We start from the raw sequence: 71882 nt of genomic DNA, 5'->3' as shown, positions 1-71882 counted from the left end.
AAGTGTTTCACGGTTGTGGAGAAGTGCTCCACGTTTGTGAAGAGAAGTGCTTCACGGTTGTGGAGAGAATTGATCCACGTTTGTGGTGAGAAGTGCACCACGTTTGTGAAAAGAAGTGCTTCACTGTTGTGGAGAGAAGTGCTCCATACTTGGTGATGATGAGAAGTACATCGTCATTTTTAAATTCTGAATAAATTTTACAATTTTGAATCAAGAGGGAGTGCTGGAATTATGATTCAAAATAGTAATTGAAAAATCAATTATATTTTTATGTTTTAATGTCTCTTTAATTAGAGAAGATTTGTAACTCCGTAAGTATTATGCGGCACTAATCGTGCTTATGTGATTTGTACGAGCTATATATAAAGAGCCTTTTGATTAATAAAATTATAAGCTTCCATGTCTCTCCTATAAGCTTACACCTAATATTATATCTATCTCCCTCTTGTATCGAAAAACCAACAATAAGCACCATGGTTTTGGAGATGAAGGGCCTTCCTCACTATTGCTGGAGTAACAGAATATACATCATCTCCATAACTGAAGATAATGCTTGGAGTACCAGAAGGACCACCATCATCAAAACTTGCAGTCTTCTAGAACTCAAGAACTTGCTTCCCAGAAATCAGGGAGTGTTAGTGCAAACCCTATTTCACTATATGCTGGGAAATTTTGAATGAAATTAATTCATCATGCAGACCCTCCTTAGAAAGGATAGTTGCGTAATTATTAAAGACGAACACAGGTCCATTGTACATAAAGGTTTGGGTTGCCATTGTTGTACTATGAAAGCTTCAAAAAGTAAAACCATCATAATAACTGCAAGTAAGGTTAGAAAGAAAATTAGAAAGAATATAGGATTTATTGAGTACAAAAGACGACGGAGGACTAGAGCAATTTTATTTATTATTTAATTTTTCCTAAAACAGAAATTTTAGCTAACACTGATAAAACTATTAACAGAATATGAATAATGACTATTCCTCACATTCAGGTGTAGTGTTCCTGTGTGTGCAATTCGGTCTTAAGCTAATGTTATATCTTTTGTGGTCATTTTAGATTTTTATCCATATTCTGAAATCTTTTTTCTAGTGCCTAACACGAGGTTCAACCGCCAAGGCATTCTGTAGGATGGCCTGATACTGCTACTTCTCCTGACTTAAAATGAAATCTATTCTCGTAGACATCTCCCTGGCAATCTCGCCTGGCAGTATTCTTACGCGCAGTTTACACAAATAACCATTTGAATCCCTAGCTGAAAGGGTTAGAAATAATAGTAAAGGTGAGCGAAAATGCTTAGCAAGATAACTTTTAGAGCATAATAAGGTAAATCCATAATATGCAGGGAATTTCGAATCCAATAAATAATAAATTTCTATTTAAAACATTTGTAATGCAACTCCAAACTAGAGAGAGAGTTTCTATTATGAGAAAACATTTTGGAATCAAATAACTGATTCAGCTTAAAATCTTTCAAACCATTTTGATTTTGATAATCCACTGTTCAAGAAATCCCTAAATACTCTGTGTCCACCATTGTCGACTAAGTTTCCATGTATTTAGTTGCCAAACCGGCATGACAATGAAGAGTTAAATATATAAGGAGATCTCAACTCATTCTTAGCTCTGACTATCACAGAGCAACAAATGCTTCAACGACAATATGAACTTTGAATTAATCTATAAAACTTTTCTGAAACTTAATGCTAATAAAGAATAGCATTAATATATAAACCATTTCACAACACTTTTAGGGTGTAATTGGAATATTAACGCTATGCTATAGCCGATGATCAGTCGTGAGATAGCACCGGATCATGCACGAAGCATGTCACCAAATATGTGGAATTACAGGCACACATTGGCCTATTTCGCTGGACCGGCGTCTCGGCCTCTTACGCATACGTTCCAATCGCAAAAATAAGAAAGGTAATGAAATAATCGACAACTTTGTTTTATATCAACACCATAATCATAGCCGTTAGATTAACGGTTCAACATTTCCAAAACATTTAAATAAAAATTCTTTCCAGGGGAAACAGTTTTATAAACCACAGTCGGAAAAGTGTTGTAGACAGTATGTGAGTGTACACATGTCCAAAAATAATGATGTAAGTAAAACAACTTTCATGCTCGATACATTGAAGGCAATTCATAAAATATAAGTCAAAGAAAATGAGGTAGCCATGCTTGCAGGAAGGACAAGTTATAGATAGAAAATTTGCTTTAGTTTTTTTTTTAAAGATGGAGTTAAAATACTTGTCCTTTAAATATAAGAAAAAAATAGAAATACTTGCCTTTAACAGAACACAAGTGACACTCAGTCACTCTACTCAAGATTTTTATATTGGCCTCAATTGCTAACTTTTCAATCAAACTATTTCTGACTTGTCTTGCAATTCTATCGGCTCGAATCTGAAAGTAGTTGATGCGCGTGTTTCGATAACTTCAGTTGGAAGAACAATTCCAAGCTTGTCAATTCGCAGAATCGAAATTATATTACTACCCTTTGTCATGTAAACATATAATATATACAATTAATATATACACATAGTGTCAACCAGTTAAACACATAATCACATCAACACAAATAATCACATCAACACGTCTCAGATAATTTGCATGCTTTAATATTCATATTCATATATATATATATATATATAATTCTCTAATATTTGCTTATAATGTTATGTCTGATTATATACAGACAACTAACACATAACTAGTATATCCCCGAATATAATCCAACTCCGAGTTACAAGTCCTATTGTAATTCAATCACATCTCAAATCAATCCAAAATTTAATCAAAATAAAATAATAGAATAATAGAATTTTGGACAGCACGGATTTTAAAATCAATAACACGACAATCTTTGCCCAAAATGATTTAACTTATTCCGCTATTTCAATTAAATATACGATCAATCCTCATAGCCGAAATAATTCTTGAAATAAAAGTAATTCCTCGTACCAGAGAATTAATCCTCAACATATCAATTTAATTCTCAAACTAAACGGTTATTTCTTTTTGTACCATGGGCTATCCAGGGGTCGCACATCTTCAAAAATCTCAATTCAACGCTCTATTTTATAGTATTTTTCAAAATTCCATAACTTAGCATCTTCACATGAAACTTTTTTCATTTTAACCTCTGACATAATATCTTGCTATCCTTAATTTCAGCTTAAACCGATTAGTATTGCTAGGTCCAATACTCGCTCAAAGATGGTACTCAAATTATCAAGGCAAAGCAGAATTTTTATCATTCTCACAGCCACGCCCACGCACCAAAATTCAGTGTAAATCGTAGGATTATTATTTTGACATGAAACCACCTCAGGATCTTCTATACTCAGTACACTATCATCTCTCAAAATTTCAAATCGAATTAAGGTGTTTATCTAGGTGAAACATTGCTCCAAAGTTCAGTGTTCAGTAAATTCGTAGGTTATTGACAACCTATACTAAAACTGCCATAACTCCTAGCTCGTTACTCCTATTGATACAAAATCAGCGCCCAAATAAACTAGGAATCATAGACTACAACTTTCATTCAGTAGCTGACCACTCAATTAATCATAACAAAACTGCTCCGAAACACAGTGTTCCAAAAGCAGGACAGCAACTTAAAATCACTGAATTTAAAAATTTATACCTTCTAGTGTTGATGTTGCAACCTCACACCACCGTTATCTTTCATATTCTAACACACCACAACCAGATACACATACCTCAACAACCCAACACACACATATCCAGTTCTGCAGTTACACAAACACCACCATATCATTGGAAAGCCCCGAACAGCCATCAACGTTTCTCGGCTTCTTCTGGCTCGCCGCGATACCACCCACCTGAATCGGTCCTCAATCTTCGCCATAACCATGTCTTCCATCACCGATGGATAGGGGCGGTCCTGGCCCAGTGCAGCCAGTGCTCCCGCACTGGGCCCACTAGAGCCGAGGGCCCAAAATAAAGTTTACAGTTAACATGGCCTGATCACCATCCCATGCAGAGTTAATTTAAAATTTATTTTATACTTTTATTCATTTTAATTAATTTGGACATGTAAATTCAATTAAAACTTACGTGCTTATTCTGCATAATTATTAATTTTATAGCGAATGCTTATCAATAATGTCCTCATTTAACACACTTTAGAAAAATTAAAATTTTAATTATTATAAAAGAATTTTAAGGTTTGTCATTGTATCATTTGATTTCCTTTTAATTCTTGTTCTATTTTTCATTTCTCTAAAGTAAGACTTTTATGCAGTTCATTATTCTTTTTATCCAAACTTTAGCATTATTTAATCATTCCTTACCAATTTTTTGAGTTTCATAATAATTTTGCTAATTAATATTTATTTGATATGAATTATATATTAATTTGAATTTAAATGTGAATAATACTTTTAAATAAGTTAAAATATGATTAATCTATTTTATAAAAGGGCCCAAAATTATTTTTCGCACCGGGCCCTACAATCCTCAGGACCGGCCCTGCCGATGGAATTCCAATGTTCAAACCTTCGGCAACACCGGCGTTGCTGTCCTCCAACCCAAACACCACCACTGAACTACACAACTTTCGTTGCTCGCTCAAAACTCAAACACAACCATGGCTGTCTACACACAGAATCCCTGCAATCGACCTTCTCAACCCCATCGACAATCTACAGCAGCCCGCTTAATTACATCATCTCCATAGCAAAACAGTTCCCATCCCCAACAACCCACTGCAACACCGCTCGCCGACGCAGCAACACCGCCAGCACATCCCGCCATCCTTATCCCTCCGTCTGTCTCAAAACCCACATTCAAATCAATACACACAACACGCAGAAGATGAACACAACCATATACAAACACAAAGCAATTATACAGAACGAATTATAAAGATTTTACAGAGAGAAAATGATTTGATCTCCCAGCCGCCTCTGTTTATCTGTTCTGTTTTGATTTTAAACCTACTCATGCAGGTGATGCAGCAGTTGTTTTGGTTTAGTAATAAAGAATAAAAAGAAACTATATCCCAATTTAGGTTTAAACTACTATATTTTAATAATAATTAGAATACGGGTCGAAAATATTTCGAAACATTCAACTCAAAATACCCAAAGCTCCTAAATTTTCTAAATGGAATAAATCCGTGAAATTTTTTATTTTTAAACACTTTTGAATATTTAAATTAAATTATCCAACTAATTTTCAAAGTGCAATTAATAAAAATAATTATTTGCAAGATTGATAAATGCTTTTAAATCTTTTAAAAACATAAAAGTACCAAAATTGAAAAATTATGGTAATTTTAATTGGAAAAAATTTTGTAATATAAATAAACACGGATTTAATATCTTAAATCAAAGAATTACTCTGATTTATAAAAAGTCTAATAACCAAATTTCTAAATTACTCCCTCGGACAGAAAATAAACAAATAAATTTGCTCATTTAACATGTACCACAATTAAATTAAAATAATCACATAATTGCAGTAACTCACCAAATTGTTTTCGAAAATCCAACAAATTGGAACATAATATAAAATTTTATTCTCCTCTTTTTTAAAAATCATCAACAAAATAATAAATAATTCTGAAAACCCGAGTTATTACAGTACTACTTGGTATTTGAGGATTAAATTCAGAGTTTTATAATGTACATTACTAATTCAATGTGTAAGTTTATGTTATTATGTGAAATTCATTTAGTAGTATCATGGTCGGGTTTCGGAGAATTACTTGGTAGCTTTCGAAAACCAATTACAGTCTGACAGTCTGTGTGACAGTGAGTTAATGTTTCAAACAATTTTCAAATTAGACAGGCTGCCTGCATCATTCATTCTCAATTTTTTCATGGTTTTGAGGCAGCTGACACTACATGAACCAAGAATGAGCACAATAGCGTGTGCATAAATTAAGGGTCTTATCAATATAATAAGTAAATTACTTGAACATCGGCACAACAAAGATTAACTTAATCAATCCTTATACGCAACTAAATTACTAAATTTAAGATAAAGAAACGATGTGTAACAAAGAAAGTTAGTCATTCAGAACATAGAGAACTCATATTCATATATATGTATACTGAACATACCTTCAAAGGAGATGAATTAAGCAGTGTTCTTGAGATATGTAATGGAAAGTTGAATATGAAATAAAGTAGATGTTCGCCCTTAACAAAATTATATTAGATTTTATGTCAAGCTACGTAGTTCGTCGAGATGGAGAGAGGGACATAGGGCGATGGTGAGAGTGTCTGTTATGTGCAGTATTTGTTTTTGTTTGAAAAACCAGTATCTATTAGGAGAGAAAATTATAATAGGAGACTATTTTCAAGTATTAGTTTAGCCATGATAAAAAAAATGATAAAAACTAAAAACCATGATCAAAATATAGGAGTACAAATTATACACATGTTAGCTTATTATAGTATAGTATAGATAGTAAGTATAGATATGCTCAAGACTAAATTATATCATAAATATAAATTAAAGGAGTGAGGTGATACCCAACATGTCTTTACTTCTATATCAAACATTGTTTAAGTTTCCTTTTTCATACGCTTAAGGTCTTTGGTGTAACTCTCTTCTCTTCATTGATCCACGACTATATTTATTTCCTATGTACTCGTCATACTAGACTGGATTACTTTCGACCAGAAAAAGACCTACGTACGAGAAAACGAAACTATAACAAAGATCGTCACAACATGGCAATAGGCAAGATAGATGCAGATACTACCTTATAAGAGGAACATGTTAATCGGTATGTAAAATATTTTAAATTGTTTTTGTTCAACGGTTGAACGAAAAATGGCCTCAGATCTCACAAATAGGAAGTAATGCCCTGAATAACATAGTTGAAAAATTGGTCCCAAAATACCAGTTAGTAAGATAATTTAGCTTTTTCAATTTGGGAAGAAAATGTTGGATCGTGTAGCGTTTTGTTGTTTTAAACCTATCAAAATATTACACGATGTAGCGTTCTGTTAGGTTAAACTAGCATTCTGTTCTTTTAACCCTAACAGAACGCTAAACGATTTAGCGTTTTTATGAATATTCAAAACGCTACAAGATGTAACGTTAATAAATTATGGGGCCATTTTCTCGGATCCTGATATTTAGGGCATTAATCATGGATATAGTGATAATGAGGGCATGCTTGAAGCACTTATGAATTTCTTTTATATAATGGTCTGAGCATGTTTGGAATGTTCAACTGCATTAGGTCAAGGGGTCACATTTTTATTTAACATTTGATATTTGAAATACGGTTAGTTAATAGATTGATTAACACAAATATATAATCAATAAATTATTATTCAAAACTGAGTAATTGATTAATTAAATTGTACTTAATTACTACAAGTATTCTTTACTACAAGTATTCACTCTAACACATACTACATTTTTGAGATAATTTCTTACACCAATTAATCTAAAACATATATGTATTTCTTTCATAAATATGATTTTAAATATAAAAGATCTTAACAGTTACAAACACTTACTTAAAATAAATATAAAACAATTTTCTACCCCAACTTAATTTTCAATCTACAAACATTTTTGTGACAAAATAAAATTCTGAATTGATGGACCTCAACTAGCCAATGTCGAAAGACCGCAAACTTCGCTCGAATGGCGACGAGTTAATATCCTGGACGCCCTTTTAGCCATGTCATCATAGGGCCGAAGCATTTGTAGACAGATCGAAGTCCCTCGAAATAAACTATCATGAATAAAAGTTATCTTTAAATAAAATATATCTCGAATATACGTATTAATTAGTTGAATGTTCATTTACAATTATAATTCACGCATATTTACTGGTTTATATTATCTAAGACGACCGCCAAAATTATACTCCTAAATACTAACTTTACGAAAAATATAAGAGCATCTCCAATGGCGTTGGCTATAATCGTTGGCTAAATTGGACATGTAGCGCATTATGTAAAATTTGTTAAATCTGTAAGACATTGTGCTTCGATGGTATTGGCTATATTGGACGGCTATAATTTGAAAATAGCATGTTATTAATGTTTAGATTGTTATAAATAAAATATATCAGTTTAATATGATAATAAATGATGTGTAATCACCCTACACATTTCTTATAGGTCTGTAGAGGTTCGACAGATTTAGTCATCCATAAGAAGTTGGCTAAATTTATAGACAACAGGTCAGTATGGTTGGAGTGTGAAATTTTGAAGCGATTGGTTAAATTTTTTATTTTTGGCATGACAACTCATCTTTTAGCCAGAGTCTTCATGGTTGGAGATGTTCTAAAAACATCCGTCTCCCTAGTTTACTATCTGGATCTACAATAATTACAAGGCTATTAGTAGAACTGCAAGAGGAGATTAAGGAGCTACTTTTAAGAAATAAATTCAGTTTTTTTAATATACAGGGGCCTAATTCTTTAGCTTGCATAGGGCCTTTTATTTGTTGGAGCCGGCCCTGCCAGGAGTAACAACATTTTGGTGACAAAAACTGAAACTTACTCTTTACAGTATCAGTTTCTAACCTTCGCATTAAATAATTTCATCCTACAAATCCACTATATATACATGTATGCATGTCCATTTCTAGACCATTGTTCTCTTCAAATCACAGTCTCAGACAAGTCATGGCCACCAGCAAGTTCTGTTATCTATTTCTTCTTATGATTTTTGTTTCCCAGTTGCCTAGCCATGAAAGTAAGTACATTGATTTGTATGTTTTTATTTCATGGATCAATGTTAGCAGCTAAATTAATTATAAGACGGACTAATTGTTCGTAAATTCAAAATGCAGGTTTATCATACTGTACTCGGAAACTATTTTGCGCTCATAGTTGTTGGTGTTGTGGTCACATCGGGGAGCAGGCAGAGTCGCCCAGGGCTCCGATTGTAGTGCAGGGACCTCATGATAATAAATGTTACGCGTCAAGGGGAGAGTGCCGAGATAATTGCAAGGACCATGATACTGAGTTGGAACCATAGTTTGTGTAAATTGAGTTAATCAAGTTTATATGCGTGTTATTGGTTGATAAATGAAGGATTGTAATAAGAATTTAAGGATTTTCATTGAGTTTTTACACGTATATTCAGATTTCGAAATTCAATTACTCTGGTACTCTGTGTGAAAAGTGAAACTTGTGCGGTTTCAGTTGTTGAAAAGTAGCATAAGATCCATTTGGGATCTTTCTCTAACATCTTAAGATTACATGGTATCAAATTTTGTGCCAGTGATCCACTCTTTAACCCAAAAAATGGGATTTCGAGTGAGGGGAGCGTTGAAATAACAATACACTTATTCGCTTTGGTTAACATTATTTGCTGGAAAATAAGCAATTTAAGTTACCTGCAAGGTACAAATCTGGCATGGTTCAAATCAGATGCGTGTCTACCAAGCTACAAGATCAATTATACGTGGATCTGTAAACACATTCTAGATTTTGCCTGCAAGGTATGAATCACGCATGGTTTGAAACTTGATTACCAGCTTGTCTCGTGATGGCCAGCTTTCGTTGATAACTGGAACATCCGAAAAGTCCTGCATCCATTTCCATAACAGCGGAAATTTCACCTCCTCAATCAGTACATAACCAGTTATTTCTTCTAGTACACTGAGCAGATTGGCCATCCAGCCAACTGCGAGATCAAGAAATCCAATTGTCTCCCCCGCGAAAAATTTCCTTCCCTTGAGCTGTTCCTCTAAATATTGCAGGTTTTGTATTGCTTGAAGTCTTGCTTCCGCTTGCTCTGTCTCCACACCAAACAAAATTCCGCGGGCTGATAACCACAACTGCATTTGACAAGGAAAAAAACAAGACAGGATAGAGCTTTAAGTTCTACAATATGTAGCTAGCCAGGCTCAGGGCCGTTCCTAGAGATCTGGGTGTCCTAGCCGAATTTTCAAAATGATGTCCTTATTAAAGATCACAAAGAGTTTTTTTTTTATACATGCATACTCTGAATCATGACATTCATGTCAATATATATAAGAATATTACTAAATACCCAATATGTGTTCAAATGAATGAAATACAACTATATATAAATATATTCATAAATTTATACTATATAATATAGATATATAAATTTTGGTGTCCTTTCAGGAGTGGTGCCCTAGGCCCCTAGACACCCGCCTTGATCGCCTTGCCCAAGAACCGGTCATGGCCAGGCTAAAGACAGACTTTTAAGATAATAGTTGTGCAAACAAATATTGCTAGCAAAAAAGTGACAAGAATCTATTTTTAGATAATAGCAGCATACAGATAAATTTTTAAACATAAAATGCTAAGATTGTTAAGCATATATTTAAAGACTGATGGTTTAACTACTCTACCTTCTCATCGGAAAACTTGGCCCAGAAACGCGCCTCAGCTCTCTCATAGGGATCTTTAGGCAATAGGGGAAGACCATTTGTCCATGTTTCATCAATGTACTCTAGGATAACAAAGGATTCACAGACACTTTTGCCATTGTGCACGAGCACGGGCACCTTCTTATGAACCGGATTATTCTGAAGAAGCAAAGAGCTTTTGTTGGCAAGATCTTCGAAGATGGTTTCGAATTCTATGCCTTTAAGCTTCAATGCCCATACAATCCTCAATGCAAATGGACTTGACCATGTTCTGAAAAGCTTGACTTCATCTGCCATATTCTGTATAATGTATCAGAGGTCTAAGCATTATTTATAGATTATAAAATACTTGTAGAGGTGTAGTTTGTTGTCTTGCATGAACGGAGAGATGTCTAGCAGGCCAGAGAATATACTGGTCTGCTAGACTTGGATTACAAAGCCAGTTTTTGTTGTACTTGGACAAGCTTGTATTAGCTCACCGGCCAGCAACTCATTGGTCCTGCATTGATTTCCTAATATTTTTCGACAGAGTCTAATCCGGATGTGCAGGACAACAGAAAATAAATCCACCGTTTGAGTTATCAAATAGACATGCACACAAGTTTCGAACTACCAAAACTATATTCTTGTCAAGGATAACCGACCTATCTAACCGAAAACAAAAAGAAATATACATTCAACATTAGTGGGTGATAAATTTTTATAAGTTTTCATTTCTTAAAAATTTTAATATGTAATAAATTAAAAAGGATAAATAGCTAGAAAAATATTAATTCTAAAAGATTGATATTATAATGTAGCTTTAATATTATTCAACCTATCTTTCTTGTCCCACTACATTTATTATATATGTATAATTAAGTTATAGAAATTGAAATATACTTTGAAAAAATTGAGCTAGAGATTTATACAGCCTATCCGATTTTAACTATTTTTTATTTTATACGCATATGTTAAAAGATTAAAAAATTCATTTAAATATTATATCTTATATAAATTTATATAATAAATTAAATCTAAACTTCAATTTAATAAAAATTTAATCTTTGTGTTAACCATGGCAGTATACGTTTTGGCATACAAGTTGCTAGTACTCCCTCCGTCCCTTTTTACATGTCCCTTTTGAAAAAAAAATTTGTCCCAAATTACTTGTCCACTTCTCTTTTCAAAGCAACTTTTTGTATGTTTTTTCAAAATGTAACAACTTCCAATGTTTGACTAGCATATATATATACACAACTCTATCTAATTCATTACATTTATTAAGGATATGTATGAAAACAAGATCTCCACCTAACATTTTCTTAAGATGCGTTATTTTTTCAAAAGGGACAAGTAAAAAGGGACGGAGGGAGTACATTTTTACATCTTGTTACCTGTAAACTAACCTACCGGACAAATAAGCAGGTCTAATATGATTAGGGTTTGATTTCATGTATAAAGCAAGTTTAATTTGTTAACTGCATTTGCAAGGAACTGCTCTGTTTATGATTTTTGTACAAAGATTGTTATTTGTTTGGTGATATTCAAGTCAGTCCAAGTGTTTGAAGTAGGTCCCAAATGAATCTTGTCACTTGGAAGTTGGAACTGTATTGGATTATTGAAACTGGGATGCTTATTGAAATGTTATCTGCAATGTTAAGTGGGAATTGTAAAGAGGCTGTTAATTTGTTTGATAGTGTAAGTTGCAAGAATACAGTGTGTTCGAAAGCAATGTTATTAGGGCATGTAGGTAATGGAAGGTTTAAAAAGATAGGGTATTTTTCGAGGCAATGACGGTTAAGAATTATGCCATGGGGTATGATTGAATGGTATTTCGACAAGGGCTTGTGAATGAGGCTGAGCTTTTGTTTGATCGTTGTCTGGGAAATGTGTGTTGGTGGTGAATGTTATGTTGCAGGTTTATGCTCAGAAATGCATGTTGATGTTGTGTACAAGTTATTTGTGAAGATTTCTAAGGGTAGTGTGTGTAGCCTTATGGACAAGTGTGATAAGCTGGGGATTATTGAAGAAGAGGCTGGTGAGTTATTTAAATGTCCATTATAGATATTGTTGAGCAGAATTCAAGGATTAGTGGTTGTTTATAAGATGGAATGTTTGGCGCCGGAGTTGTTCAGGACCATGCCACTGCGAACCATAGTGTCATTGAACTCTATACTGAGAGATTATGTGCAACAAAAATGACATGGTTCAGGCTTAAAATTTATTTGACAAGATGCTACAAAAAGATAAAACTTCATGGAGGACAATGATCTCTGGATATCAATGTGAAGAAACTTTTTGTTTTGTATGTTTTGTATGTTTTGATGCTGCAAACTGGACTTCAACCTGGTCAGGGGACACTAACTAATATGATCTCGACCTGTAGCACACTTGTTGTACATGTTTCTGGAAGAGCATTGCAGACTTCTGTAACTAAAATTGGATATGAAAGTGATGCTATGGTAACAAGTTCATTGATACTGATGTTCTCAAGATGAAGGCTTGTGAATGATGGTTGTTTTAGTATTCGAGAAAATGGTAAATATGGATACAATAGTTTGGAAAGCTTTTTTTCTGGCACAAGCATGTCATGGCTCTGTTACTGAAATTCTGAAACTTCTTTGTTGCATGCATCAATATGGATTTAGACATGATAAAGTAACATTTCTTGCACTTTTAGTTGCTTGTTATCATCATTCAGTTATAGATGATGATGTCTTGGCTAATTCATGTCAATCGGGAGAGACCAAAATCTGATACCAGAGGCAGGAGAATTTCTTCTTGGGAGATCACAATTTTACTTTGAAGCTTACGCATTAAAGCAACACTTACCTCTACATCTCCCGACATACCTTAGGAAAACATCACTGAATTCTCTTAGGCATCACAGCACTAATGGATTAGCTTCTGGATACAGGAACAAGGGTACTTTTGTCGGATATATGCAGCCAGAGGAATGAGTAACAATGCAGAAAATCTCAGAACTTCATTCAAACATAGTGGATTGAAGAAAGAATTAGCTTGTAATGGGATTGAAATGAAATGACGGATATCTTCTTTTGTGTACGAGGTTAACTCAGATCAGGGAATGGAGATCATAGAGAATGACTTGTACTCTTGTAGTCATGGAGGAGCTTGGCCTATCAGTTGGATGAGTAGTGGTCACACTATCATTAAATGAAGAATTAAACATTTATTGAGGGCAAAGGTATGCAATGAAGTTACATTCTTTCATATGTCTTATACTACAATTGCATTTTTTTTTAAAATTTAAATCATCGTGGGTCACTTGTAATGTTGCCAGGCAATTTTCTAGACATGGCCCTCCATGTTATATAAAATATTGAAAAAAACATAGGATTATATTTTTCATTCTTATTGTGATTGGTTAACTAAAAAATTATCCCGTGCCTTTGGGGGTATATTTATACTTAAATAGTTAAATGTAGCATAATTTCCAGAATCACTGTAGGACCATTGTACTATGATTTTGGAAAATGTATGTTCTTGAAGCAAAATTATTCATCTGAATTTGAATCAAAAGAAAGATAGTAAATGTAAAGCAAAAAAAAAAAATTCATATGAAATAGATAGCACATAAGAACTCAGCTGATTTTAGGATACTTAAAGCATCTCCAACGGTGTTGGTTATAATCCTTTGCTAAATGGGACCTCTAAGACATCATGTAAAATTTGCTCAACCTATAAGACATTTTGCTTCAATGGTATTGGTTATATCGATTGGCTATAATTTAAAAATAGTATGTTATTAATATTTTAGATTGTTAAAATAGAATATATCAGTTCAATATGGTAATAAATGATGTGCAATCTTGCTATAGATTTCTTACAGACCTGTAGAGGTTCGACAAATTTAGTCATCCATAGGAGGTTGGCTAAAATTATAGACAACAGCTTGGTATGGTTGGAGTTGAGTTTTTCGAGCTGTTGGCTAAATTTTTTTAATTTTAGTATGTCAACTCACCTTTTGGCTAAGGGTTTTCAACGGTTGTAGATGCTCTTAATGATTCGACTATCCAAGAGTTGGAAGAAGAGGTGGTTGTCTGCTTGACATGGAATAGAAAACAGTTGTTAATATAGTGTTCTTTCTTGTATTTAAATTGATCTGCTTTAATCATTCTAATAGCATATTTTTAATTTCCATCATATTATTAACTAATGAAATATAATCAACGGCGGATCCAAAAAGTCAGTTCGGATTGAGCCAGAATCCATACTTGGCTAAATAAACATAATCTATTCTAGTTTTATTATCTAGTTTGGAGGGGAAGATAAGTTGTCAGGAATTAATAAACATAAGTGCAAATATACTAAAAATAGTGAAATTTCACAAAGTAAATATTATAAATTCGAATTAATAAATAATTTATGATGCAAACACAAATTGATACGACAAGTTAATAAAATAACTGAAATTAATTAGAAAATAGATATATAAACACATTTTAAAATTAGGAATAAAGAAAGAATCTGATAATAATTGTAGATTTGGATATGTAAAAAATATGTGATAGAAAGAATTGATCAATAAAATACATTCATAAAATTTTAAGAGGCCGGAAAACAGTATAAATTGTAGATATAATTATTGTACAGATGTTAAAGGAATAAAATTGTAAGCTAACTAGTTCATTGGCTATCAACAAAATACACAAATCTCTGACAGATATGTTATACTACACCAGAAAATCCAAGGTACACCAAAGAACATGAAAAAATAATATGGTTGTGGACGAAAGTTTTAAGCTACACATTAAACTTTCACATGATAAACCAGTAAAAGACATCCTAAAATATGTAGTTGTGATTACTTGGTCATTTGTTGTAAAAACATTAGAAAAACAGTTAAGATCATTATCATTTTCTAACCTGCTTGACATGTCTTCACAGAAATAGCCTTTCTACTCTTTTAGAATAGGGGCATGGTCCCAGTTTACTACTCCTATTGGGTAACTTATTGCATCTCATCAAATTGTGTCTCCTTACAGAGTCAAAATCATCATTTTCTTATCCATGCAGAAAACTGTATGAAAGAAGAATTCTTAATCTATAGGGAAATCATCATTCACCACCATGAATTATGTTCAAAATGCTTAAACACGCTATAATTACACAAAACAATTACAGATACTGTTTATCAAGATTAGGCTGTAAATTTTAATGGCTCTTCGCTCTCCTTAGATGCAACCGACCCTTCTTCCCTAGTCTGGTCATTTTGTCCCGCATTCTGATCATCACCAATGTTTCTAGGTTGATTGGATGATACAGCATGATTATCCTGTCGTGCACGAATGCATGCTTTCATGAAAGCATATGTATAGGCCAAGAGCCAAAAAATCCATGGGGAGCCTATTAAAAGCAACGCAACAACTGGATACCAAGATTTTGATTGATCAGGTACGTAGACATATATGATCAAGAAGACCCCACCAGCTATTACAAATAGGCAGAAGAGGGCAGAGATTAATGGAACTCTGAAATCTCTCTGCCTTTCCCCCTCCATTCTAATCTTTTCCCGAAAGCTCTGTCTCTCTTAATTTTTCCTTCCAAAATGCAAACTCACGTTTATGAATCTTTTATCACATTCTCTCTTTCCCCCAAGGTTGACTTGCAACAAACCAATGGATGAAAGCAATACATAGAAAATATCAAAAATGAGAGGTGTTTAAGTTAGAACCTCTAATCTCGATTATTTAGTGATCTTATATTTAATATTCTCATGCCCGTATTTAGGCAGAGAAACTCAAGGCATCAGGGGAAAAATTCTGAAATTTCAACCTATTAATAGCAACATCAGAGACAGAGAAATATAATACAATTTGTTGAAAAATAATAGTACACTACTCTTCCTTACAATTTTAATTCTCTCAAACTATAATCTCAACTCTCAAATATAACCTAATACACTAGTTTAAGTTTACTCTCATACTTTCCAAATGGCTCATAGTTTCATAATTCATCTCACTGAATATTCCTCCTTATATTTCATGAATATAAATTTGGTCTCTGCCAGATAAAATAGGGCCTGCCTCTAGTTAACGTTTCGCTAAGCTTCTTCAATTTATAGACTTATTATACTACATAAGTGTTTCTGATTGCTTTCTTTTTAAGGGTGAGAGTAATTCTGTGACCTTGCAATATTTGTAACCTCTGTTTTTTCCAGAAGAACATATCAAAATTTTTTTGTTTTGCAACTAGAATGGTGTTCCCAACTCCATTAAATCCTTCAAAAGCACCAGAAATTCTATGAAGAAACACAGAAACTAACAACCCCCCCAACAAAACCCCATACCAAGCACCAGTTTTATGACATTGAATCCTTTTGTGAGGCAGGCAAGTATCTGTGGTCTTTAATATAAATTGGTTCAAACATTCACAATTAGCTAGGAGCCCGTTTTGCTAAAATTAAAATTGTGACATATGACTTAACGTGAAAAGTTGAGAGTTTAAAATGTTTGTGCGGGTAATTTAGACTCATTAATGACTTATGAGTTATTAAAAATGTAATAATAAATATAAAAGTGATTTATGGATAAATTATGACTAATGGGTAATTTTTATAAAACAAATTATAAAAATCGTTGAAAAAAGCACCTCAAACTAACTTTAAGCCGACTTCTGACTTAAAACCTTGGCTTTAAGCGCAGGCAAACCGGCTTATATCAATATTTTTGATAATTTTATTTTTGCTAACTATTCATTTTACTTTTTATGTTATCTGCTAAGTCACGGTTTGTGGAAGCAGCCTCTTCATGAGAGACAAGGATAAGGGTTCTTAGTACCTTATTGTCTCTTATCTTCGTGAAAGAGAAGGGTCAGGCTGTGTACATTGGTTCATATGATCATATCCCACAGCCTTATGAACAATGAAGGTAAGTTTGCTTACATTGGAACTGGGGAGAGGATGTAGTTAAAAGTGAAGGGGAACACCTGGAAGTGAATTTGGTTTGTAAGATGAATATGCTGAAGATTGTGTAGGGTGCAGATATCGTCGTTCTGGGATTATTGTGAATGGGTTATTTTATATTCTCTTCTACATGGCAGTTCAAATTTGGTTTTATGTTGGTCCTTGTGCACAAATATTTCAAATTATGAAAGATATTTAGATAGATCACAAAATGTCAATATAAGAATTATCACCATGAAATAAAATTTCATGTTTATTCAAAAAATCTGGCAAAGTTACAGATTTGCCTATTTGAAGTTTAATAGCACGGAATAATATCAAGGACTGGCAGTTGTATATACAATGTCGAATAGCTGAAGAGAGCAAACAACTCAACACAGCTTTCATTCGATAGACTGAGATGAATTCTGAAACAGCACAACCGCGAGTGTGATAATGGAAGCATACACTGAAGTGGGTAACTTTTGCACGATTCTTCCGACATGGGGAATTCCTTCGGTTGACCTCTTAGTAAGTAATGCAACAGTTGGCGCCACTGCCAAAGTGACAATCAGTCCCTGACTAACAACGAAGAATGTATCCTTCGTCGAATGTTTGACAAATTTCACAAACTCTTCACGGTTCAGTACTCCATCGAGGTTAAGATCACATTCCTGCATTAAATTTTAGAGCTGTGAATGCTAAATATGTGAAGATGAGTATTAACTGTAGTAAAAGTGTGTTATGGTATGATAAGAGGCAACTATACATGGGGTTATCCTGAAGACTGTGTACCAGACTCGAAATATATTTTCATGAATCTACTCTATAATAGTTTGGTCATTGCTGAAGCAAACTGCTCATTGCATGAAGCATCAGATTGCAGAAGTAATTGCAGCCTTAGTGTTCAAAGACGAAGATATTTACAGACCTTCACAGACATTTAGGAATTGTATAGTTCTTTCAAATAGACAGAACATAAACTAAAAATGAAAGCAACATTTTAGAATTTTGGTACACAAAATGATAAGTTGCTTAAAACTGAAACAAATTAAAGTGGGTTATATTATAGTGTATGACCCAGATAAGGTACACATCCCCAGACAGCAGCGTGTGTGTACACTATACATAAACCACATCATACATGCATTAATACATGTGCAAACATACAGATGAAGACACTGCATATTTCTTAGAATCTTGACTAACATACTCCGGAGGATTTCGGATGGCAAATATCAAATGCCAGTGCCTTAATAGCTAACAACCTGGATGCGTTAGCTCTAAGAGGCATTTCCGTGAAGAAAACAATGCACTCAGTGGATAAAAGATATAAAAAAAACTCATGTTCCAGAAGTAAAGAACATCTCGTAATATAATAGGATAAGAAAGTGGCAAAGAGCAGGGAAATTTTATGGTAGCCATTTATTCTTGAAGGTTTTTGTCCAACTATTATTAAAGTATTACGATGCTGCTTAATAAATAGCTCCCCATAAACAAACATTTACCTAAACCGCCACTTTATCAACTCTAGATAGCTTTATATGCAACTACTCGCTGTTCAACATTTGACGGCCAATTCCCTTTTGCATGTAATTTTCCTCTCCCTCTCTCATTGACATTATCTAGAGTGGTTAGCTTGCTTTCTCATGTTGAAAACAGTATTAATTAGTTGTAAGAGATTTACTGCCTTATCTTTCAGCCATAATCTTTCAAAAAAACTTTTCTCTCAGAGGGCCGATATAGCACGAGTTCCAGATATGAATGTTACTCAACTTCTGTCTGCTCCCAATGTTAAGTTGGGAGTTCCTGATTATCAGTAGAAATAAGTAAATAACTATGCCGGTTAAGTAAACTATTGATTCATCAAGAATCATGAATACATTGGCAAATAGGCTTAAAGAGGTTACACTACAAAGAAATAAAACTAAGTGGAACTAAGCATTAATTTATTAAGCAAGTCTCTAAACAGATCGCATGACAAAACTTTTCTTTAGGACATTATCTATCAACGATGACAAGCTATGCTGATTACAGTTTAGATAGATCACACACAGTCTTTCAAGTGCAAGACCGAATTTCCAGGCAACCCAAGACACAAATTGTGCTACAGATTAAACCACTTGCTTCATATAATATAATATCGTTCGAGATCATATGGTGGTTCCTTTACAACAATTATTGCTAAACTCAACAGATATTTAGCCATATATACAATTAACAAAACATACCAGCATTAATGCTTTGACTTGTTCTTTGGATGGTGGGTCAAAATGTGGTCCGGGTAAGCGTTTGTTAATCTCACTGCAGTCAAAGCAAATTTTTGTTACAGAACTAGAACATTATATATGAATAACAATTTTTCACAGGGCCGGGGAGCGGAAAAGTGAACAAATGAATTAGCTTCTATTGAAGAGAGTTATATACAAATAGGTAAAAACATACTTGTATACAAGTAATACAGCAATGTATAGGTCTTCAAATGTCAAACCATCATGGCCAGTTTCCTTTTTGACACGGTCAAAAACCTTGTCGGATATCTTCTGTATCTGTGTTCGTCTCCACTGCTTGCCTGTGCATGATATTAGTTAGCAATTCAAATATCATAAGGATATCAGATGAACTGACAAACAAGCTTTAATAGGTTACTCTTTGGTAGAGCGAGAACTGAAAGGTTTGGATCAAACAAGTTAGATGCATGATGCATTACATTTTGGACCCAAAGCCTAGTCATCAAGCTTAAAGTACTTCCTGAACAGCACATCATCTAACTTAATGCTTTGTCTTGATTTCATTCCTAACTTCATATATTTCTAAAAGTTTCCAAAAATCCAGTATTTCTAAAAGTTTCCAAAAATCCAGTATAATTTTATTAGTAAATATTGTTTTATTAAATCAACTAATGTAATTTACTAACGAAGAAGGCAAAAATGAAAACTACATGTATGCCCACTAAAGAGATGTACTAGAGATTCTAGTGGTACAGATAATTGGACATACATCAGTTAGGTGAAATTGAAGCAGATTTTATCGATAGGTCAAAAGAAAAGGTGATGAAAAAAAACACCAAAAATTGTTTTAACTTTCAGCATCACGGAGTAATTTTGCCCCTCAATTGTTTATATAATCATAATATAATTACTTTATACCATATTACAAAAGAGACAATGAAGAAAGGTTTCCACACAACTTTGTTTGGCAGGGCGGTAATAATAATTCCAAGTAACGACACTCAATAAAGAATTTAAAGAAACCAAACACCATGACAGTCAAACTCCAACATGATTCTGCAAACACCTATTCATTTCTTTTAATCAGGTTCTCTACTCCACACACCTATTACCATGAAACAATAATATTGTAGGATGTAAACCATCAACTAATTAATCTGCAAGGTAGCACCTGTCTAAAAACAAATTGCAGTATTAGCTGGCCACTAAAAAACAGGGAGATTGAAGATAATCTGCATTCACCATAAGCATGCATATCATCTGATGTTTTACTCTACCCTAATATCTTGACAACAAATTCCAATGGCTTCTAGGGAAACTTCTCTACGGTAAAGCAAACAAACTAAGATTAGTTTTCTGTACCAAGTAACATAATAATTTATTAAATCGGAATGGGTACTTGAACTAAGTTATTACTTAAAAACAAATCACCCAAATTATTCAAATACACATGCACACACACAATTAATAAAAAAGAATTTGGCATAAAAAACTTGACATATATTTTTGTATCTACTTGGCACTACTACAACTTTATGGAGAAGTTGAAACACATAATTACCCCATGTAAATTCAAACACACACTTCTCCTCCAACTTCGTAGTCCTATTTAATTATTAAACCTCATAGATTTTCAAACACACACACACACACATCTTGAGTCCAGAAATTTCACAAACTATCACATCCCCAGTTAAAACACAACAAGCAACCAAAATTAAGACCTGATGGGATACGTGGGCTAGCCGATGATCCAGCCAGACCAACTTTCAACAATGCATAATGAATAAAAACTCTTCCGGCCCATAAAATAGCAGTCTCAGTTAAAGAAGCCTGTATTCTTGATCTATTAACTGAAGCCCTCTCCTTTTTCAGCTCAATATGAGACCATGGGCACACAGTTTTAGGCCAAAAACTTGTCGCAGAACCAGGACTCAACCAATTTTTACTGGAAATGAAGTTGTTGGGACTGGCTTGCAGAAGCATATCTTTATCTCCAATATATAAGAGTATATATAAACTCTTCTAATCCTCTAAAAATACCAAAAACTCATTAATCTTCTTTACATCCACACAATATATATCTAACAGTTATAGCAACAGATCAGATTCTTTAAAAATACAAACTTCTTTACCAAGAAGAGTGAAAACAAAAACCCAGATGTCAAGCATCAAGATTAACCAATTGAAATCATATATATACATACAAAAACAAAAAAGTGAGATTTGGATATAAAAGGAGTACCTTGGACTTTATCTAACACTTGACCCATATCTTTTTCAGCTGTATTTGCCAGTACTACAAGTGTGAGTGGATGAACAGGTTCACAAAAATGCCGATTATTAAAGAGAAGATCTTTAGTTTGAGTTGTTAATAATTGATTGATTAAGTTGAGAAGATTTAGGATCTAGTTTACAAGTCAAAGATGATCATGTGACTTTATCAAATCATAATTTTTCTTTTCATTTTACTGCACTGTTGAGTGAGGTTTAGCAAATTTTGGGTTATGTTTTCTTTAAGGACCTTTTACTAAAAAAAATTGATTACTGTGGGAAAGTTATTTATAAGTGAAAATATTTTTTAATTTATATATTTATAAATATTTGATATTTACGATTTATCGGGTATAATATTGTAGTAATAAATTATTTCTTTTTTTTTTAAACAAAGATGTTAATTAATAAAAAAAAATCATACTACATCTATATCAATAATCGAGTCGAAGATTAGATTGTAATTGCATGCCCTCATGTAAGAAGATAGTTAAACGATATTTTGAAATAATATATATATATATATATATATATATATATATAAATATAAGTAATCACTTCATCCATTTTCTCGCTCAATTTTAGGTACCCTCTTTATCATGTCACGATAAAGCTATCATTTGAACTGCAATTACATAGATAATTTCTAACATCAAATCAAGAAAATAAATATCTCATCAGACCATGCTTACAATCAAGAAGCGAAAACAAACATCAGACCAGGGAGAGGAAAAAACCAGAAAATAAAATGATCATTTGCATTTTCATAAGATCAAAAGATAAAAATAAGTCAATTGAAAAAACAAAAAATATTTTTTATAAGTAGGTCTTTTCTCAAATCAACCATTATAAATTGACGTCAGACAATTTTTTTTGCGCCTATTTATCTTCTCCATCTGATACATAATGAGCTACATTATGCTAGATGCTTTGAATGGCGACATAGATGATTGGCTGATAAGAGCAAGAGTTTGTCGGATATGGGTGTCGACAAATCCAAACACTGGGTGAAGAATTAGTCTTGACATGATATCGATGGATAAAAAAGTCAATAAATTATTGTTATTGTTAGTGATATATGTTTGTTAGTTAGAGTTATAATATTTGTTTTGTTCATCGGACATGTTTGTTGTAAATTTTTATATGGTTAATTTTGTATACAAGAAAATATTATCATGAACACTTTTGCAATATCTGTTTGCTCGGTTCAAGCACCTTTTAGGTGAATGTTGTTTATAAAGTATTAGAAAAATAAAGGTTGTTGCAAGTAAGAGTAGTTATAGACTGCTATCTTATGGATTTAAATTGATATTTTTGTTGAACAATCAATCCAAAGAAATTGGAGGAAAGAGTCACTAATATACACCTACATGGATTGAAATTCATACATCCCGACACGATTAATGTTCATATAAGTAGAACATAATGTTTATCCCTGTTAAAACTTGGGATGGTTTCGTAATTGCATTTAAAAATCTTTTAGACTTTTACACACCTATAATGTTGCAAGCTTACTCAATCCTGTTAAAGAGCCGTATGCTTTTTACATGCAGGGTGTGGTGTAAATGTCTAAAAGGTAATGTTTGAAAATTAATGACAATGTTAGTGAAGAACATGATTACTTTTAAAAAAAAGCACAACTAAAATTAAAATTCGTCATGCTTTAAATCGTTAATTACATATAAAAAAATATTTTTATTTTTTACTCATGAATTATAATCAATGTTGTAAAAATCGGGAATCGAACTTAATCGGTAAAGTCACGGAACAAGGATTAATCGGAAATTAATTGAATTGATGATCGGGGATTGATTAGTGATTAATCGGATATTTAATCAGTTCGACGAGTTACGGAACATGGATTAATCAATGAATAACCGTATTTAATCATCAATTTTTTGAACAGAGATTATAATCCAATTTTGTGATTTAATATATTAATATTGGTATTGCATCAAGATGTTTTAATATAAATTTTATTTTATTATACAAATATTAATTTTAAATCATTAATATAATTTTTATAAACTGCCGCAAATTTATTTTATCCTACAAATACTAATCTTGAATCATTAATATAATTTTTATAAGCTGTTCCAGTGTGGGGCTTCTCTTCTCAACTAGTACTAAATAAACTAACCGTTAAACCGGTCAAAATACGAGCACGATCGGATAGCCCAGTGGTTAAGGGTTTATCCTCTGTCGTCCCAGGTCATGGGTTCGACTCTGGCTCACCCCGAGAATATCTTCGAACAGATACTCACTTTGTAAGGCTATAAGCCATATTAGTCAAAAAAAAAAAAACCGGTCAAAATACTAATTGTAAAGTAAGATGAAGAGATTTGTTTAAAAGATGATATCACATATTTTTTAATTATAATTAAAACTAGTTGAGAAGCCGCGCGTTGCGGCGGCCTATAAAAATTATATTAATGATTCAATATAAATATTTGTATAATAAAATAATTTTGTGGCTGTCTATAAAAAGTATATTAATGTTTCAAAATTAATATTTGTAGGATAAAATAAATTTATGTTATAAAAATCTTGATGTAATACCAATACTAATATATAAAATTGAAAAATTAGACTATAATTCATGGTGAACAAATAGAAATAAATTTATACACGTAATTAACAAACTTAAAGCATAACGAATCTTAATTTTATTTATTTTTATTTTTGAAAAGTAATCATGTTCTTACATAGTCATCTTCCTCCAATTTTTTTGGAAACATCTAACTTAAATCTGTACCCTCTTAAAAGTTGCTTGAACAGAGTAAACAGATATTGCATGAATAATTTTTTCGGGTATACAAAGTAAATCTTATAAAAATTAACAACAACAAATATATCCAATAAACAAACCAAATATTATAAAAGAATAACCAACAAACATACATCACCGATAGTTAATTTATTGATATCAACCATCAATATCATGTCATTACTATATTATTTTCCCGTATTTGGATTTGTCGACTCCAATATAACGGTCTATAACTACCTTTGCTTGCAATAACCTTTATTTTTTTAATACTGTATAAACAGCCTTCACTTATCGTGTAGAAGAACGGCACCTCCGAGTTAGAAATCGAGAAGAGAACTATCACCGGAGAGAGGTATAGGGGTATTTATAGGTGCAGAGAGACTTGTGTGCTACTTTTTCCCATAATTAAACAATCTAAAACAAAATCAGATTAAAACTTTCAAGCTACTATATTCCATAAATAATTTGTCTTTCCCATAATTAAATAATATGAAACAAAATCAGATTAAAATTTTCAAGCTACTATATTCCATAAATAATTTGAAACAAAATCAGATTCTGAAACTTGCTTTTAATATACCCGAAACTAAAAAAGGTAGTTCTAATTTTTGATATTTTTCATACAAAAATTCCAGAAAATTAGAAAAATAGAATGGAGCGATGTGAGAGGCGCCACATACACTCCCCTCGCTTCTCCTTTATATAAGTATATTGAAGACTCAAATACAAATATGATCAAGAGGGTCTCCGGTTCCAGATCCTGGTCATTCATTTTTACGACGATCACTTTCCCGAAGGTAAACGTACTTTTGTCTTGAGAATTTTGATAATACTTGCTATTGTAACTCTGTTTTTTAGGTATCTCTTCGTTTTTCTGTTTGTTACTTTCATTTTCTGATTTATTTAGAGTCGAATTGCGAAAAGGTGTTTGACTTTAATCTTGTTTGTTTGTTGGTATATGTTTGTTTGTTTAATCCATGTGTTTTGTTTGGTTTTTGGTGTTTTTGGTGATTTTCGTGTTACAAATGAGACGCTTCGTTGTTTGCTTCGCATACGACGAGGTAACTTGACCGATAGCACGGCGGTGGTGGCCGATGGTGGTGGTGACGGCGGTTTCGGGACCGCTAATCGTGCCGTGCGTTAATTGTGCCTCCTAATTGGGGGCGTTAATTGTGCCTATTTATTAAGGGCGTAAATTGTGCCTTTTGGGCGTAAATCGTGCCTCTTTATTGAGGGCGTTAATTGTGCCTTATTTGAGGCCTTAATTGTGTCTTAATTAAGGACATCAATATTTTATTATTATGCCTTAATTAAGAGCTTAATTGTCTCAATCACGAGTTATCATGATTGTGGGAATATTTTGATATAATTTGTTAAATATATCGACTTATATTCTTCTTGTTTCTCTTGTTTTATTTTCAGGATTTTTGGAAGAAGACCGGTTTTTCTTTTCGGACATTAAAGTTTTATTGTCTAAATTTCCCCGGTCATCTTGCATGTCCGACGGTTAGATAATAAGCTTTCTTGAATGAAAGAATTATCACGGTGAATTGCCGATTATTGTTGAGATTTATTCTCATTTTCAAAAAAAAAAAAAAAAAAAAAAAAAAAATACAAATATGATAAATTAAATTAAAAAGGTCCATAAACTTAAATACTCCCTCTGTCCCATTTAATTGTATACGTTTCTTTTCAACTGCTCGACACGCATTTCAATGCTCTTATAAAATATAGTTCCGTAACTTATTTTTGAGATTTTCTTTTTTTTGAATAAAAATATAACATCCAAACTTTAATTCAGAAAAAGAAAATTTTAAAAATAAATTACACAGCTACACTTTACAGGAGCATTAAAGTCCGTGCCGCGTCCCCGTCCCCCAATGTATACAACTCAGGGGACGGAGGGAGTACCATCCTATCAAAAATTTATATTTAAGAATTAATACTAATATGTGCGTATGTATTCGGCGTTATATCAAAATGAAAAATGAAACACCGTATATAAACCCTAAACCCTCATTATACTCAAAAGCCCTTGCAAGAAAGCTGCGTTTAAACCCAGGTATGCCTGTGCATCTATCAATTGGGGTCGTCTTAGTTTTCTGTTTTAAAATTGGGGATCAACTCATATTCTTGTAATTTAATCACATTCGTCTTTTGTAGTCGATTGGGGGATTTATACATGACAATTATCTCTCAATATATGTATTTATATCCATCAGTTTAATTTCTGCTATCTTGCAGTTTCCGTTTAATTATGATTTTCTTAGGAATTTAGTTAATTTCATGGATTATTCTGTGCTCTTCTCCATTAGAGTGTTTTTGATAGCTGATTTGTTTATGTATTTGGAGGCTACTAGTTTCGTTATGTTTTCGGGGACATTTTTTTTTATTTTTTTGCAATTGATAGGTCACGCTTGCTCGTGTGGAAGTGAATTTTGTGAGGATGGCTCAACTTTACTTTGATGATGTTATCAAGGTTCACGAGATAGATGATAAGAAGTATGATAAAGGTACAGCTCGCTTCTTTTACTCGACTGATTTCAAAGGTTTTTTATTTGAAGATTCGTGTATTTAATCATGTACTATATTTGCAACCATTAAGAGGAAGTTAGAATTCAAGTAGAGATGGCTGACATATAATGTGTAAATTAAACCATTTACATGGTATATAGTATATACTTAATTTACTTTCTTTTGAAGATAAGCTGGACGCTACGTGATGGTTTTTATAATAAAGTGCATCAAATCATTTAGCCGGTTAATGTTTTCTTAACTTCAGTTAGGTTCATTAAAAAAAAAAATTCCCTACAACTAATATACACTTCAGAGTAATTTTGTATTTTTCCGGATTTTAGGAGTTGGTTATTTGCGTCTTGGGTGATGAGATTAGTTCTAGTGACCTCTAATTATTTCCGTGAGCACCGCCATTGCCCCAAGCTTAGGGGTTGAGCTGAATCTATGTTAAAGTATCTTTAGTTTTAAAATATTGAAGTAAGTGACTATCTTTCTCTATTATAAACTCTCGTTGATTCTTGTCCATCTGTATATTCATTTTATTTTTACTGAATTCACTTCAGATCTGTTGAACTTGGTAGACTTTGTGTGTTGTCACATCCTTGTATCACTTTGTTTATGCTCAAGTCTCTATTAGCTCTCCAGCTCTAAATTGTGTGCATGCGTTTTTCAGTTTCTCGCATCAAAGCGCAGAGTGAGGAATTGGACATGAGCCTGGTACTAGATGTGAACACAGAAATATATCCAATATGTGTTAAGGACAGGTTTAGGATGGTTTTGTCCAAGTCTCTATATCCAGATGGTTCAGCTGTTACAGAGCTTAACCCCCAGGTAATATATGATTATATGTCTTTTGGGCTCACATTGATGCAAGGAGATATAAATGATTACAGAAACTTACTGATTATTATTGAATAATATATGAATATGTAATCAACTAATGATGTGTCAATATATTTTAATTATCAGTTGTTTATATAAGAATATACATCTAGCATACTGTCATGGAGTGAATTAAAAGTATAACCTTCACTTTTCTGGTTAAAACTCGAAAACGCTTACATGATAATGTCGCTCTCAAAAATTTTCACTCATGTTGCTCACCTTTGACTAAAGTTTGTTGTCTTCATCCTGAAGGCTTTTGTCCATAAATTGTGATTGAAATCTTTCTGTCCTTAGCGGAGTTATTAATTATCATGTATGTTGTTATATCTACTTTAAGATTCATACCATCAGCAAATATGTGTGTACCATGGAGCACTTTAAGATTTAATCCGTCTGCAGATATGTGTGTACCATGGAGACTGTTGGACTCTTGACTCTGCTATAGGGTTTAATATCAACGTGATCAACATTATTGTCAAAATAGAACCTAGTCACTTGATACACAAGGACTTCTTTAAAGCACTTAAATCACTATATACATGACTCTGTTTTGGACAAAGAATCAATCGAATTGGGGATTTTTTTTGTAATAGATCAATTTTAGACATAGGCAAATCGAGATGTTTGGTTTGATGTTTGCTAAATCAAGTACAAGAACAAATTAATGTTAAAGAGTTGAGAGAATTTAAGAAACACATTGTCTATGTTCATATCTGTGTTTTGACATGTTTCTTCATGTGTATTTTTATTATATAAGCAACGGGTAGTACACTTCTTGTGACTAGGATTCCTTTGTGTTTTCTGTTGAATTTTTTTAGAATAGACGTAGTGATTTATATAGTTTTTTGAGTGTTTAAAACTAGTCACCTTGGAGTTCGGGTAGCTTGGTGAGATTTTATCAGTGGTCTCTATGATATAAAACCTGATGTATGAGTATGCGAATATGTTGTTTTATTACTGTGAAATTAAACTTTTTTTTGTTCAGTTTTTACTTTCTTTATGACACTTTTTAAAGAATAATTTCCCTTTAAAAACCAAATGTGGCAAGAGCGTGAAGGATAAACTGCAGTATGTCATATACTTTTGTGTGAGTGGCTTTTAAGAGATAAAGGATTATTTTGTTTAGGCTGATGACCTTTTTTTAATTTCAGGACCAGAAGAAATCACTTGCAGACAAATTTGAGTATGTCATGCATGGACTGTTATATAAGATGTCAGAGGACACCTCTGGTCGCGATCCTTCAGCGTATGTTTTTGTTATGTATACATCTTTCCGTTGCTTTTGTGAATGTTCAATTTGCAGAAGACCAAGAATCTTTGATAGTAAATTAATTTTGCAAACATAAGTTAGTTGTGCTTCCAAAATCTACTGTATGTACAGTGACCCTAAATCTGCCAATGTATCAAAGTTTTTCTTATCTTATAAAAATACAATCAATAAGTTGTCTTGAAAATTTACTACATATGTTTAGGTAAAATAAATGATTTTAAAGCTCCATTGGCATTACCGGCTCATATTATCTAGTTTCTTATTTCCTTTTTTCTTTTTCTCATTTGGCCTCAGGGAGGTATATATATCATTCGGAGGACTTCAGATGATGCTGAAGGGGAATCCAACTAAGATCGGAAAATATAATGTTGACGAAAAGTTATTTCTTCTCATGCGAAGATTGTAAAATATGACTATTTCGTAATGGAAGTGTTTTAGATGTTTTGTTTCAACTTCGGATTGACCGAAGAATTTGATGTGGCCATGAATTTCTCAACCCCTAAACATTTGTAAAATATCATGCCACATTATACTTCTGTAAAATTGCATGTCACATTATCTTTCATATTCATCAGCAACTTAATCTAACATTATTGGTCTGTAACCTTGGTAGAGTGCGCAGAGTAGTCTTTGTTTGAGTTACTTATGAGATCTGTTCAAAAATAGCCGAATTCGATGATTAGCCATCTAATCGAGCACAATTATGCTAAGAATTCAGTATTAATATAGACCACAAACAAGTAGATACTGCAATTCAAGCCAACAACGCCCAGAATAAGAGTTCACCAATTAAGCAACTACAATCCCCACACTTCGAGAAGGGGGCGTCTCCAAAAGATAACAACTACACATAAGATATTCGATACTCTATTCTCCGCACTCCTGCCATTTACTAACCCTACTCCCCTGCATTGACTGAATTACCCTTTGGACTTATGGGCTCTGGCCCGCTGGTGTTTGGGCTGTTGTCTTGGGCCTTCTCACATATACCACTCCATCAAACGGTTTAGACAGGTCCTTAGCATTACCCCGGGCCCAAACATTCACCTTGTCCTCAAGGTGGAAAGTAGGAAACAATTGATGAATGTTATCAAAGTGTTCCCAAGTGGCCTCCTCCTGAGACTTGCCTTGCCACTTGATCAGTACTTCTACTGTCCCACCAGGCCCTGTAGGCATAGTACGAACTCCTAGCAGCTGCTCAGGAGTACTAACAGCAGTACCCAAATCAGTAATCACCCTGGGAAATGGAGAAGACACTGCTGCAGGTCCCAACGACTTCTTTAACAATGACACATGAAAAACTGGATGGATGCGAGACTCCGGAGGCAACTGTAATTTATAGGCCACAGCACCAATCCTCTGCACTACCAGAAACGGACCGTAATACTTGGCTGCCAACTTCTCAAAGGGGCGCCTTGCTAAAGACCTCTGTCTGTAAGGATGTAATTTCAAATACACGTGGTCACCCACTGCGAAAGACACTTCGCGACGGGAAAGATCTTCCTGTAGCTTCATTCTATGCTGAGCTCGAATGAGATTAGCTTTTAATTCATCCAAAATCGCATCTCTCTCCAACAGCTGATCCTCCAAACTAACTACAGCTGTATCCCCCTGCTGATACCTCAATAACTGTGGTGGGGGTCGCCCATACAAGGCCTGAAAAGGTGTGAACCCAGTCGAGGCGTGAGTAGACGTGTTGTACCAGAACTCGGCCCATGGCAGCCACTTGGACCATGACTTGGGGTGACCTTGAATAAAGCAGCGTAAATAGGTTTCCAAACATTTGTTGACGACTTCTGTTTGTCCATCTGACTGGGGATGGTATGCAGTGCTTTTATGTAGCAGTGTTCCCTGTAATTTAAACAGCTCCGCCCAAAACAAGCTCACAAACACACGGTCACGGTCCGAGACAATGGTCGTGGGAAAACCATGATGCTTGACCACCTCCCGGACGAAAACTTCTGCAACAGACCCAGCAGTGTATGGGTGTTTCAAGGGTATAAAGTGACTGTATTTGGTTAAGCGATCCACCACTACCAAAATGGTATTCCAACCATGAGAATTAGGCAGCCCTTCCACAAAATCCATTGATATTGCATCCCAAACCAGCGTGGGAATGGGTAATGGCTGAAGCAAGCCTCCTGGTGACAAAGTGGAAGACTTGGCTTGCTGGCAAATGGCACAGTGTCTCACATATTGAGCAATCTCCTTACGCATCCCAGGCCAAAACCAGTCAGTGGCAATCCTTTTGTAGGTTTTAAAGTCTCCAGAATGCCCACCCAAAGGCGAGTCGTGATACGCATGAAGTATGGTAGCAATCAGCTCTGATTTTGGGGGCAACACCAACCTGCCCTTATACTTCAAATCCCCATGTTCAATGTGATACCCCGCGGGCACAGTATGGCCCTGTTGTATGTCTGTGAACAGTCGACTTATGAACTCATGCTTCCGAACCGCATCAGCATACTCACTCCAATTAGTACCCCCAGACATCAATAAGGCTCCCAACTCAGCTGCATCACCATATTCACGAGACAAAGCATCTGCAACCCTGTTGGCAGGCCCTGCTTTGTATTGAATTGTGAAATTATAAGCCATCAATTTGCTCACCCAACGCTGATATTCAGGTCCCACCTCACGTTGCTCCATCAAATACTTCAGACTTTGTTGATCGGTCCTTATCACAAAGTGTCGACCCAACAAGTAATGCTTCCATTTCAATACGGCTAGAACAATCGCCATCAACTCCTTTTCATAAATCGATTTCAAACGACCCCGTGGCCCCAACACCTTACTGAAATAGGCTATTGGGTGGCCCTCTTGTAACAGCACAGCTCCTAAACCGAAACCAGAAGCATCAGCCTCAAGAATGAAATTCTTGGTGAAATCGGGCATCGCCAGAATCGGCCCCTGCACCAGCGCCTGTTTTAACAGGTTGAACGCTTCCGTGGCTTCAGATGTCCAACTAAACTGGTCTTTCCTTAGTTGATCAGTTAGTGGCCTGGCAAGCTCAGCAAACCCGGCAATGAACCTACGGTAATAGCCCGTAAGGCCTAAAAACCCCCTTAAATCCCTTAAATTACTTGGCACTGGCCACTCCTTCACGGCTCGGACTTTCTCGGCATCCATGGCCACTCCATTCTGAGAAATCACATGCCCCAAATAATGCACCCTCTCCTGGCCAAACTCACACTTACTGCCATTAGCATAGAGTTGGTGCTGCTGCAACGTTGACAGAACCGTAGTCACATCCAACACATGCTGCTCTTTAGTGGCGCTATACACCAATATATCATCGAAAAACACTAGGACGCACTTACGGAGGTAAGGCTGAAACACAGAATTCATAAGTGCCTGGAACGTGGCAGGGGCATTCATCATTCCAAAGGGCATCACTAAAAACTCGTAGTGACCCTCGTGTGTACGAAACGCGGTTTTATGAACATCTGCCTCCTTAACCCGTATCTGATGATACCCCGACTTGAGATCAAGCTTAGTGAACCACTTTGCCCCATGTAGTTCGTCGAGTAATTCCTCAATCACTGGTATCGGATATTTATCCGCGACTGTTACTTTGTTCAGCGCCCTATAATCAACACAGAAGCGCCAAGACCCATCCTTCTTCTTTACTAGCAGAACAGGGCTCGAATAAGGGCTGGACGATGGCTGAATAATGCCTGCACGGAGCATATCCCCAATCAATCTTTCAATCTCATCTTTCTGTGTCTGCGCATAACGATAGGGTCTAACACTCACAGGGTCGACACCTTCTTTTAGCACTATGGCGTGTTCATGGCCCCTGGACGGAGGTAAACCATCAGGTAAATGAAACACAGACTGAAATCTGGCCACTGTTGCTGCTAAAAATTCTGGAGTTGGGGGTAACTCTTGTTGGGCAGGTGTGAGCTGCCTCACCGCTGCCAACTGGTTGAACTCCACTAAAAACCCAGCCCCTTCAGTCCTCAAAGTCTTGAGCATGGCTTTAAGCGAGATTCGTGACCTTCCCAACGACGGATCCCCTTTGATTGTGACATCCTCCTTGCCCATTCGAAACTTAATAGTTTGAGTTTTCCAATTGGTCGACATGGTTCCTAATTTCTCCAACCACTGCACCCCCAAGATTACATCCGAATTCCCCAATGGTAATGGCAGGAAGTCCTCTACCACTGTTATGCCAGCCAACTTCAATACCACTGATTTACATTCTCCCTCACCCTGAACTGCCTCTCCTGTACCCAACGCCACCCCAAACGACTTGGACGGCAAGACTGGAATGCCTAAACGCGCCACTGCCTCCACTGATATAAAATTGTGGGTAGCCCCCGGATCCACCATCACAACCACCTCCTTGTCATTTATCTGTCCCAGCAGTTTCAGTGTTTTCGGGCTGGTAATGCCCACAACTGAATTCAACGAGATCTCTGGCTGTACCTCATCCCCCAGCTCACTACCCTCCTCTAAATATCCCTGCGATCCATCACCTGCCACACTGTCTTCCTCAGGTTGTAACACAATAACGCTGAGCTCCTTCTTTTTACACCTATGCCCAGCACTCCACTTCTCATCACAACGGAAACATTCTCCCCTTTCTCTTTTGGCCTGAAAATCCTTGTCACTTAAACGACGAACCTCACCCCCCAACTTGGCAACTGAACCAGTGCTCGGACTGCGAGCAGTGGACACTGTGGGACTAGACGAACCTAGTGACAACGAGGACACGGCCTTGGGGCTTGGAACACTCGCATTAGACTGTGATTTAAAAGTGGAGTAGCTCGAAGTACCTGACTGGGGAGAAAATGCTACCTCCGAGTAATACTGAGCACCCCCAGCTTTATACTCGCCCTTACGAGCTTGCATCCCTTTGATTTTGTCCTCCACTTTGACGGACAGATCCATTGCATGATCGAGGCTACGGGGGCCCAATAGCCTGACCTCAGCCCGAATCTCTGCCTTTAATCCCGTAATAAACTGCCCCTTAGCTATCTCTTCGGGCACTCCTGTGAGTGGTGCCATGAGTTCGATGAATTTCCTGCGATACTCAATTACCCCCGAGTCTTGACGATGGTTCAACCATTGTTCGTATAACGTCCCAGACGAAGAAGGACGGAATTGCAATAGGAGCATTCCCTTTAACTCCTCCCAACGCCGAATCGGGCGACGGCCATGTTCCCACTGATACCATAATAATGCGTCACCATCCAACGAGACAATGGCTGCCTCCAACTGATCCTCCTCGCACAATCGATAGAAACTGAAATACCTTTCCGCCCGTAAAATCCAACCATCAGGGTTAATACCCGAGAAAACCGGCAGATCCAGCTTTTTATGTCTCCAACCCGACCCGGGCGGCGGCCCAGAAGCCCGACCCACAAACCCATCCTCACCTCCTGACCCGAAAACTCCATGTTGCCCTCCAACCCTACCCGACCCCACCATTGACCCGTCGGGTCGTCCCCCATCACCACCCTCACCCGACAGTGGGCTCCCGTGGTGCTTCGATGACGGCCCAGAGCGATGGGTCGGATCCCAACCCTTAATAGAAGTCAAAGATGATTTCATTTCTTCCTGAAATCGAATCTGCTCATCCTTAAGAGAATTAAACATGATCTCATGCTGTTCGCGAGAGCGCGCGATACGAGCCTCCAACCGCTGAGAAGTCTGATCCATGGACATGGTAAGATGGTCAATTAATGACCGTTGCAGCTCCTGTGTTGCCGAAGTGACCGCAATGGCTATTTGTTCAGCCATGGCCGTACGCAACTCACCCAACCCAGCTTCAAGGAGCTCGATGCGATGTTGATTGGAAGGAGGGGCACCCATACTGAGGTAGGACAAGATCGATGGCTCTGATACCAATTGCTAAGAATTCAGTATTAATATAGACCACAAACAAGTAGATACTGCAATTCAAGCCAACAACGCCCAGAATAAGAGTTCACCAATTAAGCAACTACAATCCCCACACTTCGAGAAGGGGGCGTCTCCAAAAGATAACAACTACACATAAGATATTCGATACTCTATTCTCCGCACTCCTGCCATTTACTAACCCTACTCCCCTGCATTGACTGAATTACCCTTTGGACTTATGGGCTCTGGCCCGCTGGTGTTTGGGCTGTTGTCTTGGGCCTTCTCACATATACCACTCCATCAAACGGTTTAGACAGGTCCTTAGCAAATTATTTTGAATACACTCTCTTCGTCCAATGTTCTCAAAATGTCTGATTAACTTTTAAAAGATATAATATCAATTATACTCTCATTGGACTACAAATTTTCAATAAATCCTAAAAATCTTCAATTAGTTTGAATACACTCTCTTGGTCCTACAAATCAATTATTTTATTATTTTTTTAAATCTTACTTGAAAATGCATAATTGGTTTCACTCTGTCCTAATTAAAAAAAAATTATGCACATAAACTATCTAATTAAAATCAGTAATTTATATGTAAAAAAAATCATTTTCTCAAATGAAAAATTATAAATACAAGAACAAGTAAAAATATCAAGATATAGGGGCCGTTTGTCCAAATTTAAAAAAAGTGATTCCATGCTTAAAGTAAAGAAGTGGAGTAGAAGTGATAAGTAAATAAGTTGATAAAGTATTTGGAAAAGAAATAGAAACTGTGAGAGAGAAGCTCAGCTTCTTAAAAGTGCTTCGGTTCCCAAACAGCCCGACAGTGTCATGTTGTTCTAAAACTAATTATCATATTTAAATAGGATGCTTTTTTATCTGAATCAATATTTTATTTCAAGTAGCATGTGGGAAAGAGTGATGGATATCCTCTAGCAATGAGAGAATATGGTTACCTTGTCTTCCTCTGTGATAACTTCACATAATTCAGATGCCAAGTCCCTGGGAATATGTGTTCAAGAGAAGCTCAAATCCTGCAAATCCCTACAAGAGCTCAAACAAATACATGCTTTTCTTATTAAAACAAGCTCACCCATCCATTTCCACCACCTCATATTCACCAAAACCTTATCCTTTTCTCCTTGTTCATCTTCTTCCTCTGACCCAACTTATGCACACTCCTTGTTTGCTAAGTTGCCTGAACCAGATATTGTTGCGTATAATGCTGTTATACGATATTTTTCGAGTGCCAAGAATGGTAACAACTCATTGGTGGCTCTCTTGGTTTTGGTTGGATTGCTTGAAAATGGCCTTTTTCCTGATAATTACACATACCCTTTTGTTTTCAAGGCTTGTATGCAGTTATGTAAGTTGAGAGAAGGTGAACAAGTTCATGCACATGTGATTAAAAAGGGGTTTGTTTCTGATTTGTATGTGGTGAATAATTTGATGAGGTTGTATGCTGTTTGTGGTGGTGTTGACAGAATGAGGAAGTTGTTTGATGGGAGTCCGGAGAGGGATTTGGTGTCGTGGACTACGTTGATTCAGGGTTATGTTCATATGGGGTTTGGGAGGGAAGGAGTACATGTGTTTTTTGAGATGTGCAGTGCAGGTATCAGGCCTGATGAGATCGCAATGGTGGTAGTAATTTCTGCATGTGCAAAACTAGGTGATTTGAGACTTGGGAGGAAAATCCATGAGTATATGTTTGACCATAAGGTGAAATTTGATGTGTTTGTTGGAAATGCATTGGTTGATATGTATTTAAAATGTGGCTGTGCTGAGTTTGCTCGTAAGGTCTTCAATGAGATGCCTGTTAAAAATGTGGTTTCCTGGAACTCCATGATATTTGGTTTGGCTCAACAAGGGAAGTTTAGGGAAGCCATAATTTTTTTTATTAAGATGCAGAGTAAAGGCTTCAAACCAGATAGTCTTACTTTAGTTGGTGTGCTGCACTCATGTGCGAATTTAGGGGGACTCGAATTGGGAACGTGGGTTCATGCATACATAGATAGGCATCATCTTGAAGCTGATGGTTTTCTAGGAAATGCCCTTATAGACATGTATGCAAAGTGCGGAAGCATAGAAAAAGCTGTTAGAGTGTTTAAAAACATGAAGCGGAAAGATGTTTATACATGTTCAACCATGATAGTTGGGTTAGCCTTAAATGGGCAAGCAGAAAGAGCACTAGAAGTTTTCTTAGAAATGAGGAATATGAAAATTGAACCAAATGATGTGACATTTATTGGTGTTCTCATGGCATGTAGTCATGCAGGTCTTTTGGAGGATGGACGCAAGCATTTTATTCAAATGTCGAAAGTTTATAATCTTGAACCGCAAGTAGAGCACTACTGCATCATGGTCGACCTCTTGGGTCGTGCAGGTTTGATAAGTGAAGCTGAGGAGTTTATTAAAGAAATGCCAATCGTGCCTGATGCCTCTGTTTGGGGTTCTTTATTAGGAGCTTGTAGGATTCATGGGCATGTTGAGCTTGGGAAGAATGTAATGGAAAAACTTGAAAGTATTGAGTCTGAGGAGGACGGTACCTATGTACTCATGTCAAATATATACTCTTCATCAGATCGATGGAGGGAAGCTTCAAAATTAAGAAAGGCAATGAAGGAACTGAAGATTAAGAAGAAACCTGGTTGTAGTTTAATTGAACTGGATGGTGTAGTTTATGAATTTCGGAAAGGGGATAAAGCACATCCAAAGGCTAATGTGATATACACGTTACTTGCAGAATTACATTATCAGATGAGGAATCCCACAGACTTGATACACAGTGACATTATTTGAGTTCCAACAGATGTCATAAGGTAAGGAACGAAAAGTTATGGAAGTTTCTTGTCAACAGTTGTAGATGTAGGTCTCTCTTGCTTGTATCAATAATATCGACATCTGGTATTACTTCAGGATCAAAGACTTAAGTGGGTTGTGTCGGGGTGAAGTTACCTCGCCTCAAGGATAGCCTACTGCTGAGCACATGTCTACACATCTAACTGATGAGGTTAGATCTTACTTATCAAGTTTCCAATTTACAGTCTTCTGCTTTACATAATTGTTATTCTATAGTATAAAATGTGTATTCATTTGACAAGCGAATTTCAAAAATTTAACCTGACAACAAAAATAATAATTTTGTCTGCTGTGTCTTAAGGTGCATAGCTTTCTGTTACACGATCATACTGGAAAATTAAACTTTCCTCCAATGAATGGTCGGTCAGGTTTGTATTTGAATAATGAAGCAATTAAATTATTCTAGGAACCTATTAGATCGGTGACTTTGGGGCTATGTTACCCGGACTCAGCTAAAGTGTCCAAAATGGATACATGTCTGAGTATCGGACTCGGCTGTATTTCAAAATTTCATGTTTTGGCCTAAAATAAGTGGGGGAATGTCCGTGCCCATGTTCTTATGTCAAGTGTCTGACAAGGGTACTTGAGGCAAAATGAAGAGTCAAGATAACATAGCCTTGGAGAATAATATTTGTACTGGAAGATTCTTAGAACTCTCTTGTTTAAGGAGAAAACATACATGCAGTAACCAATTATCTCATAAAAGCAACTAAGTCAATAACACTTTATACACGTCCTTATGAAATGTTCCGAACAACTAGACTTTTAAAATATATATAAATTAAAGCCAATGGAGGAGCTAATAATAGATATGAGGGTACTCTGGAACAATCCATAAACTCTTTAGACATGCATATCAGCCATCTGGTATAGATATACACCTGTAATTAGGTTGCTGCCCAGGAGACTTATGAGCACAGAGACAAATTTGCCCACAATTCTATTCTATCCTTTATTTTTACAAGAAAAATCGTGCATATTATTACTATCATGTAAGTTGGTTAAATTTTGGACCTCCAATAAACATGGTACATGTTTACCCTCCTTCCGGAACTGGCCTGTCCAGGAGACTATGTCCACTACAAGTCTACAATATCAAAAAATATTCCGATGCATTGGTGATGGACAATATATGCCCATATGTAATTGAACACCAACCAAACGCAACATTAGTATTCTCATGTCTATAGTTCACTATAAACATGTGGTAAAGATGGCTATTAATTACAGTTGTGGTAGACAAAAATCATCGCTGGATGCGGATATTGAGTTGATGCTAGGAGTTCATAGCTTCAGAGGAAATCCATGTACACTTAAGCTGATGTTAGGATTATTGATGATGAAATTTCTGTTGAACAGGTTAAGCTTAATCAAAAGAGTATTAGCAGTTCAGTAAATGTGAGGAAATCCATGTACCCTTAAGCTGATGTTAGTGAATATATTTGATTATCCGTAGGTTCATGTTGTCTAGTAAATGTGAGGATTTATATAATGCTTCAGGAGACCGCATTAACCTATAAGACATGCATTATTTCCTCATCGAATATGATCAGAGAATAGATGTGTGAAAACTGAGTTTGTTCTGGTCTTGATATCAGTTCAGAAATAAAGTATGGCGCTCCCAAATATATGTATATTGGTAAGTCCAAAATCTCTTCAAAATTTCACCTTCTCCCTTTGTCGTAATTGAGGATTAGTTGCTGGAATGGGTACCTGCAAAACAAACAAAGAAAACTTATTCTCACGCTGGAGGTGCCGGCATTGTTTTGCAGGTTCCCACTATGGCGGCTAAATCTCATTTTCGGGGAAGTAAGGTATAAGGGAAATTCAATGCATATTGATGCTACATAATGGACAGCTTCTTGCCTTCTCCAACCTGATTGATTATGAGATTGCCAGATTGGAATCCATGAACATGTAAAAATTATAATCAAAAATCTCAAAATCTGACCATGCATATATTCACAATTCCATATCTATCCGCTATTACAATTTAAATCTATCATTATATTTCTATAACATGATCTTGGAAACTCTACCAACATAGCAACAACACAAAAGCTTCACATATCTTCGTTAGAAAAACAATGAAGGGGCTATTCTGATATAGCTTGTTTCGCAGATTCAAGTGTTGACGTAACAGAAGCAGCAGCATTTTCCAAAACACCACCGCTAGTGTTAGACTTTTTGGCAGGGGGTTGGGGTTGTGGCTGTTGGGGCGCCTGCACCAGCCTTTGTCCTTGTTGACCTCCGGCTGATGGCCTGCAATCTCCAGTCTCCGCCTTCTTCCCTACTGCACTCTGATCAGTTGCCTTGAAACATGAAAATCATCGTAAACTTATATGATAGAAAGTCTGTCAAAGTTCATTTCACAAAAGGTCATAAGATTCATCAATGAGTATCTGAAAAAACTGCAAAACCTAAGAACATGAATGCATGTGTGCATTTTCATTACCTGATTATTTGTTGATGGGTTGTTATTATTCATGATTATGCCTGATTGTTGATTCAAATTGAGAATTTTTTTCAAGAGATTAATGTATTTTCTCCTGATCTAAAATCTTTATTAGTACAAGTTCTTAGGGCATCCTGAAATTTTGGATTACAATGGTGGTTAGCTAATGCTATAATGAGTCTACCTTTTTAGTGGTCAAATTTCCAATTAAGTGGAAGTTCATATTTTTCCAAATTAGTATAATTTATGAGTGTTTATTGGGATTTTAAAGGATTTTATTTTATTTATGAAATCCAGGCGTATTTAGCTTGGGTTTTAAATATATATATGTATATCAAAAATTTGAGATATTCAGTTAGGATTTTAATTATGCTACAAAATATGGTTGCTCAATTAAGATCCTTCAATTATGCTTAAAAATTTGATGATATTCAATTAGAATTATTTAAAATTCATTAAAATCTGATAATAATCAAATGTTAATGAATTTTTTTGAATATCATGAAATGATGGATTTGTGGGGTCGTTCAATATTTTTTTTAAAAAAAAATGTTTTTAGTACTTTTTTGAACCCCCACGAAAAGAATGATTACTTTTCATTATCTATTTATTATGAGAGGAAAAGATTAGGAACAAATTTGGTGTACTTAGTATTATTTAATGAACTGAATCATAATTAATAATTTTATATTTAGACTCATCCTTGTTTTTTTTTTTTGCAAAAAACAACGTTTTAAATGACATTTTAGTCACTTAACTAACAAGAAACTTGCAATTGAATTATCGAACTCAAAAAACTTTCAATTGTCCATGAGGTGATTGAAAACTTTTTGAGTATGATGATCCAATAGCAAGTTTCTCATTAGTTGAGTGACCAAATGTCATTTAACCACTAAAACAACATATATTGTGGGACCATTGGTATTGAATTTGAAATACAGGACTTGTTCTTATTTTTCACACCAAACTAAAATGCCTATGCAACACATGATTTCAATCATTTCAAACGATATGGATACAATTACTAGCTGAAAATCAACAAAATTTTATTTTAAAAAATAGGAAGAAAATGAACATAAACAAATGAATCAATCTAATTATCACAAATCAAGCACGAAAACAACTTCTGGCCAAAAGATTTTGGATATGATTTTGGAAGCAGAGCTTCAAAAGACACAACATGATGTTCATCAGCTCCGCTTTCTTTAGCTTTGGTGCACTCCTCACAGTACACTTTATAAGCGTCTCCCACGTATGTAACTGCCTGGGAAACTGTCATATTTTCGACTAGTTTGTGAGGGTAAATATCCTTGTTATGGTCACCGTTCAGTGTTGCAGCCATTTGCACCATTTCTCCTTGGTAATCAGTCAGCTTTGCTTCGTCTTCGTTTGGTTCAAAATCGCGCATCTTCACAGGCTCTGATAATTTTTCTGCAAAATTGTTTTAGAATAAACTAGACCATGAATGTCTGAGCACAAACTAATTCAGATCGTCAAATATGGAAAATTTTGAAATTTCGAGGTCTCGTGCTAAATTTTATTAAGCACACATACCTGGACAATCTTGTCTCGGGCTAGTCCTGTTAACAACACCTTCAAAAGTGCCAGCCCATGCATCTCTCTTTGTCAAAAAGTCATTTAAATTGAAGATCTTCTTAATAGTTGCTGCAATTGAAGAATGCTCGAACTCTGAAGTTGGATACGGTCCTGAAGGCCCATGCAATACTGCAATTTCAACGTAGGGTGTGTTTAGAAGTGTTGTTAAAAATTGTTGTGCTCTCAGAAAAAGTACTGATAAAATAGTGTTGTCGTAGAAATCAGATAGTTGTTTGGTAATTTTTTGGTATTTACATATTTTGAGTAATTATATAAAAAAATATATTTTTGATGAGGTTTGATTGTGAAATTTATGATAACTTCTCGCAGAAGCATGGGAAGACCTATTGTCCAGGAAAGCTGTTTTTAAATTTACCAAATAGTTTTTCAGCTGATTTTGCGACAACAATACCGAATCATACTTTAGTTGATTAATTGTAGATGGCTAATAATGAGTCTACTTAGAAAAAAGTAAAGGTACCTGTTCCTCGTTCGATCCAGGGAGAAACCATAATAACAGGCACCCTAACTCCTAGCCGGTCGAATTTGAATTTATACGGCTCAGGGCCATCGATGTCATCGGGACTGGGCACTCCGGTGATTGGAGGAGGGACATGATCATAGAAACCGCCATGTTCGTCATAAATAATCAAAAACAAAATCTCATTCCATTGCGGACTTGATCTCAATGCTTCATAAACTTGTTTCACAAATTTCTGGCCTTCCGAAACATCATGAGCAGGGTGATCATCGTTTCCAGGCAACAATTTAGTGTCAAGATATCGGTTCTCAATCACCACATAGTTTGGTAATTTCCCTTTTTCGCAGTGGTCCTTGAATTGCAGATCAAACTGATGGTAATTGTCTATGTACTTAAGCTTTCTCATATTCCTGCGAAAAGAAAATAGTTCTCATTTATAACTTGAGAAACTACATTTTACCGCAATAAATCTTTGAATCTCCCAACATTTCACTGCTAGTCAGTACTACCACTTTGCAGATTAACAATGAAAACAGAGTGCTGATGAGTGCATTGCTTTTGCTTCTCCAGAAGAAATCTCATGTCCTCTAAAAGACGGATCTAGTAAAGGACACGGCACGTGATCATATTTCCGACTGAGGGTGTAGTACACGAGGTTTAATTTCATATATGTTACAGCACTAAACTTAGCAAAAAAACTTAAAAGAATCATCAAAGGTCAGAGACTCAGAGTTACTTAAAAATTAGTTTGTCTTCAACACATGATCCATTATTGTTCTCAATGCCATCATCAAAACCAACACGTTATCTTAAAAATGTTAAATTAGTCAAATTGATGAAGCTGGCAATTCTGTATGTCAAACAAAGATGCTCATAATATAAGTAAACTATCCAACACCAGCTAAGCAATACTGATTTCTGCAAGTGTACATATTAAATCTCGATTGATTAATAATCTTGGAAAATTAATATTTCCTCCCTCTCTATTATTTATTTACACTTTTTTTTTTGAGATGTCTAATCCAATTCTTGACATTTCAAAGCTTATCAAATATAGTAAAATTTTATGACAGAAAAATCAACTATTCCTACTACTTACGGGTCTCATCACCCTCCTCAATTTTCTCATTTTTGCACTTTTATTTTCTTAACCTCCGTACCCAACTCAAATATAAACATTTGAGTGGAACAGATGAAGTAATTTTTAACATTAATCCTGACATTAGATAATTATAACTAAATTTAAATTATGGTCAACAACTAAAGATGAATGTTACCTAAAGAAAAGTGTGTTGGGAGGATACTGATGATAGATCCCGAAACTGCAACCCCCTTCTTCCAACGACTCAAAAATGGTCTTCTGCGGATACCCTTTAATCAACATACTCGTATCATTTTCGGTAGCACCATAAGAAGTAGCCGAATGTATGTACAATCTATTAGGCTGCGTCAGTGTTGGAATCGACGCGAACCATCTGTCACACACCGCAAATTCCTGCACCAATTCCTTGTAAACAGGCACCATTTCTGGTTTAAATCCGTTCATGACGACATCAGACATGCCTTTGTTAATACTCTCGGCTTGTTCAGCGAAGCCTTGCATTGTGGGAACACGAATGCTGCCAGTACTATTGGAAGAAAAAGTAGTAGAAGTTAAGGTTGCTCCGTGGAGTTGTTGATGTGTGGCTTCTAGTGAGTGACCGGGGTCTGGCTCGCTGTAGCCAGACCCGTCACCGAAGAAGACGCGTCCTGAGGATGGATCGGAGGCGGATAGGGGATTGGATTCGCCTCCGGTCACACCATTGATGTTGTCGTTTAGGGATTTCATCCATCCTAACATGTGGTCGAATGATCGGTTTTCTTGGACTACAAGGACTATTGTCTTGATAGGATATGTGCTGGTTGTTGCTTCGGCTGCCATTTTTTCGACCTGAGATGGTTTTGTTGTTGTTTGAGTTGATATGATTGGAATTAAAGTTGCCAAGGCTTTTCTACATTGTCACCTCTTGCATGAGTTTTATAATCAGAGTTGATAATGTTATGTACCAAGCTAATGTAGTTGTTGAATCATAGAGTCAAATCACTGCTCTTGAGCTGGTGATTATATACATGTGTTTATATTAACAAGAATGAAAAGTTTTGACTATGAAATTGCATCTACTTTCTTTACTATCTTTGTCATAAAAAATTAAAATACATTCATATTTTGTCGCTATTATCTTTTTTTTTTTTTCTCTTTAAAATTTATATATATTTTTTTAATTACATTCTCCACTCATTTCATTCCATCCAAGTGAACACAGCATAACTGATTTATTTATCAATTCAGAATTTATATTATAAATATTTTATGAACAAGGCTTTTTAGTCGAATTCGATCAATAAATCAGGAAAAATATTCAAAAGTTAGCTAGGAATTTTTAAATAAATGAAATTTTTTTAGAATAGTGATTTTGCAGGTAATTATTATATGTATGTCACTTTGAATCTCTCGTTTCTCCAATATTATAATATTATTACAGCGAAAATTACTCCACTCATCTTCTCATACAACTTTACCGAATTCTTTATTCCTAGAATTACACTTTTTTTTTTTTTTTTTTTTTGAAAATGAGAATAAATCTCAACGAGAATCGGCAATTCACCGTGATAATTCTTTCATTCAAGAAAGCTTATTATCTAACCGTCGGACATGCAAGATGACCGGGGAAATTTAGACAATAAAACTTTAATGTCCGAAAAGAAAACCGGCCTTCTTCCAAGAATCCTGAAAATAAAACAATAGAAACAAAAAGAATATAAGTCGATATATTTAACAGATTACATCAAAATATTCCCACAATCATGATAACTCATGATTGAGACAATTAAGCTCTTAATTAAGGCATAATAATAAAATATTAATATCCTTAATTAAGACACAATTAACACCCTCAAATAAGGCCCAATTAACGCCCTCAATAAAGAGGCATAATTTACGCCCTCAATAATTGAGGCACAATTTATGCCCTCAATAAATAGGCATAATTAACGAGGCACAATTACCGCCCTCAATTAAGGCACAATTAGCGCGTTTTCCTTTCTGAAACCGGATCCCGTCCTGAAACCGTCGTCACCGCCACCATCGGCCACCACCGCTATGCTATCGATCAAGTTGCCTCGTCGTATGCGAAGCGAACAACGAAGCGTATCACATGTTACACGAAAATCGCCCAAAACACCAAAAACCAAACAAAACACAGGGATTAAACAAACAAACAAATACACACAAACAAACAAGATTAAAATCAACATCTTTCGCAATTCCACTCAAAATCATGAGAAAAAGAGAAAATATTGTAAATAATTGTAATAGAAAGGCATACCAGTTGAGCCATGAGGAACCCCATAGGATTTGAAAGTCGGAGCAGCATCATGTGACAAACCCCTATTCTTAATTGCCCCTCTCTCTCGATCTTTTTCTCTTCACGCAGAACAAGATATAAGATGTTATATCAAGTTTTATTAGGCTGGGCAATAGTTGCTCGGGTGCCAGAGGATTGAATAAACAGAGACCAAACAGGGAGAAAGCATAGCTGTACTCTGATTTACATGTACAGATGCATGGGGAGTATACTGGTAGTATGAATGAACTAAAATTATATAACAAATTATCATTTATACTTGCAAAAAGTACATATAAGTATGTAGATGCTGTGTAAATATATGATTGTACTGCGGAAAGCTTTGGTGAATTTAGCTTGAGAGAGTACAAGTTGCAGAGAAAGGCAAGCGGTTGAAGATTTGTAGAGAGAGAAAGGACGGATTTCTGAAAGCTTCAGGTTTTTGTAGGAAAATTACACTTTTGATTCGCCGCCCTCTTCCAATAATTGTATTATACAATTCCAATATTTAATAGTCAACTTGCAACATGTAATTTCGTACAGTCCAAATAGTAAATAAAAAGTGGAGGGTGAGGAGTTGGGCTGGGCCTTTGTGCATCAACAACGAATGTATATTCTATTCTGATGAAATGTAAACCTTACATGATGCAGGAATCATATTATTGTGAATGTGCAGAGCAGACAAATGTAATGGATATTGACTATATAAGAGAGACTATTAGATGATACCATAGTTTCCAAGTTAGGGGTCATTGATAACAACTTAACCGATCCTTTTCAACTGGATGAGTAAAATTGTATGGTTAAGACTATTTGTTTACTACATCCGTGTCTGGACGAAACCAAAAACTTGCTGGACGACTCGAACATAAAAGTGTAGCTTAACCATTAAGAATACAGAGATCGTGTGAAATCCCTCTATTAAGCGTACAAAAAATTGTTTTTCTTAGGCATTAAAGTATTTTGAATTATTAACATGTATTTTCTATATTAATAAATAAATATTTATTCAAATTAATGTGTATACTTGGGAAAATAATATCATAAAAAAATTCATCAAATAATTTATATTTATATACCAAACTATCTGGAAAATTGTTGACAAATGAGCCATTAATATTTACCAGATATCATACATAATAATTAATAAATTAAATTTATTTGACAAAAAATATCAAACTCATGAATTTTGTCATCCAGATAAAATAGATAACAAACAACAATTTTTATTTACTATCCAGATTATTTCATTCATTCAGAATTTTTTCATTCAGAAAAAATAGTTATCAAATTATACAGGATTGTAAGACACCTGTGTGAATGAGATCACACTTGAAGTGTGTATTTAAGTGAGGTGTTGGAGAAAACAAATATATATTAATTAGTTTCCAAAATTAAAATATTTACATATATATTTTGAATGATATCTGTGATGATATTATTATTTTTTTGTTCAAGTTTAATGTAGTACAAGGACTTCCATTTTTTGAAGAAAAATTTGATATAAAAGAGCTGACACCGAAATCAGAAAAGATTTTGTAAAACGGAGTTAACATGGCTGGGAGTACACGGACTTCGTGAAGAAGTTGCTGATTTGCTTAAAACTGCATGTTAATTCTAATATTGTATAATTTTAATTTTAATTAGGATAGTTTTATCTATACTTATTAATTGTGCCGAGAATCAATTTAATTACATAAAGAAATTTAAATTTATTATTTATTAAAAAAATAATATTTTTTAATTATGTTATCATCTTTTTAATATATTTATATAAATTATTATTGTTTGGATAGAAAATTTGTTATATATTCACATTCTGTCAAAGTTTAAATTTTGATTTTTTTTTTTCTAAATTTTTTTCAAATGTTATCATATGAATTTATTTCAGAATAATATGTTCTATTTTTATACAAGCAATATGTTGTTTTATGATTTCTAAAGAAATTGAAAAGTGTATTTGACACCGCTAAATATAAGTTAGCTATTAGGGTTTTTAATTTATAAAACAATTTAGAAAATTTTATTCGTAATTATGTTTGACGTAGATAAATGTTTAATGTGATACAAGTAGCAGTAGGAGTTCATCTCGGTGCAGCAATGATAATTATTTGGCAAATTAATACAGAGGTCTAATCAAGATTTTATGTTAAATAATTTTAATTTAAAACTAATTTGTTATTAAAAATTTCGACAATATCTTTTTTTCCGAAAAAAATTCGACAATGTCTTGTGTTTTCGTCCTTTTATTATACGAAAGATCATTTACAATCAATCTGTGCAGAGTGGCTTGTTTTTTACGGAGTTTGTGTTTATCGTGACTTGTTACTGCAATCTTCTTCGTCTTTATCACGATCTTATGAAAAATTCAGGTTAATTAAATTTTGTATTAATATGAATTTGATTAATAATATAATCATATACTGACTCTGTTTTCATATAATTGACGTTTTAAGTGTATGCACACAACATTGATTTTTACAGGAGAACGCTCTTTCAGGATTGGCATGGTGATAAGGAACGACCAGGGGCACTTTGTCCAGGGTAAGTGTATGCGTTTTGCAGGAGAAATCTCAGTCCTGGAAGCAGAAATGGTGGGAATTTTGAAAGCTTTAAGGTGGGTTCAAGAATGGCCAGGAAGACATATAGTTATCGAAAGTGATTCAATTCTTAGTGTTAACGCCATTCAAAAGGCTGCTTGTAATTACTTGGAACTGGGTGACTTAATAAGGCAGTGTAGGGTTATTCTAGATGGTAGAGCTGATCTTTCAGTTCATTTTGTTAGGAAGCATGCAAACAAAGTAGCTCATAAGTTGGCTAGGTTACCTTGTGCGCTAAATGGCTCCTATGTTATCTCGTCTCCTCCTACTCATGTACTGGAGACTCTTATGTCGGATAGTTTGGAAATCTAATACAATTCCGTTAAAAAAAGTGTATGCACACATATTAAGAAACTCTATCAAAACACGTACAACTAGGTATCCTTCTTTATTATCTTATTGAAACCTACCACTGTAATTAATAGTAATGAGAATACATAAAAACTCACAAGAGTGATTAATGAGCTAGCATGAACACTTTTTCACCTAAGTAAACACTTTATCTCTGACTTTTTTTTTTTTTCTTGTTTATATTTACATGTTTTTATATTTTTTGTATCATTAACATCTATGATAATTATAATTTTTATAAAAAATAAGTGGAGTGAACTTTTTGGAAGTAAATATTCTTATTATTTTGATTTTCAATTTAATGATTTTTAGTAAAAAAAATTATGTTGTGTGACTTGTTTTCATTTATTTGTTTTTGTCGGTGAAAATTCTTTGGAGTTAGAAAATAATTATTCTCAAGAATTCAATCATATTAATTTGAATGAGCCTCCATTTGAAAGTAAGATTATTTTTCCAAAGTCTCATTTTTTTAAAGTAATGTGTGAACTTTTTGGGAGTAAATATCTTGATTATTTTTATTTTCAATCTAATGACTTTTAGTAAAAAATTATATTGTGTGACTTATTTTCACTTTTTTTTTTGTCGTTGAAAATTTTTTGGAGTTAGAAAATAATCGTTCTCAAGAATTTAATCATATTAATTTACATTATCCTATCTATATGTTGATTTTTATTATTTACATGTAATTATTAAAAACTGATAAAAAAATATATAATATATATATTTCTATACACATTTAATAGAAGTACTGCACAAGAAAAACTTAATATAAGTATAAAAATAAATTTTCATATAATATTTTTATTAAATTAATAGTAACTACATACATAATATATTTTTAATATAATATATACATTTGGGTTATAGTTTTATATATTAAAAATTGCACATATTTTTTGATGTAATTAAAAATTACATTATTCTGAAACAATTTATTTATATTAAAAATTTATCTACTATTTATTTTTATTTAAATCAAATAAAACAATTAAAAAATTAAAAATAAATAGTAAATAAAATTTTAAAAATTTAAAAATATTTTCTAAAATACTAGAACTCGGAATCTTTCATTTGAATGTAATACCATTGGTAAACAATATGCGAAACTCAATATATGATATTTTTAGAATTTCTACTAATGATATAATGATATTTTTGATATAAATTTTTGTAATGAGTAACCCATTTGAGTCAGATTGTTGTTTAATGATGATTTTGAAACATTTCAAACAAGTGAATGATGCTTTTGATATATTTCCCTATTAAGTATTAACAAGAATGAAAAGTTTTGACTACATAATTGCAGTCTACTTTCTTTATTACGATTGTCAAAAAATTAAAAATAAATTTATATTTTGTCATTATTATTTCATACTTTCTTATTTTTCCTTAAAATTTTTATATAATTTTTTTCATTACATTCTCTCTTCATTCCATTTCATCCAAGTGAACACAACCTAAATGATTTATTTATCAATTCAGAATTTATATTATAAATATAAATATTTTATAAATAAGGCTTTTCGTCAAATTCGATCAATAAATCAGTAAAAATAAATTCAAAAGTTAGCTAGGAATTTTTAAATAAATGAAATTGTTTTAGAATAGTGATTTTGCAGGTAATTATTATATGTATGTCACTTTGAATCTCTCGTTTCTGCAATATTATAATATTATTATAAAATTGAATTACAGCGAAAATTTGAAACCCTAACTATTTCCTTCCCTAAAATTATATGTATGTCTATATGGCTGATATAATAAGTATTTTCAATCTTCTAAGTCAATTACAAAAGGATATCCATAACCGAATATGATTCTTTAATTAAAATTCGCAGTTGAGTTTTGACTCCAGTTTCTGGGCTCTATCAGTTGGATTTGTTTATTGGACCACCTCTGAATTAAAAGAAATCCTCCAAGTTTCACGTGTACTATCAGATCTTCTAAATCTAACATATGGAACTCCAGATAAGACCCAAACAGTGTAGGCAGCCCGTGTAGCCCAATATTACGAATTTTCTTCTATTTTCACTCCTAAATAGGTCTTTTTGTTCCAAATCCTACCAAGTCATAGATTCTTTATTTCCTACAATAAAAAAATAAAACCTATTAAATAAATATCTGAATCAATGCAAGACACAATTAATATAAGAATAAAATCAACTAAAATATATATCAAAATATATTCTATCAGTCTCCATTGTCACGTTAACGGTTATATTTCTTTACTTCTCATCCTCTGATTTGTTACTCTATTATCCAAATTGAATTACAAATTTACATATGTATTACTACTTGTTACCAAAGGAATTTGGTGATAACAGATTTCAGAGATTACTGGATTAACGAAATTTTGAAAATAGGGTGATTTGATTTTTAGATGTTTGGGGCCGAACTTGAGATGTATCTTGACTTGTTAGATGTGTCAGATCCTATGACTTGATGTCTGAAAACTTATATTTATAGGATCAAATCAATGCAGTTTTATTTATGATTCAATTTTTAATCCCATGATTATAAAGATATGTATCAGGAATTAGTAGATTTTATCTATTTAAGTTATATTCCCGCCGGGATACCTTCTGGATTTGAAGGATATCGCAGGGAGATATTTCCTATAACTAATTGGAGTTTATTCCTCGTTTCAGAGAGAGAAAATATTTAATTTAGGAATTAAATTAATTATTATTAGATTAATATTAGAAAATTTGTGAGATAATTGAGACAACGAAAATATGTCGTAACACTACTTGTTAATTGTTGTGAAACTTCTAGACTCTAGTTGGAGGATAAAGCTAAATATTTTACCTAAAGAATAAACATTTATGATTATTTCGAGTGAGGTGGTGATTTTTAACAATTACATTACTACAAAAAATAATATAAAATAACATCATCAAATTCCTTTCTTTTTTTTTTTTGGTAAAAAGTAGGTGATTCAGATTAAACATAAAAAGTGAACTTAACGTATTGAAACTAATTTAAATCTCATTCAAATGTAAATATCAGAAAGTTATACTCCCTCACTGAAAGGATATCTTCGATATATTATTTATTATTAGCATACTTGGCTGTCATCAAAACTTCACTATATTTAGCCTTTTCACATTCCTTTTTGATTTCTAACATAAGGACTAACTCTATTTCTAGATGATCATTCTTTTTCTTAAGATCTGACATCTCAGATAATATCCTAGTGTTTTCTGTAGTTTGAGTTCTAAAGCTAATATGTAAAGACTTTAGAAAGGATTTCAACTCAGAGATATTGTCAGTATCAAAGTCACAAATAGGGTTGTATACCTTACTAGAAGAAGCATTTTCAGGATTGACACATTCATCAGCATTTGCCATGAGTGCATAGTTGATCACTTCTTCTTCAGAATCAGAGGAGTCCATCCAATCCTTGCTTGAAGAGATAAGTGATATTCCTTTGCTCTTCTTTGTTTTCTTGCAGTCTGCAGCAAAGTGTTCCACCTTGTCACAGTTATAGCATTTGACTTGGGTCATATCAACCTTTCTTCTCTTGCTGTCAGTGTCATCCCTTTTCTTGTACATGTCCTTTCCGGCATCATAGGATCTCTTGATGAACTTGCTCTGCCTTCGTGAATTCTTATATTTCATCTTTTTGATTCCTTTGACAAGCAAGGCAACCATCTTTTTGATATCAGAATCAGTATTGTTGCCAGTATCTTCATCAGTATCTGATGGAGAGTCATCAATATCTGATTCTACCTTGACAGGTTTCCTCATAGAGACCTCCACAGCCTTTGCCTTTGGTGGCTTTGTTTCCACATTCAAGGCAACATATTTCCCTTTACTGCTTTTACTGTTCTTTCTTTGCTGGATCCAGAGAGAGTTTTTCTAACCATATTGATGCCTAATGATAGAGGACTGTGTATCCCACTCTTCTGGAAAGGCTCTCAGAAATTTTGTGTTGGAGTCTTCAGTATTATACTCCTTTCCAACCAGGGACAGATTGTTTAGCGGAGTGAGGAATCTGTCATACACATCAGTGAGGCCTTCATCAGCTTTTGCCTCAAATTGTTCATACTCATGTACCAACAAAGCTCTCTTGTTCTTCTTGATCGACACAATTCCTTGACACTGAGTCTCTAAAGTATCCCAGATTTCTTTTGAAGTTTTGCATGCAATCACTCTGTTAGACTTTACATTATCAAGACTGTTGTGAAGAATATTCTTTAACTTTGCATCTTTGTGAACTTCTGCTTTGTCCTCTACAGAGAATTCCTTCTTTTCTTTGTTGACAAAGTGTTCAGGTACAGTGCCAACTTGTGGAACAATTTTTGTAGGAACGAACAAACCATCTTTAATCCTTTCTAGGTATAATGGATCTATAGCTTCCAGGTACATCAGCATCTTCACCTTCCAAGTTGAATATTCAGCTTTCTTCAGAATTGGAATTTTGATGCTCTCATACTTGCTTGTCGACATGTTTGGATCTTTTCTAATAGTTCTTAATCAGACTGCTCTGATACCGCTTGTTGCCCAATAAAACGAATTGTAGAGGGGGGTGAATATAATACTACCAAATAATCGACAATCAAAAGCAATGACACAGATCTTAAATCAAATAGCCTTATGTTATATTGATTCACAGACTGTTACAACTCTCTCAAGAAATACAAGTGTTCTTGAGAGCTGCTAGGTTACAAGATATCTCGTGTATGTGATACACCTAAGTGTAAACCTAATCTATGTTTATATACTATACAGCTGCCCTATCAATTACAAGATATGATATATCAATTGCTGATTATATGCATAACATATCCTAACTGATAGCTACTAACCAGCAAAACAAATCAATCCGCGCCCTGGTCTTCAGTAACAAAATCTTATCCAATAAGGAATACTGATGCTCAAGAGATGCTGATGATACCTTGGATACTAATGAGACCAGATACTGACCAACTTCCTGATTAACGGATGATGCAATCTCTATTGTCAACGGATGTCTATATATATCACGTAGTCTATATATTTTAGTATGTGACTTAAAAATGAGATTATATGAATAGTGTTTATATTCCTAAATATCCCTAATCAACTATTATAAATTTAGGACAATTATAATGCATAAAGATTAGGGGATAAATATCAAATTGGTGACTCTTTTCGTCCAAATATATCAATTGAGTTACTGCTTTTCAAATTGACTCAAATTAGACACTCATTAGAAAAATTTGTATCAAAAATATCACTCTATCGTTAGTCGAAATTTTGAAAGTATTATATATTGAGTTTCGCACATTTTTTATGAATGGTATTACATCCAAATGAAATATTCCGAGTCCTACTATTTTCGCTAATATTTTTAGATTTTTAAAATTTTATCAACTATTTATTTTTAATTTTTTGATTGTGTTATTTGATTTAAATAAAAATAAATAGAAGATAAATTTTTAAAAATCTAAAAATATTATCTATAATACTAGAATTCAGAATCTTTCATTTGGATGTAATACCATTCATAAAAAATGTGCGAAACTCAATATATAATACTTTCAAAATTTTGACTAACGATAGAGTAATATTTTTGATACAAATTTTTCTAATGAGTGTCTAATTTGAGTCAATTTGGAAAGCAGTAACTTAATTGATATAATTGGACGAAACGAGTCACCTATTTGATATTTATCCCTAAAGATTAGTACGTTTGTCTACTGATGAACACATCTCATTGGTCATAGGTATAGTGATACTAAAGTCAAGAACATAGGTGCATGTAACATAATACATGGCACTGGATAGACCCACAGTGAGATTCTACATGTTAAGAATGTCATAAGAGATACTCACAGTGATAATGGTGTAATGATCCTTAAACTTGAGATCATTATATTTCTATAGAAGGATTAATATACTTTGACAACATTAAAATTCATCTTTGATCGGTAGATCATAAAAGTGGACATCGGGTATATTATGAGTCATATGGGAAATATGAATGATAGATAAAGGATTTAACCCTCCTATAATTAGGATAGATATTATTGGCCTCACGACAAAATACATGCCTCGAGTTTAATCTATAATATTTGGTTAAAAGGATTATACTACACGGAAACATTAATCATGAAAACTTTAATTGGATCACCAATTATTATTATTACGTGGGGAGCAATGATGTATTACAAGATGCCACTCATTGTTTATAATTTTATTATTAAGATATTAAAATTATTACCAACATAATAATAACCTAAAGGGTCACACACTTAGAACGTTTGAAAAGATATTTAATTTAAATTTTGAATTTAAATTAATAATTAAATTCGAAATTAGATATTTAATTGAGTTGGTCTTAATTATTTAATTACAATTCGAATTTAATAATAAAACCAAATCAGATTGGGTTTTGTGAAGCCCAAAATCGATTTAGGGTTTTTTAGCCCAACTTTCTTCCCTATAAATACATAATGATGTATTGGTTTTGTGTGAGATACAACAAATTCATTTTATTAAAAACCCTAGCTGCTCTAACACTTTAAGAGGCTAGATAGAGATAGAGATGGTTGTTCTTCGACTAAAACCAGCTCCGGTGATCCTTGGAGGATCAAGCGTTCGTGTGGACTACCTTAGAGACGCAGATCTTGATACAAGAGTTGCGTGGTGATTCTTTCTTGGACCCCCATCTTTCTACATTCGTAAATCTTCGAAAAGGTAAATCATCTATCTCCGAATTAAATCTTATGTTTTTGCATGGATCCTGCGGTGGGTTTCGATTTTGTAATTATTTTTCACGTTTTTCCGTTGCGTTTGATGCTCGAAACCCAACAAGTTGTACATCCATGTTCAATACCAGAGATAGGTCTAATTATGAACATATTTTTGAAGTCAATCTTAGAGATAAGTTTAACTATAAGCATATATCTCAGTGATCATATTAAATATTTTTAATTTATTACAGCAATCCATAAACAAGATATGATATTTTATTTGGCACAAAATAGGTCTTTATAGATTCATATAGAAAATACCACTTGTAATACTGGAGTTTTAATATTTTTATAAAGTGTGTATCTATGTCGATTATAGAAGGGCATTTCAGTCTTTTACAATCCCTCGTTTCTTCTCTTCGTCTCTTTCCAGCTCCTTCCTCCCTCCAACTCCTTCCGCACGGTTACCGAAAAACCCGATTCCTCAGTTCCCAGCCATCGCCGCCTCACCTGCGAAGGCCACCACCTGAATCCATAAACTGGCTCTATATAGACTTCATGGACTGTTGCAAGTTGCGTATATGAGAGAAGAACTATTACTAGCTTTTCTGTCAATGGCACACTTGCAACAGAAATTATTCAAAATGAATTAGTACATACTAGATCCAACAGAGGATTGATTTTCCCTCTCACCGTGCGCCTTCGTTCTCCAATCCTTCCCACCAGTTTTTCCGTCCCCCTCCGTCCCTCGCTAATATCCAATTACCACAACGAAATCACCGCCCATCACAACTCTGCAAACCCAGCACTCCGACCACATCTCTCTGTCAATTCTGCTCCATTCTCCGCCACGTGTCTTGTCTCCACCCTCCATCTCTTTCTCTAAAACAATAGCATTCCCATTTTGCTCATCCGCTACTGCCACTATACATACGCATATACGTACACACTTTCTTATACGTTACGGTTTCCACAACCGTCAAGCCTCACTTTGAAACTACAATTTAATGCTTATATCCACTCCTTAACTCAATTTCATTCTCTCTCTAGACCTAAATTCTCTTCAAAATGATTGAAACGACGCCGTGGAGAGACGATTTGACGAGCTCCGCTGGCGATTCCGGCAGCTCCAGAGGTGTACGGTGGTGATCAGATTGGGAGGTTCCATGCGGTGGAGTTCTGTTGAGGTTTTGCGGAGATGAGTGTGGAGTTTGGGAAAGGTGTGAGAGATGTGTTTGGAACAGAGTGTAATGAGTGATGATTCGTTTTTGGTGAAGAATTTTGGACAGCCTGTGAAGAAGGTTCGTAAGGAGTTGAAGTGTTTGAATGAGTACTTGCCGGAGGATCGTGATCCCGTTCATTCCCAGAGTGTCGTTTTCGTTGTTTTTTTCTTCGTTGTTGCATGTTTTCATTTCGCCTTGTTTTATAACTTGTAAAAGACTGAAATGCCCTTCTATTGCAAGTGGTCTGACACTCAAAGTGCAGGTAGAAGAAGTGCATTTTACTCTTAAAAAAAAAAATTAACCACGTCACGTGAGAGAAAAAACGCCTAACTTTCAAAATCTCTTGTCTCTATAATAGGGCTGTAATTCGAACCGAGCGTTTTTGAGCTCGGCTCGATTAACTCGGCTCGAACTCGTTATCGAGCTCGAGCTCGAACAAGTTTTTGGGCTCGATTAAAAACTCGAGTCGAGCCAAGTTTTTTTGAGCTCGACTCGAGCTCGACTCGATAAGCTCGAACTCGAACTCGGCTTGCCTCGAACTCGATTATATTTTTTATTTTTTATTTTTTAATATAATATTATCAATTATATTATTAATATTAGAAAAAAATAATATTAATTATTGAAGTACTACAACCTACAAGTTACTTTTTGAAATTAATATTATGGTATCAAAATTGGTCACTTTTTGAACTAACCCAAGTCGGAACCAGAATAATATAATATTTATAGAGAGGTTATTAATTTAAAGAGTATTAATTTTTGGAGGTTTTAATGTATAGGTTTATACATTAATTGATTATAGACTAACATAACATCATATTATAATATATTTTATTAAATTAATACACATACATCAAATATTTTAATTTCTTTGATTAATCCCAAATCAATATCTCAATTAAATAGGTCCGATTTCTAATTTTCCATTTTATAATCATGTACATTAGTTTTTTTAGGGCGTGTACATTAGTCTAAACTATATCAACACAATAAAATCGTAGTACCCCATTCGTCCCTATTTACATATCCACTTTTGACTTGTCATTGGTCAAATTGACCAATTTTTAACTGAAGATTAATATATATCCTATATTTATTTTTAAAAACTAAAAATTACATTTTAAAGTAGATTAGATGTACTTTACCATGATATTTTTTTTTTTACATTTTCTCAATAATATAATATATGTAAATCACAGTCAAACTTTAGTCAATTTGATCACTATGAAGTCAAAAGTGGACATGTAAATAGGGAGGGAGGGAGTATTTGATATTGCTATTAAATTACAAATGTAATTTACATAATTATTGATGATTTGCTTACTATTGTTTTTTTGTTTTGAAAAATGTAAATCATATTCTCCTATAACAAAAATAATATTCTCATTTTATTTTATTGTTAATTCATATATTTTATACAACATATAAAATTATAAAGTACATTCGCATAAGAAATATGAACAAACGGGATCAAAATATGATTTAATGAATTTGAAAGGTTAAAACAAAATCATTCATCTTAAGTGACAAGTACAACAAATCTATATTTGAATTTATTAGAGTTATTATACATAACATAATTATATAATTATGTTGTTTTTAAAGTTTATTTTTCATTTTTAATAGGGGAAATAATATTTTTAGGTTAAATTTAGAAAAAAAATAACAATTGAATAATTTTTTTGGAAATTAAGTAAAAGAACTCGATAGGCTCGGTCGGCTCGATAAGAACCCGATAGGCTCGTCGTCTACAAAACCTAACCCGAGAAAGGAGAAAGAGGCGACTATACACGGTTTAATTCTTGTCAAAACCTTGTTCAAACTGGTAATCATCTTGCTCAAACTCAATTGATTATGTGTTAATTATTTTGTTTGGGTGCGTGTATGGGTATCTTTATATGTATAGTTTGTTTCACTAATTGTATATGGATATTGGCAATCATCTCTAGTGAGTATGTTTAGTTTTGTAATGGGTTAAGTCTATTTTTTGTAGTATTCTTTCTTTCTATACCATTACTTGTGTAGAGAATGAGAATATTAGTACCTTCGTTGGTTTATCTGTTGGTTAAAGATTTGAATTGAATGTATATTAAACTTGTAATTGAATTAGGTGTTAATTGTTTGTGAAGAAATATAGGGATATATGAAAAGATATTAAGAGATTGTGTGATATAAATTAGAAATTATACGAAGATATGATTGATATGATATATTTCCGTTATTAGGAGATATTATACTTGGGGACCAAGTTTTGTAATCTATATATACCAAATTATTATGAATGAGAATATATAACTGATATGGGTCGGAAGTAATATTTAATTATTAGATGTTAAAAGCCCAAGAACACTAAAGCCCAGTTAAATAGGGCCTGAGGCTCTTAAATATTAATTAATTTCGTAATTAATTAATAGAGGCCCAGTCAGAGGTCCAGTTACAAGTCCAAATTCTATAATACATCTGATTCTAGCAGATAAATATTCAGAAGTTCGGATAAACGTCAACAACAAGAGGATAAGGGTTCTATCTTATCTCTTGTCTCGAGGTATACTTCGATAAGAAGTCTGATACACGGAATTGTACTTCCATCCGACTTCTGACTCTGAAGCACCTATATAAAGGGCTCTACCCCTCATAACTAGAACTACGTTTTGGACTTGATTCTTCTCCACGCAGAAGATACGTAGGCATCTCGCACCGAGACCAGTCCAAAGCACGAATCGCTCACTCCCGTTTTTAGTTCTATAACATTTGGCGCCGTCTGTGGGAAGACAACAACAACCATGACGAACCCAACCGGACCACGTTCTGAAATCCATGTTCCACGCAGTCGAACCACCACCGGGGTCTCGACTGAATCAACCCCTGTAACTACCACCCTCCCGCTTGGTACGACCATTGCTCAAACTACTACTCCCCTGACCTTTGGCTCGCTGCCCCCTCTGACTCGAGTAATTGCAACCGTCACCGACGCCGGTACACATTACTCAACGGTCACTACAACCACCCGTGGAGGCACAAGAGATGACTATGTGCATGTAACTGACTACGACTCTTCCGAATCGGAGCAGGAGCATGATACACCCCCTCGAAGGAGGAGAGATGCTGATCGACACCGTCGACGCCGCCATAGGCAAGAAACTAATGAGCCCCGGGGGCCAATAACTTATGAGGAAAGAATCCGAGCCCATGAACGCACGGCTAAAAAGAGACCAGGCAAGGATGCAACCCCCAGAATCTAGGGATGAAATCCCTCGTCAAACCGTGATGAATCAAATTCACTTGTTACCAGCAGGCGATCCTGATAACCCGGTTCCCCCTTTTACGCAAGAAATCATGGGTGCAAGGATTTCCCGAAAATTCAAGCTCCCAACCATTAAAGCTTATGATGGTACGGGTGATCCCGCTAATCATGTTCGGACCTTCATGAACGCTCTGCTACTCCAGCCCGTCACCGAAGCAATCAAATGCCGCGCTTTTCCCCAAACCTTGAGTGGGATGGCCCAGCATTGGTATAGTCGCCTACCCCCTAATTCTATCTCTTGTTTTGCTGACTTGAGCAGGGCTTTCATAGGGCAATTTGTTGGAAGCAAAACACATGCCAAGAGCTCTGCCTCACTAATGAATTTGCATCAAGGAAAGAACGAATCACTCAGGGAATATATGAATCGTTTTACCAAAGAAGCCTTGAAGGTCCCAGACCTTGATCAGAAGGTAGCCATGATTGCACTCCAACAAGGCACCACCGATGACAATTTTCGCCGATCTCTAGCCAAGAGGGCTCCGGACAATATGAACGATTTACAAGAGAGAGCCGGAAAGTGTATAAAGGCGGAGGAAAGTTTGAGAAAATCCCAGAACAATCAGGGACCAAATACCAACTTCAAGAAACGTGGGAATGACACGGAGTATAATGCTGAGAATAAGTACTCCCGGAAGGAAGATGAGGAAAAATCGCCTGCTAAAAAGAAGATGGGGCCGAGGTTTACTGAGTATGCCAGGCTTAACGCCCCGAGGAGTCAAATCCTGTTGGAAATTGAGAAGGACGAAAGTGTTAGATGGCCGAAGCCTATAAGGACCGATCCGGAGAAACGTAACAAAGATTTATATTGTCGATTCCACAAAGACACAGGACATAAGACCGATGATTGCCGGCAGTTGAAGGATGAGATCGAGTTCTTGATCCGAAGAGGCAAGTTATCCAAATTTACCAAGGATGGAGACAAGAATCATCGAGACAGTGATAATCGTGGAAGAGACAACGATGACAAAAGAACTCAGCCTCGAGGGCCTGTTATTAATGTAATCTCCGGAGGACCTACGGCTGCAGGCACTTCAAGCAATTCAAGAAAGGCTTATGCAAGGGAAGTGATGAATATAGTTGGAGAACCTCCGAAGCGGGCAAAAATCGATTATGCTCTAGCATTCGACAATATCGACCTTGAAAAGGTGAAATTTCCTCATGATGACCCTTTAGTAATTACCCCAGTGATTGGAAACTCGTCCGTAAAGAGAGTGCTTGTTGATAATGGAGCCTCGGTGGATATCTTGTTCTATGATGCTTATGAAAAGATGGGGTATTCTGATACCCAGTTAACACCCTCAGACATGCCTATATATGGCTTCAACAATGTGGAAACCAAAATTGAAGGCATGATCCAACTTCCGGTAACTATGGGTACCGAACCCAGACAAGCCACGTGCATGATAAATTTCTTGGTCGTTAAAGCCTCATCAACCTATAATGCCATCCTTGGGAGGACTGGAATACATGCTTTTAAAGCAATCCCATCTACTTACCACATGAAGATTAAATTCCCGACTAGGAACGGAATTGGAGAAGAATTAGGAGACCAGAAAATGGCCCGAAGCTGTTATATCGGGGCATTAAGATTTGGAGGAGCCGGGGGGCAAGTATTACCTATAGAGGACCTTGATGTCCGAGAAGAAGAGGAAAGGAGAGGCAAGCCTGCCGAAGATTTGGTTCCTATCCAATTATATACAGAAGAACCTGAAAAGGTCACTTATGTTGGAGCGTTACTCCAGGAAGATTTGAAACAAGAGTTTGTGAGGTTCTTGAGGAACAACCGTGATGTTTTCGCTTGGACAGCGGCTGATATGCCAGGTATCGACCCCTCATTCATAACACATAAGTTGAATGTAAACCCCGTGAGGAAACCTATTAAACAGAAGAAAAGGAACTTCGCCCCTGAAAGGCAAGAAGCCATTAAACAGGAGGTCGATAAGTTGTTGGAAGCAGGTTTTATCGAAGAGATACAATTTCCAGAATGGTTGGCGAACCCTGTTATGGTCAAGAAGGCCAATGGAAAGTGGAGGATGTGTGTAGACTTCACTGATCTGAATGATGCTTGTCCCAAGGATTGTTTCCCTCTTCCAAGGATAGACACGTTAATAGATGCCACCGCTGGCCATGAGATGCTGAGCTTCATGGATGGCTTCAGCGGATATAATCAGATCCGGATGGACAAGGACGATGTACCCAAGGTATCGTTTATCACTGACTTTGGTGTATTTTGTTATTTGGTTATGGCCTTTGGACTTAAGAATGCAGGAGCAACGTACCAACGCCTTGCAAACAAGATGTTCAAACATCTGATTGGAAAGACTATGGAGGTATACGTAGACGATATGTTGGTAAAAAGCTTGAACAAAGCGGATCACCTTGGACACCTTAGAGAGGCCTTTGAAGTCCTGAGGACGCATAAGATGATGTTAAACCCGGCTAAGTGTGCCTTTAGGGTTGGGTCCGGGAAGTTTCTTGGTCTAATGGTCTCCAAACGTGGTATCGAGGCCAACCCTGACAAAATAAAAGCTATCCTTGACATGGAACCTCCCAAAAGCGTAAGGGATGTACAGAAGCTAACAGGAAGGATTGCGGCCCTAGGAAGATTTGTATCCAAGTCAGGAGACAAATGCTTACCTTTCTTCAAAGCCTTGAAAAAGGTTAAGGATTTCGAGTGGACAGAGGAGAGCCAAATAGCTTTTGAGGAACTGAAGAAGTACATGGCAGAGCCACCTCTTCTATCGAAACCCATTGATGGTGAAACCCTGTATGTATACCTAGCTGTTTCAGAACAGGCATTGAGTGCTGTATTAGTCCGAGAGGAGTTCAAGGTTCAAAAACCGGTATACTACGTGAGCAAGGTTCTGCATGGAGCGGAGCTCAATTACTCAGTGATCGAAAAGTTTGCTTTGGCCATGATCACGGCCTCGAGGAAGTTGAGACCTTACTTTCAGTCTCATAAGATAGAAGTCCTGACAGACCAACCTCTCCGAAATGTTATACATAGCCCTAAGGCTAGTGGAAGATTGATCAAGTGGGCCATTGAGCTTGGAGAATTTGATATCCGATACAAACCTCGAACGGCGATTAAAGCTCAGGCCTTAGCTGACTTCCTAGTTGAATGCACCATTAGCAACCAGGAAGTCGGGGGGCAAGGAGACAAGGTAGAAGAACCTACTAAGGAAGAAAAACCTAAAGAATATTGGCTACTATTTTTTGACGGGGCTTCAAAAACAAAAGGTAGTGGTGCTGGACTTGTGCTCCAAAGCCCTGATGGCTTTACTGTGGAATATGCTATTAAGCTAGACTTTCCGACCACCAATAATGAAGCAGAGTATGAAGCATTGATAGCTGGACTTGGCCTAGCCAGAACCTTGAGGGTAAAGAATTTGAAGGTCTGTGGTGACTCAAAACTTGTAGTCTTCCAAGTGAATGGTGAGTTTGAAGCCCGTGAGGAGACTATGCTAAAATATCTAAGGATTGTAAAGACCCAGATGGCACTATTCGAAGAATGCTTGGTAGAATATGTGCCAAGGGAGGAGAACACCAAGGCTGATGCCTTATCGCAATTTGCATCCTCCGATGATGAGGTATGCTCAGGAAGCGTTTATTATTAGGTTTTAAGAACCCCTAGCATCGAAGCAAAGTTAATTGCCCCCATTGACACAGGGGCCACTTGGATGGATGAGATTAAGTTGTATTTACAAAGCGGTCATCTGCCGCCTAATGCTGATGAAGCACGAAAGTTACAGGTAAGGGCCCTTAAGTATGTACTCATTGAGGGGGTCTTATATAGAAAATCGTTTGTGATCCCTTATTTAAGATGTTTGAGGCCGGATGAGGCTCGAGAAGCCCTTAGAGAAGTTCATGAAGGGGTATGTGGCCAACACCTTGGTGGAAGAGCATTGGCTCATAAAGTGACTCGCCTTGGATTCTATTGGCCAGATATGCTAAAGCACGCTCAAGACTATGTGAAAAGGTGTGATCGTTGTCAAAGGTTTGCACCTGTTGTACGACAGCCACCTGAGATGCTGACGTCTATCAATACTCCTATCCCCTTCGCAATGTGGGGGATGGATATTCTTGGACCTTTTCCACTTGCTAGCGCGCAAAGGAAGTTTCTATTGGTAGCTATTGACTATTTTACTAAGTGGATTGAGGCCAAACCACTGGCCAAGATAACCACCAAGCAGGTTGCTCAGTTTGTGTGGGAAAATATTATTTGCCGATACGGAATACCTCGAGTCTTGGTTACAGACAATGGGACTCAGTTCAATAACGCGGAGTTTAAAAGTTATTGTGAGGATTACTCGATTGAGTTACGCTTTACTTCAGTTGCTCACCCTCAAGCTAATGGACAAGCTGAGGTGGCCAACAGAATAATCCTCGATGGACTGAAGAAAAGAGTTGAGAAAGCCCAGAGGTCATGGGCCGATGACATACTCCCTATACTATGGGCGTATCGAACCACTTGCAAGGTTTCAACTGGGGCAACCCCCTTTCAGCTGGCTTATGGAGCCGAGGCAGTGGTGCCACTTGAAATCACTCATACATCCTCCAGGGTCCAGCAGTATGAGCCAGAAGCCAATGAAGAAGGTATGAGACTTGCACTTGATATGATTGATGAGATTCGTGACGAAGCTCATGCTAAGATTGTGGAAAACCAGAAACGAGCTTCCTATTACTATAACCTACGGGTTAAGGAGCGATATTTCAGAGAAGGAGATCTGGTACTTAGAAAAATTGAGGCTTCAGGGGTAGGTCCCAAAGGCAAGATGGCTCCAAATTGGGAAGGCCCCTACCAAGTTAAGACCGTCACAGGCCATGGCTCATACAAACTTCAAACCTTGGAAGGAGATGAAGTCCCTAGAAGTTGGCATGCAGCTAACTTAAAGATATATTATATTTAAATGTCTACTCTGTGATAACAGAAGTTAGTAGTTACCACAAAAATAAGGTCATGTTGACCACTGCCATGTAGTTGATTTTCAGAGATAGTTATCTCTTTTGCTATAATAATAAAGTCCTGAGGATTACCTAGCTTGTCTATCCAAGTAATTTTTGCTTGTACCTGTGTTTTGGAAAGTTCACCAATTCTAATCGAACTTACATGTTTGAAGATAGAAATCCTAAGTTTGGACTTAGAATAGTCAGTTTCAGAGTTTAAAAATTCTAAATAAGAATAACTCTGATTAAAATCCCGAGGATTATATAGAGATTTAAATTAATCTTACGAAAAGTATTCTAAGTAAAGAATGCTGAATATGCGAGATTAAAGAATAAGGCAAAAAAGAATTTAAATATAAAAGTTAAAACCCCGAAGGGCATAAATATCCGAATAATTAGATGATTACAAAAAATGAGCCACGCAGGCCATAAAATTAACTAAGGCAGATTGTCGTCGAAGACGTCATCCCCTTCTTTGGCGTCCGCCACCTTTTCTGGAACCTCCCCCACATCCTCGGGTTCCTTCGCCGCGTCCTCGGCCATGGGGGAGTGAACTTCATCCTGGGGGACTCCATCCTGGGAGTCGACAGGGTGAGAATCCCCGAGCACCTCCTCCTCGAGGTCGATCGGAGAAGCAGGAGTCTTCCCCGGGATAGGAGGGACGGGGAACTTCTCTAGCGAAACCCCTTCTATCTTGGAGCTTAACTCCGCGATAATCGACTCCCAACACAGAGTGAAAGTCTCCGGGAAGCTGGCATCATACTCCGCCGCCAAAAGGTCGTCAAATTCCTTGGACTTTTTGTAGTCCTCGATCGCCTCCGCGCGCGTCCGTGCCAGCTCCGCCTCCAAGGTCCGAACCTTCTCTTGTTCGGCCACTAATTCGGCCTCCACCCTTCTGAACTGCTCGAAGTTGGCGGTTGAGGAGGCGAAGTAGCGGTCGCGGTCGCGTTCCGCGATTGCTTTCTCAGCTCTCACCGCCTTCAAATTATGAACGGCGGCTTGCAGGTACGTGTTAACCTGCACAGTGAGGGGAACTGTTAAAATAGAAATCTTAAGTTTAAAGATAGTAAATTGCTAAGTTGAAAGACTTACCGAGGCTACAGCCTGGGGCCCCAGCATCTCGATCTGTAGATCGTCCGAGGACTCGACCACATGGGCCCTGTCCCGCGGAGTGACCACATTCTTGGACCACTCTGTGGCGGCCCGAGAATCACCGACCACAGTGTCCTTGTTCAGAAGGCCCCACTGGACCACGTAAGGACTTGAATCCTCATCTATGGCAGTGGGCCTTGGGCTTAAGAAAGCCGGAACCTCCTCCACGGCCCCAGGGACTCCATCCTTCTTGGCCCTCTTGGAGCGGGGAATCACTGTCGCAACGGCCTTTTCTGCGGCCGCCTCCCGCTTCTTAAATATGCTTCCTAAAGCGACTTGGGCTGCAAATAAAAAAAAACAACACAAAGAGTTAGAAGCCCATTTTATAAGGATAAGAGAAATTTGGCAAATACACAAGTAAACAGGGCATACCCTCAGGGCCCAAATCGCTAAGCCCATGCAATTGGAGGGAGGCCTCCGAGATAAGCAACGAGCAATGGTGGAGGTTGTCCCCCGTCAAAACCCTAATTGCAGCCTCTTCCTCGACCCCCAACTTAAGGGACCGCATCGTTCCGTCCTCGGCCCGGCTAAAATCCGAGTAAAAGTAGTCGGCCCAATCGGCCCCTTCCATGTATAAATAAAACCATTGTTTTTTCCAATTCGGGAGAGAATCAGGGGCCGAGTCAGAAACAAAGATGCTGCGGCCCAAAGTCCGATATTGGATTTTGACCCAGCCTTCGTCATTTGGGGCGTTCACAAACTTAAAAAGATATCTAAATACAGCCACGCTGGGCTCTAAATTATGCTTCTTGCACTGGACCAAAAAACAATTTATGAACCTCCAGCCATTGGGCTGGAGTTGGGTTGGACATACCCGGGCTTCAGCTAAAAGTCTATAAACAAACATTGGGGGAGGCAATCTGAACCCAGCATAGAAGGTCTCTTTGTAAATCCTAATTGCCCCGGGCTTTGGGTAGCAAGCCCGGTCATTTGGGCCTGGGAGCTCGGCCCTGTAAGGATGTTCAATCCCAAACAGCTTGCTCATAATATCAATATCTTTTTGGGTGAGCTTAGTGGGATAATTATAAGCATCTAAATGAAGCAAATTGGGGAACGCTTGACCAAATTCACTTAATAAATCTCTAAGTGAAAAAACGCTAGCATGAACGAGGGATTTTTTACCTCGGTTAACGCGAGAACGAGCAGCGGGCTGTTGAGAAAGCTGGGATTGTTGAGAGGATGAAGAATCCGCCATTGATATCCTTGTGATGAAGGTTTGAAACCCAGAAACGAATGAAGAAAAGATGAAGATTGATCGGAATCTGGGAAATTTTTGAAGATCGCCCGGAAAACTGGAAAACCCTTGAATATCGGCCGGAATCTGGAAAGAACTTGAAGATTGCCGGAGATTCGCCTAAGAATTCGCCGAGAAACTAGAGAATTTTTGAGAGTGTTTGGGAGGGTTTTCTAGCACTTAAACTTGGAAACTTTGGAGTGAAATGAGAAATGAACTCTCAGTCACTCATTATATAGGCAATCCACAACCGGTTCACTTGCCGGTAAACCCTAAAATGAACTGGCTACAGCCCGTAAAATGGGCCTTGGGCCGGTCATCAAGCCTTGTCAAAGGCGGGAAGCCCATAAACTTGAAAGATTCGAACCTATTCTAGAAGGATCTCGAGAATTCTGGGAGATACACGCAAAAAATAAAGAAAAATAAGCTATATAGGCCTGACAGATTATAGACTAAGGCCCACAACCTATAACGGTAACATGTTCCTAAGACGATCATAGAAAAATGCTTTACTTACGAAATAAATAACAACATGTCTCCTTGGCGGGTTTACTCACGCCAAGGAAGCATAACAATTAAAGCCTTATGAAGGCCTTAAACCCAACCACGCCCAGGAAGCACATCTCCTAGGCGTGGTGTCACAACATGTCTCCTTGGCGGGGTTACCAACGCCAAGGAAGCATAACAAATGAAGCCTTATGAAGGCCTTAAAACCAACCACGCCCAGGAAGCATATTTCCTAGACGTGGTGTAACAACATGTCTCCTTGGCGGGTTTACCCACGCCAAGGAAGCATAACAATTAAAGCCTTATGAAGGCCTTAAACCCAACCACGCCCAGGAAGCACATCTCCTAGGCGTGGTGTCACAACATGTCTCCTTGGCGGGGTTACCAACGCCAAGGAAGCATAACAAATGAAGCCTTATGAAGGCCTTAAAACCAACCACGCCCAGGAAGCATATTTCCTAGACGTGGTGTAACAACATGTCTCCTTGGCGGGGTTACCCACGCCAAGGAAGCATAACAATTGAAGACTTATAAAGGCCTTAAACCCAACCACGCCCAGGAAGCACATCTCCTAGGCGTGGTGTCACAACATGTCTCCTTGGCGGGGTTACCCACGCCAAGGAAGCATGTCAGTCGAAACCTTATGAAGGCCCTGAATTCAACCGCGCCTAGGAAGCACTTCTCCTAGGCGTGTTACAAAATTAGGTCTCCTTGGCGTCTGTACACACGCCTGGGAGACACCTTACTCTTGAAGGGGCATACACAAGCCTGGGAGAACGCCTCCTAGGCGTGGCAACTAGAGGAGCCTCTTTGGCGGATATAGCCACGCCAAGAAGGCTGAACACACAAGAGAACATGTCACAGTGAAAGATACATCAACCACGCCCAGGAGACATAACTCCTAGGCGGGGCAAGCTAAAGTGCCTCCTTGGCGGGGGTACCCACGCCAAGGGAGCATCTCAGGGAGAGAGGTGAATTTCTGTTAAAGAATTATTCAATTCTTAAAAGAAATGTCCCAAAAATTCCAAAAATATGGAAGAATACAAGAAAAATCATAAAATTGAAATTTTAATTTCAAATGTATTTGGAAAATTATTTAAAGGCTAGAAAAATTCTGGAAAATTGGAATTTAATCATAAAAATTCCAATTTAATTGAATTAAGCCCTGAAAAAATACGGGAATGCTCGAAAGCACCATTACAAGCATACATCTGAAAAGGATACTTGTTGTATCAATAAAAAAAAAAAAAGAAGAAGACTCGTAGTGTCATGAAAGCGACTCGAAAAGTCAAAAGAAAGACTCATGTCTTCCGATACTCCAAACGAAAATGAAGTACGATCCCGAAGGATACGAAACAGAGCTATCTTTACCATAGTTACATAGGACTGGGTTCGATTCGAAACGGGGAACGAAATCGGGTACGTGGAACATTAGTTTTAGTGAATCTGGTACGATGGAACGTATAGGTACGATGGAACGTATGGGTACGATTGGTCCTTTTAAAAAGAATTCTATAATCATATATATAAATTCCATTATAATATACAATTTTAGTTGATAATTTATACATTTATAATTTTTTATAAAGAAAAAGATATTGAATAACAAATAAAAGTACACATTTATTGATAAAATAAATTACTTATCATATGACATAGACATGTATCTATTGTTCAAAACAAGAATGAAGTGTGTTCTTGCGGGTCGTCACTTCCGGCGATCTGGGTCGCGACCCTGAACGTTTCCGTTCGCGTTTCCGACCGTATCGGGTACGAACGATCTAGATCGCGGTACGTGGCAGCGTACCCGTTTCCTTGTATCTATGATCTTTACTATACAGTCAATTCAAATCATCTCTCGAATTGTTTCAAAGTAGTCAAGATCGGTGAGATCCTTGCGCTATTTATGGAACTTCAGACCTTGGACGATGGGAATTTGCAGAAGTTAGCTTTCTCGCATGATATATGAATCATGAGCTCAGAAAGCCGATAAGGACTCAGCAACTTTTGAAAAGTTTTTACAAAACTTGTCGAAAGTTGGGGGGCAAATGATATGGGTCGGAAGTAATATTTAATTATTAGATGTTAAAAGCCCAAGAACACTAAAGCCCAGTTAAATAGGGCCTGAGGCTCTTATATATTAATTAATTTCGTAATTAATTAATAGAGGCCCAGTCAGAGGTCCAGTTACAAGTCCAAATTCTATAATACATCTGATTCTAGCAGATAAATATTCAGAAGTTCGGATAAACGTCAACAACAAGAGGATAAGGGTTCCATCTTATCTCTTGTCTCGAGGTATACTTCGATAAGAAGTCTGATACACGGAATTGTACTTCCATCCGACTTCTGACTCTGAAGCACCTATATAAAGGGCTCTACCCCTCATAACTAGAACTACGTTTTGGACTTGATTCTTCTCCACGCAGAAGATACGTAGGCATCTCGCACCGAGACCAGTCCAAAGCACGAATCGCTCACTCCCGTTTTTAGTTCTATAACAATAACCTTGAGAGTATATTTTATCATTGTTTTAGATTTGTGCTCAAGAGAAGTCTTTCAGTGTTCTTGTTTATTGTGTATTTTTCTAATTAGCATTCTTTCCATCTATCCCATTACTTGTGTAGAGAATGAGAATACTAGTACCTTTTTTGGTTTATCTGCTAGTTAGAGATTTAACAGAACTGAATTAGGTGAGATTGGTTTTAATTGTTTTTTATTTGAGCTCCAGAAAAGCCTTTGTATATATCTGATCTATCTGTCTATCTGGTAGTTTGTCTTATATAGGTAAATATTAACTAGGCCAAACTTTTTGTTTGTTAAGATTTATCAAATTTAACCCCTGAGGATCATGAAGGTTAGCAATTCTTGATATTATAAAGGATCAGAAGTGCCTTTAGGTCAGAAGTGAACGGAGGCACTGAATGTTGGGTCACCACAAGAGCTAAATTTATAGCAGATTATTGTTGTAATTTTATCCAACTTGCACTAGAAAATTATTCTAAAGGATGGTAGTCATTGTGAAAACTGTAAAGTTGGTCTGTACTAATTCATGTCCTTACCATAGAACATAGATTGTGAAATACTAAATTCTTCACTAGCTAGCTGTCTGGACCTACTAAAACTACTACTAGACGAATTTTATTCCTCTACTTGTATATAACTTAGAGCATGTAGGCAGAAATATTAGTCCTACAGAAAGATTAATTTAGAACAGGGACATGCATCACTATAAACATAGAAGAAGCACAATGTTAAATTATATATGTGCCATTGATCAAATGTATTGATGATGTGGCTACCTGTTATAGCGTCATTCCGTAATTTTACTCTTATTTCTTTGGTAGGCACAATGTCTGAATGTTAAATGCTACCTGTTATAGCGTCATTCCGTAATTTTACTCTTATTTCTTTGGTAGGCACAATGTCTGAATGTTAAATGTACACACGTAGATTGTTGGTTACCACTTTGTTGTAAAGTCTGGAATTTCTCAACTGCTCCTTCACGTTTATGTAAATTACTGCTAAAAAGCTAACATGTCAAGAAATGGATGTGGTCTTGAGTGCTGTTTCAATTTTATTTTTTTTCTTTTGTATTAAAAAAGAAAAACTAAAGAAAAATAGGTGGGGTAGACCGGACAGTTCTGATCGGTATGTAATGAAATTGTAACTCCTCATGGACATGATTCAGTTGTTGAATCAGTCGAAGAAATCACTAGTTACATTTGTGTACCCAGTAGTAGTCTTTTGTATTCTAATTTGGTTGCTTTTCTGAACTTAGCTCGATTGCTCTAATCCCTATCATCGATGATTTACCTGTGTTAGTGTTTGGGCTTGATGGAGGATGTGAACGTTTTACTTGTTGGACTTCCGGGTGAGTTAATTGTTAATCAATATCAACTATTTATATATTTACTCAATCTTATATGCTTCTCACACATCTTTGACTCCAATTCTTCATTCATATCTGAGCATAAACAAACAAGTATAGTGATATTCGTGTATTGTCTTACCTATTGGTGATGTAAACTATTTATTGGATACAGATTTATT

General features: G+C 35.8%; 7 protein-coding genes across 10 annotated transcripts in view; 3 read left to right on the top strand and 4 right to left on the bottom strand.

Moving 5' to 3' along the window:
- Positions 1-9130: 9130 nt before the first annotated feature.
- On the bottom strand, positions 9131-10684 carry LOC108217062 (glutathione transferase GST 23). The gene is made up of 2 exons (XM_017389912.2): positions 10345-10684; positions 9131-9801 (listed from the first exon to the last, which is right to left on the bottom strand). The coding sequence occupies exons 1-2, from the start codon at positions 10657-10659 to the stop codon at positions 9445-9447; spliced, it is 672 nt and encodes a 223-aa protein (XP_017245401.1). The 5' UTR covers positions 10660-10684; the 3' UTR covers positions 9131-9444.
- A 6788-nt stretch (positions 10685-17472) lies between these two features.
- On the bottom strand, positions 17473-21898 carry LOC108215693 (uncharacterized). 2 transcript variants are annotated; one of them, XM_017388238.2, is made up of 5 exons: positions 21728-21866; positions 21207-21515; positions 19697-19823; positions 19483-19555; positions 17473-17925 (listed from the first exon to the last, which is right to left on the bottom strand). In XM_017388238.2, exons 2-5 carry the CDS (start codon positions 21466-21468, stop codon positions 17656-17658), a joined length of 732 nt encoding a protein of 243 aa, XP_017243727.1. In that variant the 5' UTR covers positions 21469-21515; positions 21728-21866; the 3' UTR covers positions 17473-17655. The 2 variants fall into 2 exon arrangements, with proteins under 2 accessions (XP_017243727.1, XP_017243728.1); XM_017388239.2 differs by lacking the exon at positions 21207-21515 and having other exon boundaries at positions 21728-21898.
- Positions 21899-26486: 4588 nt separating this feature from the next.
- LOC108217706 (DNA-directed RNA polymerases II and V subunit 8A) lies at positions 26487-29802 on the top strand. Its single transcript, XM_017390587.2, has 5 exons — positions 26487-26588; positions 26937-27039; positions 27717-27874; positions 29080-29174; positions 29493-29802. Exons 2-5 carry the CDS (start codon positions 26973-26975, stop codon positions 29602-29604), a joined length of 432 nt encoding a protein of 143 aa, XP_017246076.1. The 5' UTR covers positions 26487-26588; positions 26937-26972; the 3' UTR covers positions 29605-29802.
- Positions 29803-35892: 6090 nt separating this feature from the next.
- LOC108216200 (pentatricopeptide repeat-containing protein At1g08070, chloroplastic) lies at positions 35893-40582 on the top strand. 3 transcript variants are annotated; one of them, XR_010291296.1, is made up of 4 exons: positions 35893-37873; positions 37971-38064; positions 39686-39830; positions 40036-40582. XR_010291296.1 is itself a non-coding variant. In XM_064091905.1 (2 exons), exon 1 carries the CDS (start codon positions 36003-36005, stop codon positions 37851-37853), a length of 1851 nt encoding a protein of 616 aa, XP_063947975.1. In that variant the 5' UTR covers positions 35893-36002; the 3' UTR covers positions 37854-37873; positions 37971-38095. The 3 variants fall into 3 exon arrangements, 1 of the variants encoding a protein (XP_063947975.1); XR_010291295.1 differs by lacking the exon at positions 39686-39830 and having other exon boundaries at positions 40036-40572; XM_064091905.1 differs by lacking the exons at positions 39686-39830; positions 40036-40582 and having other exon boundaries at positions 37971-38095.
- A 759-nt stretch (positions 40583-41341) lies between these two features.
- On the bottom strand, positions 41342-46310 carry LOC108216797 (non-specific phospholipase C3-like). Its single transcript, XM_017389637.2, has 5 exons — positions 45491-46310; positions 43723-45212; positions 42446-42855; positions 41923-42093; positions 41342-41799 (listed from the first exon to the last, which is right to left on the bottom strand). The coding sequence occupies exons 2-5, from the start codon at positions 44364-44366 to the stop codon at positions 41462-41464; spliced, it is 1563 nt and encodes a 520-aa protein (XP_017245126.1). The 5' UTR covers positions 44367-45212; positions 45491-46310; the 3' UTR covers positions 41342-41461.
- A 5517-nt stretch (positions 46311-51827) lies between these two features.
- LOC108217059 (uncharacterized) lies at positions 51828-53231 on the bottom strand. Its single transcript, XM_017389910.1, has 2 exons — positions 52746-53231; positions 51828-52640 (listed from the first exon to the last, which is right to left on the bottom strand). Exons 1-2 carry the CDS (start codon positions 53229-53231, stop codon positions 51828-51830), a joined length of 1299 nt encoding a protein of 432 aa, XP_017245399.1.
- Positions 53232-58382: 5151 nt separating this feature from the next.
- Positions 58383-71882, top strand: part of LOC135152404 (elongation factor 1 alpha-like protein) — a 16454-nt gene continuing 2954 nt past the window's right edge. The window contains exons 1-2 of the mRNA XM_064092637.1: positions 58383-58510; positions 71655-71703. Coding sequence (XP_063948707.1) covers positions 71667-71703 — 37 coding nt within the window. The 5' untranslated portion in view covers positions 58383-58510; positions 71655-71666. The remainder of the gene's footprint in view (positions 58511-71654; positions 71704-71882) is intronic.

The sequence above is a fragment of the Daucus carota genome, chromosome 4, assembly GCF_001625215.2.
Source record: "Daucus carota subsp. sativus chromosome 4, DH1 v3.0, whole genome shotgun sequence".
Lineage (NCBI taxonomy): Eukaryota > Viridiplantae > Streptophyta > Magnoliopsida > Apiales > Apiaceae > Daucus > Daucus carota.
This window is presented reverse-complemented; position numbering and strand designations above follow the sequence as displayed.

Bases quoted from the DNA above. Each gene is read 5' to 3' on its own strand.
- LOC108217062 (XM_017389912.2), bottom strand. From the start codon at position 10,659: ATGGCAGATGAAGTCAAGCTTTTCAGAACATGGTCAAGTCCATTTGCA. The intron at 9,802-10,344 runs GTAGAGTAGTTA...TGTCAAATGCAG, and splicing joins CCAAGTTTTCCGATGAGAAG to TTGTGGTTATCAGCCCGCGG.
- LOC108215693 (XM_017388238.2), bottom strand. From the start codon at position 21,468: ATGCTTCTGCAAGCCAGTCCCAACAACTTCATTTCCAGTAAAAATTGG. The intron at 19,556-19,696 runs GTATGTTTTTAC...CTTTGACTGCAG, and splicing joins GCTGTATTACTTGTATACAA to TGAGATTAACAAACGCTTAC. The intron at 17,926-19,482 runs GTATGTTTTGTT...AATTTAATGCAG, and splicing joins AAGTCAAAGCATTAATGCTG to GAATGTGATCTTAACCTCGA.
- LOC108217706 (XM_017390587.2), top strand. From the start codon at position 26,973: ATGGCTCAACTTTACTTTGATGATGTTATCAAGGTTCACGAGATAGAT. The intron at 27,875-29,079 runs GTAATATATGAT...TTTTAATTTCAG, and splicing joins TTACAGAGCTTAACCCCCAG to GACCAGAAGAAATCACTTGC. The intron at 29,175-29,492 runs GTATGTTTTTGT...ATTTGGCCTCAG, and splicing joins TCTGGTCGCGATCCTTCAGC to GGAGGTATATATATCATTCG.
- LOC108216200 (XM_064091905.1), top strand. From the start codon at position 36,003: ATGGTTACCTTGTCTTCCTCTGTGATAACTTCACATAATTCAGATGCC.
- LOC108216797 (XM_017389637.2), bottom strand. From the start codon at position 44,366: ATGGCAGCCGAAGCAACAACCAGCACATATCCTATCAAGACAATAGTC. The intron at 42,094-42,445 runs GTACCTTTACTT...TTGAAATTGCAG, and splicing joins CTGGATCGAACGAGGAACAG to TATTGCATGGGCCTTCAGGA. The intron at 41,800-41,922 runs GTATGTGTGCTT...ACAATTTTGCAG, and splicing joins CCCGAGACAAGATTGTCCAG to AAAAATTATCAGAGCCTGTG.
- LOC108217059 (XM_017389910.1), bottom strand. From the start codon at position 53,231: ATGTCGACAAGCAAGTATGAGAGCATCAAAATTCCAATTCTGAAGAAA. The intron at 52,641-52,745 runs GTTGGAAAGGAG...CAATATGGTTAG, and splicing joins CGCTAAACAATCTGTCCCTG to AAAAACTCTCTCTGGATCCA.